This window comes from Somniosus microcephalus, unplaced genomic scaffold (genome assembly GCF_052327205.1).
Source record: "Somniosus microcephalus isolate GS21.2 unplaced genomic scaffold, FLI_Smic_1.0 unresolved_chr1, whole genome shotgun sequence".
In the NCBI taxonomy this organism is placed as follows: domain Eukaryota; kingdom Metazoa; phylum Chordata; class Chondrichthyes; order Squaliformes; family Somniosidae; genus Somniosus; species Somniosus microcephalus.
The window spans coordinates 92,005,365-92,070,232 of record NW_028225179.1 but is presented as its reverse complement, the minus strand read 5'-3'; the positions used below and the strand labels follow the sequence as shown (position 1 = coordinate 92,070,232).

General features: G+C 48.4%; 1 pseudogene; it reads left to right on the top strand.

Moving 5' to 3' along the window:
* Window positions 1–6,984: 6,984 nt before the first annotated feature.
* On the top strand, window positions 6,985–32,468 carry LOC147095595 (zinc-binding protein A33-like; annotated as a pseudogene).
* Window positions 32,469–64,868: the final 32,400 nt, after the last annotated feature.

The following is a 64,868-nucleotide window of genomic DNA, read 5'->3' as shown; positions in this document are numbered from 1 at the left end:
TCTCGTCTCTCCCCCGTCTCTCTCTCTCTCCCTGTCTCTCCCCTCTCCAGTCTCTCTATCTTCTCCCCTCCAGTCTCTCTCTCCTCCTCTTCTCTCTCTCCTCCCTTCCCCCATCTCTCTCTCTCTCCCCGTCTATCTCCCCGTCTCTCTCTCTCTCCCCCCAGTCTCTCTCTCTCTCCCCCCCAGTCTCTCTCTCTCTCCCCCCCAGTCTCTCTCTCTCTCCCCCCAGTCTCTCTCTCTCTCCCCCCAGTCTCTCTCTCTCCCTCTCTCCCGTCTCTCTCTCTCTCTCCCCCAGTCTCTCTCTCTCCCCCTGAGTCTCTCTGTCTCCCCCCTCAGGTCTCTCTCTCTCTATCTCCCCAGTCTCTCTCTCCCCGTCTCTCTCTCTCTCTCCCCGTCTCTCTTTCTCTCTCTCTACCCGTCTCTCTCCCCCAGTCTCTCTCTCCCCCCAGTATCTCTTTCCTCCCAGTCTCTCTCTCTCTCCATCTCTCTCTCTCCCCCAGTCTCTCTCTCTCTCTCCCCCACGCTCTCCCTCTCTCCCCAGTCTCTCTCTCCCTTCCCCATCTCTCTCTCTCTCCCCCAGTCTCGCTCTCTCTCCCTGTCTCTCTCCCCCAGTCTCTCTCTCTCTCCCCCTCAGTCTCTCTCTCTCCCTCTATCTCCTCATTCTTTCTCTCTCCCCCCAGTCTCTCTCTCTCTCTCTCCCCCAGTCTCTCTACTCTCTCTCTCTCTCCCCGTCTCTCTCTCTCTCCCCCCTCAGTCGCTCTCTCTCTCCCCCCTCAGTCTCTCTCTCTATCTCCCCATTCTCTCTCTCTCTCCCCAGTCTCTCTCCCCTCTCTCCCCCCAGTCTCTCTACTCTCTCTCTCCCCATCTCTCTCTCTCCCCCGCAGTCTCTCTCTCCCTCTCAGTCGCTCTCTCTCTCTCTATCTCCCCAGTCTCTCTCTATCTCCCCCGTCTCTCTCTCTCTCTCTCTCTCTCCCCCCAGTCTCTCTCTCTCCTTCCCTCTCTATCTGTCTGTCTCTCTCTCCTTCCCTCTCTCTCCTTCCCTCTCTCTCCCTCTCTCTCTCTCTCTCTCTCCTTCCCTCGCTCTCTGTCTCTCTCTCCTTCCCTCTCCAAACGGGGCGATACCGAATTTCTAGCCCTCTCCCCCCAATCTCTCTCTCTCCCCGTCTCTTTATCTCTCTCTCTGTCTCCCAGTCTCTCTCTCTCTGTTCCCAGTCTCTCTATCTCTTCCCCCAGTCTCTCTCTCTCTCTCCCCCAGTTTCTCTCTCTCTCTCCCCGTCTCTCTCTCTCTCTCACTCTCTACCCTCAGTCTCTCTCTCTCTCTCTCTATCTCCCAGTCTCTCTCTCTCCCCCAGTCTCTCTCCCTCCTCCAGAATCTCCCTCCTCCAGTCTCTCTCCCAATCTCTCTCTCTCTCCGTCTCTCTCTCTCCTCCAGTCTCTCTCTCTCTCCCCCATCTCTCTCCCCAGTCTCGCTTAGTCTCTCCCCCAGTCTCTCTCCTCTCTCTCCCCAGTCACTCTCCTCACTCTCCCCCATCTCTCTCTCTCTCCCATCTCTCTCTCTCTCTATCTCCCCAGTCTCTCTCCTCTCTCTCCCCCCAGTCGCTCTACTCTCTGGCACCCCCTCAGTCTCTCTCTCTATCTCCCCAGTCTCTCTCTCTCTATCTCCCTGTCTATCTCTCTCTCCCTCGCCCCCCATTCTCTCTACTCTTTCTCTCTCCCCGTCTCTCTCTCTCCACCCCAGTCTCTCTCTCTCCCCCAGTCTCTCTCTCTCATCCCATCTCTGTCTCTGTCTGTCTCTCTCTCCTTCCCTCTCTCTCTCTCTCCTTCCCTCTCTCTCTCTGTCTCTCTCTCCTTCCCTCTCTCTCTCTGTCTCTCTCTCTCCTTCCCCTCTCTCTGTCTCACAGCGACAGCACCAGCACAACAAACCTCCACAGTGCGGCTGCTGCAAAGTATCCCGCTCCTGGCCCGCCGGAGCGGGTGGTGAGTTGGGGTCACTCGGGCTGGGCCTCACAACTGCTCGGCCCGAGACACAGAGCTGGGGAGTGGCAGCGGCCGGCCATAAACCGCGTGGCCCTGTAAACTGCCGTTTTACAAAAAAGCCTTGGCAACGCCGGGCTTCCCCCTTCCCTCCCCCCCTCCTGCCCCCTTCCTCCCCCTTCCCCTTCCTCCCCCTTCCCTCTCCCCCTCCCCCCTCCTGCCCCCTTCCTCCCCCCTTCCCCTTCCTCCCCCTTCCCCCCGTCGCTCTCTCTCTTAACCCCAGTCTCTCACTCTCTCTCTTCCGCCCAGTCTCTCGCTCTCTCTCTTCCCCGCAGTCTCTCGCTCTCTCTCTTACCCCCAGTCTCTCGCTCTCTCTCTTACCCCCAGTCTCTCGCTCTCTCTCTTCCCCCCAGTCTCTCGCTCTCTCTCTCTCTTCCAACAACAACATGCTCTCAAAAAAGCCTCGGCACCGCCAGGCACCCCCAGCTAGTACCTAGTAAAGTTAAAGTGAATTATGTATAATATAAGTAAGGGACACTCTGTAGTACCGCCACACTATCATATTATGATCGCTCCACCCCAAGGGGCCTCGCACAACAAGATTGCTTATTAATTCTTTCTCATTACATAATACCCAGTCTAAGATGGCCTGATTTCCAGTTGGTTCCTCGACATATTGGTTCAGGAAACCATCCCGTATACACTCCAGGAATTCCTCCTCCACAGTATTGTTACTAATTTGGTTAGCCCAATCTATATGTAGATTAAAGTCACCCATGATAACTACGGTGTCCTTATTGCACGCTTCTCTAATTTCCCGTTTAATGCCATCCCCAACCTCTGCATTACTGTTTAGGGGTCTGTATACAACTCCTACTAACGTTTTCTGCCCCTTTATATTCTCAGCTCTACCCATACAGATTCCACATCATCAGAGCTAATATCCTTCTGCACAATTGTGTTAATCTCCTCTTTAACCAGCAATGTTACCCCACCTCCTTTTTCTTTTTGCCTGTCTTTCCTGAATCTTGAAGACCCCTGGATTTTGAGTTCCCAGCCTTGGTCATCCTGCAGCCATGCTTCCGTAATCCCAATCATATCATACCTGCTTACCTCTATTTGTGCAGTTAATTCATCCACCTTATTACGAATGCTCCTCGCTTTAAGACACAAAACTTTCAAGCTTGTTTTTTTAACACACTTAGACCTTTTAGAATTATTATTTACTGTGGCCATGTTTGATTTAAATCCTTGATTTCTCTGACTGCCAGTTTTGCTTTTCTCCTTCCTGTCTTTTGCTTCTATCCTTGTTTCCCTTTCCCCTGTCTCCCTGCACAGGTTTCCAATCCACTGCCATTTTAGTTTTAACCGTCCCCCACAGCACTAGTCATCTGCGAACGTGCTGATCATACCTCCTAAATTCATATCTAAATCATTAATGTACACTACAAACAGCAAGGGACCGAGCATCAATCCCTGCGATACACCACTGGACACAGGCTTCCAGCCACAAAAACAACCTTCGACCGTCACCCTCTCCCTCCTGCACTAAGCCAATTTTGGATCCAATGTGCCAAATTGTCCTGGATCCCATGGGCTCTTACTTTCTTGACCAGTCTCCCATGCGAGACATTGTCAAAAGCTTTACTGAAGTCCATGTAGGCTACATCAACTACACTACCCTCATCCACACACCTGGTCAACCCCTCGAAAAATTCAATCAAATTGGTTAGACATGATCTCCCCCTGACAAAGCCATGCTGACTATCCTTGATTAATCCTTGCCTCTCCAAGTGGAGACTAATTCTGTCCCTCAAAATTATTTGCAATAATTTCCCAACACTGATGTTAGGCTCACTGGCCTGTAATTCCCTGGTTTATCCCTACTACCTTTCTTGAATAATGGTACTACGTTAGCTGTCCTCCAGTCCTCTGGCACCTCCCCTGTGGCCAGAGAGGTTCTGAAAATTTGTGTCAGAGCCCCTGCAATCTCCTCCCTTGCCTCACACAGCAGCTTGGGACACATCTCGTCTGGGCTTGGGAATTTATCCACTTTTAAGCCCGCTAAAAGCACTAGTACCTTCTCCCTCTCAATGCTAATTTGTTTAAATATATCACAATCCCCCCTGTCTGATTTCTAAGCCTACATCGTCCTGTAGGCATAGAAATCTTGGAAATCTAACCTGCTGGCCCCACAAAAACAGGCAACAGAAATCACAGCTGCAACTAGAAGTACAAATACACCCAACCAGTAGCTGAACTTCAGATTCAATACTGTTTTATACACACACATGCACGCGCACACGCTCACACACACATGTCCCTTTTCAGCAGGATTTGGAGGCTAAAGAAACACAAAGGTTCATTGTACTCTTATGAAAGAAGTTATTTTTTAGCAGATACAAGATCATTTACTACAGGGTGAAGTGAGGGCAGGGGACAGAGTGAGGGTTGGAGAGAGGGCCAGGCACTGCTGTCCCCAGACCAAGTCCACTAGTATAAGATGTTGGGAGACAACTGCACATCATCACACCACAAGAACCATTTTACAAAGAATCAGCTCCCGGGCAATTTCCGACCAGCACAGTCCATCCCTCTCCCTCCCCCACTTCTCTCCATTCTTCTCCTGAAAGCACCACTCTCCTGTGGTCATCAGGGACACTGGGACCGGCCACCATCAGGGCAGTGGGATAACTTTTAAAATTAGATTGCTTGGCCGAAATACCTGGGGAATCTGAGAGAACAATGCTGGGTGAGGGGAGAGTTATCCTTATATTCCACAGGTCTCCGTCAGCTCCTCATGGAATTCAAATGTCAGCGACAGCACCTTTCATCCTCAGAGACCCACTCCAACATCCTTTTCCTCTCCAAAGTCCTTGAACGTATTGTCATCTCCCGAATCCGTGCCCATCTTTCCCACAACTCCTTGTTTGAACCTCTCCAATCTGGTTTCCACCCCTGCCACAGATCCGAGACATCCCTAAACAGTCACAATGACATCCTCGGTCACTGTGACCACAGTACATTATCCCTCCTTGACCTCTCTGTAGACTTTGACATGGTCAAGCACACCATCCTTCTTCAACACTTCTCCTCACTGTCCATCTCAGTGGGACGGCCCTCATTTGGTTCCATTCTTACCTGTACAGTCCTGGTCAGAGAACCTCCTGCAATCGCTTCACTACTGGCCCTCACTGTTACCTCAGGAGTTCCCCACTTGGCCTGTCATCTTCTTCATCTACATGATGCCCCGCGACGACATCATCCACAGACATGGAGTCAGATTCCACACGTACGCTGATGACAACAAGCTCTACCTCACCACCACCTTCCTCCACCCCGCCACCATCTCTGTACTTTCAGATTGCTTGTCCCACACCCAGTCCCGGATGACACGCAATTTCTTCCAGTTAAACACGGGGAACATTCCCCCAATTTGGGGCCAATATACCTCAGGCTCCACCACCTTTGCCTGAAGTATTTCAGGGTGGGACTTGCTCGATCCCAAATCCCAGGAACTTGGCCATCATTATAAGAGGAGTGGGCGCCCATGCCGTTGATGTCGCTCTCTGTTGTCCACCAGTCGTGGGCCAGAAATGTCAGAGCTGCATCTTTCTTCTCCTTCGTGGGTCGGGGTTGGGGTGGGGGCAGAGAGGAGGGCGGGAGAGGGGTGCGGAAGCTACCCATTTCGGCTGAATGATTTAACTTAAAACATTTCTGTGATGTCATCTGTGGCCCTTTCCTAACGGCTCTGCCACTGATTGCCGTTCAGAAACCATAATTAGTCCCCCAAATCCATCTGAGTCCATCTTGATCATTGACCATTCATCACCTCAAACATCCACTCCCTCCACCACCGTGGCTGCAGTGTGTACTATCCACAGGATACACCACAGTAAATCGCAAAGGCTTCTTTCACAGCACCTCTCAAACCTGCGACCTCCACCACCAAGAAGGACAGGACCAGCAGGTGAATGGGAACACCATCACCTCCAAGTTCCCCTCCCAATCACGCACCATCCTGACTTGGACATACATCGCCGTTCTTGCATCATCGCTGGGTCAAAATCCTGGAACTCCCTGCCTAACCGCATTGTGGGAGCACCTTTACCACACGGACTGCAGCGGTTCAAGAAGGCAGCTCACCACCACCTTCTCAATGGCAACTAGCAATGGGCAATAAATGCCGCCTTGCCAGCGTCGCTCACATTCCGTGAATTATTTTTTAAATATACACCCGCTTCTGATAATGATCAACTGTGAGTCAACCACCTTCCTTCTATGGTTCCCAATGAAATGCTTCGAATAAGCACGAGACATTTGGTGATGGAGTATACGGAGCAAATTTTTTCATATATAGCACAGGGGAGGGGATCTTTCTATACTATGGTTAATGGACCCTCCCCCTATGTTTATTACACTAGATGCTAAAGTTATACTTTAATCACGCATGGTTAATGTCGTTCCCATCACTTATTTCCTTGCACAAGCATTTCTCGTAGATAATACTCAGACACTAAAAGCACAAGATAAGCCAGGCTTGCATCTGTCTATCTTGGAATGCCAGCTGTTCCAAGATACAAGGAAGTTTGATTATTAACCCTTAACTCTTCAGGATGTCCAACATACAATTCTCCAGGATGTCCGCCTGCTTCCTGCAGGTGTACTTTCTCCGGGCCGCAGTAATGGTGGAACTGGTGGGATTTCTGGCAGGGGAGGGGTGGAGATGTCATTCCGTTAGTCTTTGAGGGACATCAACATGGAAGGGATCACAGCCCAAATTCCAGCCCTCACCCAGATTTGTAACCTCAATCCACACCCCCAGGCCCACGAATGTTGGTGCCTTTGTGTGTTATATGTTTGACATTCAAAGAAATAAAGATTTGCCAGACAGGTTTGCCTGATGACAGTGTCCCTTTAAGAGGACAGATTGTGAAATGAGTTCACAATAAACTGAGGGAAATGAAACTGAAAGTAAAGTGAGCGACAGAATAAGGAGCAGCAACTGAGATGGCAGTCAGTAAACAGGTCTTCACCCTGACCGAGGATTTAACCTGCTCCGTCTGCCTGTCTCTGTTTGTGGAGCCGGTGCGACTGGACTGTGATCACAACTTCTGTAAATCCTGTATCCAGAAGTGTTGGGAAAACGAGGAGCAGTCCGTGTCCTGCCCAGAATGTCAGGTGGTTCTTCCCGGGGGAAGCTACACCAGTAATAGGGTGCTGGCCAATCTCTCCGAGAAAGCGCGGCAGCTGGAGCTGAACCTGAAGCTGGAGAAGGGTCGGTCTCACTGTGAGGAACACGGTGATTGGCTGAACCAGGACACGGAGATGGGCCGGTCTCACACTGAGGAACATGGTGAGAAGCTGAACTGGGACACGGAGAAGGGCTGGTCTCACTGTGAGGAACACGAGGAGAAGCTGAACCGGTACATGGAGAAGGGCCGGTCTCACTGTGAGGGACACGGTGAGAAGCTGAACCAGGACACGGAGAAGGAGCGGTCTCACTGTGACGAACGTGGTGAGAAGCTGAACCGGGACACGGAGAAGGAGCGGTCTCACTGTGAGGAACACGGTGAGAAGCTGAAACAGGACACGGAGAAGGAGCGATCTCACTGTGAGGAACACGGTGAGAAGCTGAACCGGGACACGGAGAAGGAGCAGTCTCACTGTGAGGAAAACGAGGAGAAGCTGAACCGGGACATGGAGAAGGAGCGGTCTCACTGTGAGGAACACGGTGAGAAGCTGAACCGGGACACGGAGAAGGAACGGTCTCACTGTGAGGAACACGGTGAGAAGCTGAACCGGGACACGGAGAAGGAGCGATCTCACTGTGAGGAACACGGTGAGAAGCTGAACCGGGACACGGAGAAGGAACGGTCTCACTGTGAGGAACACGGTGAGAAGCTGAACCGGGACATGGAGAAGGAGCGATCTCACTGTGAGGAGCATGGTGAGAAGCTGAACCGGGACACGGAAAAGGAACGGTCTCACTGTGAGGAACACGGCAAGAAGCTGAACCGGGACACGGAGAAGGAACGGTCTCACTGTGAGGAACACGGTGAGAAGCTGAACCGGGACATGGAGAAGGAGCGATCTCACTGTGAGGAACATGGTGAGAAGCTGAACCGGGATACGGAGAAGGAACGGTCTCACTGTGAGGAACACGACGAGAAGCTGAACCGGGACATGGAGAAGGAGCGGTCTCACTGTGAGGAACACGGTGAGAAGCTGAACCGAGACACGGAGAAGGGCCGGTCTCACTGTGAGTAACACGGTGAGAAGCTGAACCAGGACACGGAGAAGGAGCGATCTCACTGTGAGGAACACGGTGAGAAGCTGAACCAGGACACGGAGAAGGAGCGGTCTCACAGTGAGGAACACGAGGAGAAGCTGGTGCTGTTGTGTGAGGAGGATGAGACTCTGATCTGTGCCAGTTGTGTAGATTCTCCCGCACATTCAAACCACAGGATCCTGCCGGTCCGGGATGCAGTGAGACGGTATAAGGTTAGGGGACACGGGAGGGGATGTTCCTCAACTCTCACCCTGGAGGCTGTGGTGTGGAGCGTGGGATAGAGGGAGTGGAGAGATGGGAATCAGTTTCATTACAATATTTAAATAAAATAACGACAGGGCAAGAGATTCATTACAATATTTACATTAAATAACAATAGGGAATCGATTTCATTACAGTAATTAGATTAAATAACTGAAGGGAACCAGTTTCATTACAATATTTGTTATATATAACTATGTGGGAATCATATTCCTGGCAGGTGCTCACACCATTCCCGGTATTCCCAGTGTCCTCTCACCCTATGTGAGCCAGACATTTTCCTCCCAGCCTCAGGAATCTCAGGGATTCGATCTGTGGCTCACTCTCTCGCCTTTACACACGCACATTCGCTGTTTACAAAATTACTCAATATAAACTTCATAAGAACATAATAAATAGGAGCAGGAGGCCATTTGGCCCTTCGAGCCTGCTCCGCCATTCAATAAGATCAGGGCTGATCTTCTAGCTCATCTCCACTTTCCTGCACTATCCCCATATCCCTTGATTCCCTTAATATCCAAAAATCTATCTATCTCTGTTTTGAATATACTCAACGACTGAGCCTCCACAGCCCTCTGGGGTAGAGAATTCAAAAGATTCACCACCCTCTGAGTGAAGAAATTTCTCCACATCTCAGTTCTAAATGGATGATGCCTTATTCTGAGACTGCGACCCCTGGTTCTAGACTCCCCAGCCGGAGGAAACATCCACCCAGCATCTACTATGTCAAGCTGTGTAAAAATTTTGTATATTTCAATGAGATCATTTTTCATTCTTCTAAGCTCTAGAGAACATAGACCTAGACTACTCAATCTCTCCTCATAGGACAATCACCCCATCCCAGTGTAATGTATGTACCTTTAAGGGAAGAACTACTTTTTACAGCTCCTGTATACTGTAGTACCGGCAGTGACCACACCTGTATATAATCCTGAGTAGGGATCTGTACAGTTAGTTTTTAGAGTAACCCTCATCCAGTAAACACCTGTTAATTGTTCCCTGCAGTCCCTTGTCTAATTATTGAAGAACACACAACATCAAGATACACGGATCTAACATTGGCGATGAGAAGATTCGAACCTACCTGCAACTCTGCAGAAGAAGGCCGAGTCCAGAAGCATGGGCGTCGACCATCCAGCGGAGACTCCAGTGAAATGGGCTGGCAACAGGTACGGCGCAGACCCTTCCCGGACAGAGGCGGCTAGAGCCGACCAGCGGCACAGAAAAAGGCTGAGCAGCGTTGATGGGAGAAGAGAGAGGGTAGAGCGCACAGGGCGCAGCCGGTATTCAGGACCGAGCGGCGTCGACGGGAAAAGAGAGAGGGTAGAGCGCACAGGGCACAGCCGCTGTTCAGGACTGAGCGGCGTCAACGAGAGAGAGAGACGCACAGGAAAATGCGCAGAGCGCAGCCGGTGTTCAGGGGGCGAGCAGCGTAGGCGGGGAAGAAAGGAAAGCGCAGGCGACGCCATTTTGAGCCGCAGCGGAGAAGAAGGGAGAGTGCGGGAGACGCCATTTTGAGCTACAGCGGAAAAGAAGGGAGAGCGCGGGAGATGCCATTTTGAGCCAGTCTAACCACACCCAGGGATGCCGAAGAGTGGCAGTGTCACAGCATTCGACAATGAAGTCGAAGATTGGACGACATATGTCGAACGCATAGAAGTGTACTGCAAGGTGAATGAAGTGCCAGATGACAGGAAAGCGCTGGTATTGTTGAATTCAATGGGTGCAGAAACGTATGGCTTACTGCAAAACCTAGTAACCCCAGAGAAGCCAGTGGAAAAGGATTTTGAAAACATAATGTCAATCCTACAGGACCACTTAGACCCCACACCGCTGCTGATAGCGGAAAGATTTAAGTTTCACAAAAGGAACCAGCATAAAGATAAAAGTAATGCTGAGTTTTTAACGGAACTGCGCAAGCTATCGAAACACTACCAATTTGGAAAGGGATTAGCAGATACTTTAAGGGACAAGTTTGTGTGTGGGCTTCAAAGTGAAGGAACCCAGAAACGGCTTCTATCAGAAAAGGATCTTACGCTGGACAAGGCTTTCAGCATGGCAGTATCACACAAAGCAGCAGCACGGGGCGTGGCAGAGATACAATGGAGGCCGCAAGAATATGGCACAAATGAAATGTCATACGGAACAGTGAAGTGCTATCGCTGCGGCAGAACAACACATGACCATAAGGATTGCTGGTTCAAGGACCAAGTGTGCAGACAGTCCGGAAAAGTAGGACACATAGCAAGAGTCTGCAGGTCAGAAAAGAAAACCAGCAACAAGAAATCCGCAAAGGAGAAGTACAAGAAGGTACATAAGGTGACGGAGAGTAGTTCAGACGAACAGAAGAGTGATAAAAACTCCAGAAGCAAGGAGTTGGGTTATCTGAAACTTCATAATGTGATCAAAATGGAGGATCACCAAACTATCTGGGTCACGCTCAAGATAGCCGGAGTCCAAGTGAAAATGGAATTGGACACAGGATCAGCCCTAACAGTTATAAACCGAAGGGACGACAAGTGGCTATTCTCACATATACCCTTGAGAGATACAGAGATTGTCTTGAAGGTGTACACGTGGCATAAAGTCTACCCCAAAGGAAAGATAAGGGTGAATGTTATATATAACGCAAGGAAACACCAAAAATGGACCTATATGTATTGCCAGATGGAGGACCACCACTACTAGGATGTGAATGGATCCGGAAGGTACAGCTAGATTGGCATTCCATACAAGCACTGACTGAAGATGCCAAAAAGGATGACGACGTCACACCTGGACGACTGTCAAAAATGCTAACTGATGCACAAGAAGTGTTCCAGGAGGGACTCAGAAGACTAAAAGGGATAACAGCGATGATCAAAATAGAGGAAAATGCAAGCCCAAAGTTTTTTTAAGGCCAGACCGGTACCTTATGCGATCCGCCCAGCCGTCGAAGCAGAGCTGGAAAGTTTGGAACGTTCAGGAGTACTGTCCAAAGTGGACTGGAGCGAGTGGGCAACACCCGTCGTTCCTGTAATGAAGAGGTCGTTGAGTAATGCGCCTGAGGAACCAAAGAAGGTTCGCATCTGTGGGGACTTTAAGGTGACAGTGAACCCAGTCCTTCACAATTTACAATATCCGCTTCCGCGGATTGAAGATATTTTCGCCTCGCTATCTGGAGGGAAACACTTCACTAAGATTGATCTGGCCCAGGCGTACCTGCAAATGGAGGTAGAAGAAGCCTCGAAACAGTACCTCACGATCAACACTCATAAAGGTCTCTACCAATACAACCAGCTGGTGTTCGGGGTAGCATCAGCTCCGGTTATTTGGCAAAGGGCAATGGATCAAGTCCTGCAAGGGATTCCAGGGACCCAGTGTTATTTGGACGACATCCTGGTCACGGGCGAAAATGACAGTGATCACCTCGCCAACCTGGAGCAGGTGCTCACTAGATTGAAGGAATATGGGCTCTGAGCTAATCGCCACAAATGCGAGTTTTTCCAGAAGCAGATCTCGTATTGTGGCCACGTTATTGATGAAGAGGGGTTACATAAGTCACCTGAAAAGATTGAGGCAGTAGTCAAGGCTCCAGCACCGGAAAATGTGTCACAACTGAGGTCGTTCCTCGGGCTGGTGAACTACTACCATAAGTTATTGCTGAATATGTCTACAGTACTACACCCACAGAACACCCTACTGCAAGCGGGGGTACCATGGATGTGGATTGACGAATGTAAACGAGCTTTCCAGAAGTGCAAATAATTGATCACATCAAAAGAGGTGTTGGCTCATTTCAACCCAGCACTAACAAATCGGTTGGCGTGTGATGCATCACCCTATGGCATTGGAGCGGTGCTGTCGCACAAATTCCCAGATGGCTCGGAGAGGCCAGTAGCCTTTGCGTCTCGGTCACTAACATCAGCCGAGCGCAACTACGCCCAGATTGACAGGGAGGCCCTCAGGCTAGTGTGGGGAGTGAAAAAGTTCAACCACTATCTGCACGGGCAGAAGTTCACCTTGCTGACTGACCACCAACCACTTGTCTCCATCTTTAATCCAAAGAAGGGTGTTCCGGTGATGACTGCGCAACGGCTACAAAGATGGTCCCTTTTTCTAGGGGTGAACCAATATGAAATCGAGTATAAGAGCACGAAACAGCATGGAAACGCTGATGGTCTATCACGCCTGCCACTGCCTACTGCGGAGGAAGCACCAGCAGTGGACCCTGTCGAAATATTTTATTCGACCATAATTGAACGCTTGCCAGCAACTAACGCTGATATAGAGAAGGAGACCCAAAATGACCCAACACTGTCTCGGGTATATGACTTGACGGTGAATGGATGGCCAACACATGGTGACTCACTGTTGCCAGCATTCTCATCCAGAAGAGAACAGCTGTCAGTATGCCAGGGGACCTTGATATGTGGATCCCAAGTGGTAATTCCACTCAAGTTAAGGGAGAGAGTGCTCAATGAGCTTCACGAAGGCCATCTGGGAGGGGTGAAAATGAAAAGCCTTGCTAGGGCTTATGTGTGGTGGCTGGGGATCGATCAGCAAATCGAGGACCTGGCAAAGAGCTGCTCAGGATGACAGAAGGTCCAAAATGCACTACCACATGCCCCTCTACACCCATGGGAGTGGCCCTCATCTCCATGGCAATGGGTGCATATTGATTTTGCTGGTCCATTCATGGACTCAATGTTTTTATTAGCTGTGGATGCGCACTCGAAATGGCCTGAGATGATCAAAATGTCCTCCACGACCACGGAGAAAACTACTGCAGTCCTATGGACCATTTTTGCCAGGAACGGCTTGCTAGAGCAGATTTGCTCTGATAACGGACCACAGTTTGTGTCCGAAGAGTTTCGAAGATTTATTAAAAGGAATGGCATAAGGCATTACACATCCGCCCTGTATCATCCAGCCACAAATGGATTAGCTGAGAGGTTCGTACAAACCTTTAAAAAGGCAGTAAAGGCCATGTGCGATGACAACATTCCATTGCAGCATAAGGAGGACAATTTCCCGTTAGCCGACAGAAATGCAACACATGCAGTCACCAACCAGGCCCCGGCCATGATGTTCTTTAACCGAAGGTTGAGATCTTGTCTGGATTTGCTTAGAACAAATGTACGAAGAGATGTTGAGAGTAAGCAATTCCAGCACATCAATGAGAAGCCGACAAGGAGCTTCAATGTAGGGCAACCAGTCTTGGCCCGCGACTACCGAACAAAGAAATGGCAACCAGGAACGATATGCACACGTCAGGGGCCACAAATGTACACAGTGGATGTTGGGTAGAACATTGTGAGATGCCATGCTGACCAGATCCAAGAGTCACAGGAACGAGTCAACCCCATGTCTCGGCCATACGTACCTGGTGAGGAACCCGACGTACAGGTCACATCTACCTCAGAAACAGTAGCATCGGAAGCTGATGAACCAACCGACAACAGGGGGCCAGAATTGGCTCCGCACCAAGAGCAAGACACTCGGGAAAGGCGCTATCCAGAAAGGATCAGGAAGCCTCCCCAAAGACTGAATTTATAAATAGACATTTTCAGCTAATTTTGCATGTTAAAAGTGTTAATTTTAATTAGTTTGATATTTAAATGTTAAATGAGTGTTATGGTACTGTTAATCTAAAAGGGGAGGAATTGTAATGTATGTACTTTTAAGGGAGAACTACTTATTACAGCTCCTGTATACTGTAGTACCGGCAGTGACCACACCTGTATATAACCCTGAGTAGGGATCTGTACAGTTAGTTTTTAGAGTAACCCTCATCAAGTAAACACCTGTTGATTGTTCCCTGCAGTCTCTTGTCTAATTATTGAAGGACACACAACATCAAGATACACGGATCTAACACCCAGGAACCAGCCTGGAGAACATTCGTTGCACTCCCTCTATGGCAAGTATATCCTTCCTTAGGTAAGGAGACCAAAACTGTACACCATACTCCAGGTGTGGTCTCACCAGGGCCCTATATAATTGCAGTAAGACTCATACTCAAATCCTCTTGCAATAAAGGCCAACATACCACATGCTTTACTAATTGCTTGCTGTACCTGCATGTTAACTTTCAGTGATTTGTGTACAAGGACACCCAAGTCCCTCTGAACACCAACATTTCCGAATCTCTCACCATTTAAAAAATACTCTGCTTTTCTATTTTTCCTACCAAAGTGGATAACTTTAGAGTGCTCCACATTATATTCCATTTACCATGTTCTTGCCCACTCACTTAGCCTGTCTATCTCCCCTTGAAGCCTCCTTGCTTTCTCCTCACAACTTACATTCCCACCCAGTTATGTATCATCGGCAGACTTGGATATATTACATTTGGTCCCCTGATCCAAATCATTGATGTAGGTTGTGAATAGCTGATGCCCAAGCACTGATCCTTATGGTACTGCACTAGTTACAGCCTGTCAATCTGAAAATGACCCATTTATTCCTACTCTCGGTTTTCTGTCTGTTAACCAATTCTCAATCAATGCTAGTATATTACCCCCAATCCCATGAGCCCTAATTTTGTTTAATAACCTCCTGTGTGGCACCTTATCGAATGCCTTCTGAAAATCTAAATACTCCACATCCACTGGTTCCCCCTTATCTATTTTGCTAGTTACAACCTCAAAAAACACCAACAGATTTGTCAAACATGATTTCCCTTTCATAAATCCGTGTTGACTCTGCTTAATCATATTCTTTTCAAAGTGCCCTGTACCCATTTCCTTAATAATAGATTCTAGCGTTTTCCCTACTACTGATGTCAGGCTAACTAGTCTGTAGTTTCCTGTTTTCTCTCTCCCGCCTTTCTTAAATAGTGGGGTTACATTTCCTACATGCCAATCCATGGAAACCGTTCCAGAATCTATGGAATTTTGGAAAATGACAACCAATGCATCCACTATCTCTATAGGCACCTCTTTCAAAACCCTAGGATGTAGGCCATCAGGTCCAGGGGATTTATTGGCTTTCACTCCCAATAATTTCTCCAGGACTATTTTTTTACTAATACTAATTTCTTTCAATTACTCATTCTCGCCAGAGCCTTGATTTTCCACTATTTCTGGGAAGTTTTTTGTGTCTTCTTCTGTGAAAACAGACACAAAGTTTTTGTTTAATTTCCCAGCCATTTCCTTATTCCCCATTATAATTTATCCTGTTTCAGCCTGTAAGGGACACACATTTATTTTTGTTAACCTTTACCTTTTTACATACCTATAGAACCTTTTACAGTCTGTTGTTATGTCTCTCGCTAGTTTATTGTTATACTAGCAGGAGTGCCCGGCGGTGCCGAGCGTTTTTTGAGGGCATGTTGTTAGGAAAAATGTAGAAATAATTTTTATATATATAAATGAGTTTGTCTGTCTGTGTAGGAAGGAAAGAGAGCGAGAGAGGGAAAGAGAGAGAGACTGGGGGGGGGGGAGAGGCCCGGGGATCGAGAGAGAGACTGGGGGTAGAAGAGAGAGGCTGGGGGGGAGAGAGTGACTGGGGGGGAGAGAGAGACTCGGGGGAGAGAGCAACTGGGGGGAAGAGAGAGCGAGAGAGACTGGGGGGGAGAGAGAGACTGGGGGGAAGAGAGAGACTGGGGGAGAAGAGAGACTGGGGGGAGCAGAGAGGGGTGGGAGAGAGAGAGAGAGACTGGGGGGAGAGAGAGAGACTGGGGGGGAGAGAGAGAGAGAGAGACTGGGGGAGAGAGAGAGAGAGAGACTGGGGGGGAGAGAGAGAGAGAGAGAGAGACTGGGGGAGAGAGAGAGAGAGGGAGCGAGAGAGAGAGAGACTGGGGGGAGAGGGAAACTGGGGGGAGAGAGAGAGAGAGAGAGACTGGGGGGAAGAGAGATCGAGAGACTGGGGGGGAAGAGAGAGCGAGAGACTGGGGGGAAGAGAGAGAGAGAGAGACTTGGTGGGGAGAGAAAGATAGACTGGGGGGAGGGAGAGAGAGAGAGACTGGGGGGAGAGAGTCGGGAAGTGAGAGAGAGAGAGATACTGGGGGGAAGAGAGAGAGAGATGGGGAGAGAGAGAGAGACTGGGGGGAGAGCGAGAGAGAGAGAGAGACTGGGGGAGAGAGCGAGAGAGAGAGACTGGGGGGAGAGAGAGAGAGACTGGGGGAGAGAGAGAGACTGGGGGGGAGAGAGAGAGAGACGGGGGAGTGAGAGAGAGAGAGAATGGGGGAAGAGAGAGAGAGAGTGACTGGGGGGAGAGAGAGAGACAGGGGGGAAGAGAGAGAGAGTGAGAGACTGGGGGAGAAGAGAGAGACGGGGGGAAGAGAGAGAGAGAGAGAGACTGCTGGATTTAGTTCGGGATTAGCCTGGAGAGAGAGAGGGGGAAGGAACACCTCAGGCCTTGCCCGATAGACCCCTGCGAAGGAAGGAAGGAAGGATGAAAGTGAGCTCTCCCTGCCTCTCTCACCCCCTCACTCTTTCCCTCCCTCACCCTCTCTCTCTCCCTGCCCCTCTCTGTATCGCCTCTCTCTCTCCACCCTCTCTCTCTCCATGCCCCTGTCTCCCCCCCCTCTCTCTCCCCCTCCCTCCCCGCTCTCTCTCCCTCCCCGCTCTCTCTCCCTCCCCGCTCTCTCTCCCTCCCTCTCTCTCCCTCCCTTCTCCCTCTCTCTCCCTCTCCCCTGTCTCTCCCTGCTTTCCTCTCTGTCCCTCCCTCCCCTCTCCAACCGACCGAGTCACCGGACAACAAACACCGTCCTCACCTGTCACGATTAGCCGCAGCTTGCTTCTCGCTGGTCGGGGAGGAAGGAGGGAATGGCACCTGATGGCCGCGAGGGTGTACTCCTGCTTCGGGAGAGAGAAAGAGAGAGAGAGAGGGGGTGAAGGAGAGAGAGAGAGAGGGGGGGAAGGAGAGAGAGAGAGTGAGAGAGGGGACGAAGGGGAGAGAGCGAGAGAGAGAGAGAGGGGGCAAGGAGAGAGAGAGAAAGAGAAATATTTTGAGCTTCAGGCCCGGCCGGTCTGTAATGGCCACCACTCACCTCACGAACGGCAGTTAGAAGGATTAGGCCCCGCCCACAAACGCCATGAAACGCCCCCCATGATGCAGCACGTGGATTCCTCAACCATCACATCACTCAACGCTAATGAGAGGAAGGATTGGTCAACCGCTAATGAGCGGATTTTTTCCCGTTTTTTGAAAGTTTTTTGTCTACTGTCCGAACAATTGTTGTTTGACCAAAAAGTAAATACACCTATGACACTTCTCTACTTATAAGCTTTCTTTTGATATAACATATGTGTAGGTAAGTTCTATAACTTTTGAGTGATGCACAGACAGACAGACAGACCGACAGAACGATCCTTTTATATATATAAAAAGATTCTATTTTCCCTTTCTTTATCAATTTCTTGGTCCTCCTTTGCTGAATTCTAAAATCCTCCGAATCGTCAGGCGTATTACTCTTTTTGGCAACATTATAAGCCTCTTCCTTTGATCTAATACTATCTTTAACTTCTCTTGTTAGCCATGGTTGGACCACTTTTCCTGTGGGGTTTTTGTGCCTTAAAGGAATGTATATTTGTTGTAATTTACGTATTCATTCTTTAAATGCTAGCCATTGTTTGTCTATCATCATACCTTTTAATGTAGTTTCCCAATCTACCGTAGCCACCTCACCCCTCATACCTATGTAGTTTGCTTTGCTTAAATTTAAGACGCTAGTTTGAAATTTAGCAAAATCACTTTCAAACTCAATATCAAGTTCTATCATATTATGGTCCACTCTTCCCTGAAGACCCCTTTAGTACAAGGTTATTAATTAACCCTTTCTCATTGCACAATACTAGATCTAAAATAGCTTGTTCCCTAGTTGGTACCCTCAACATACTGATCTAGAAAACTATTTTGCATACATACCATGAATTAATCCTCCACACTATTATTGCAAATTTGGTTTGCCCAGTCTATATATGGAGATTAAAGACCCCCATGATAACTGTATTACACTTGTTATATGAGCCTCTAATTTCCATTTTTTAAATTCATTCATGGGATCTGGGCATCGCTGGCAAGGCCAGCATTTATTGCCCATCCCTAATTGCCCTTGAAGAGGTGGTGGTGAGCCGCCATCTTGAACTGCTGATTTATACTCTGCCCTACATTACAACTAATGTTTGGGGGACATTAAACAACTCCCATCAATGTTTTCTGCCCCTTGCATTTGCTTAGCTCCAGCCAAACTGATTCTACTTCTTGATTGTCAGAGCTAAAATCCTTTCTCTCTACTTCTTTACCCCATCCTTCATTATCAGGGCTGTCCCTCCTCCTTTTCCATTTTGCCTATCTCTTCTAAAAGTGAAGTGTCCTGGACTATATAATTCCCAATCTTGGCCACTTTGCAACCATGTCTCCATTATGGCGATTAGATCAAACCTGTTAATTTCTATCTGCGCTATTAATTCATCTATTTTGTTGCAAATGCTTCGCATATTCAGATATAGTGCCTTTAGCTTTGACTTATTTCTATTTTTCCCTGATGCCTCCTTAGTCACTGATGCCTTATTACCTTTGTTACTCTCTCTGTCCCTTCCTGACCAACTCTGCTTATTTTTACTCAAAACTCTACTCTGCTCTAGAGCCTTGACATTTCTCTCACTGATTTTACATTTACTCTTTCCTGAATCCTCCCAGCACACCTCCCCCACTTCATTAGTTTAAAGCCCTAGTCTACTGCCCTTGTTATTCAGTTCGCCAGGACACAGGTCCCGGCTCGGTTTAACTGTAGCCTGTCCCAATGGAACAGCTCCTTCTTTCCCCAGTACTGGTGCCAGTGCCCTATCAACTGAAACCCCTTCCTCCCACACCACTCTTTGAGCCACGCATTTAAACCTCTGATCTGTTTGTCCCTGTGCCAATTTGTGCTTGGCTCAGGTAACAATCCAGAGATTATTACCTTTGAGGTTCTGCTTTTTAATTTGGATCCTAGCCCCTCAAACTCCCTCAGCAGAACTTCATTCCTAGTTCTACTTATGTCGTTGGTTCCTACGTGGACCACGACAACTGGATCCTCCCCCTCCCACTCCAAGTTCTTCTCCAGCCACGAGGAAATGTCTTTAATCCTGGCACTGGCAGGCAACACAACCTCTGGAACTCTCAGTCACGGCTGCAGAGAACAGTATCTATCCTCCTGACTATATTGTCCCCTACCACAGCTACATTCCCTTTCACTCCCCCCACTTGTCCCCCCACTTGAATGGCCTCCTGCAACGTGGTGCCATGGTGAGCTTGCTCATCTATCGTGCAGGCTATTCCCTCATCCACACAGGCAGCAAGAACCTCATATTTGTTGGACAAAGTCAAAGGCTGAGGCTCCTCCAGCATTGCACCTGGGGTCACCTTACCTGCCTGAGTTGCAGTCACACCCTTCTGTCCCTGACCACTAACCCGACCTGTACCAGTACCTAACATATGGTATGTGACTGGATCAAAGTGTCCAGGTAACTCTCCCCATCCCTGATGCCCTGCAATGTCTGCACCTCAGACTCCAGCTCAAAAACTCTGAGCTGAAGTGCCTCAAGATGCAAGCACTTGCTGCAAACATGGTTGTCCAGGAGCACAATGCTCTCCACAACCTCCCACATGCTGCAGTTGTGGCACTCCACCTGCACTGCCATCCCGATATGACCTTGTTTTATTTAATTAAATTTGTAGTTAGATAAATTAGTTTTCAGTGTAGTTTCTTGACTACTTACTTGATCCAGATTAAGTTAACTGTACTGAAATTAACTATCTACCTGCATCACATAGCAATACAAGTACTGTAGGCAAAAAGCAGCAACTCCTTCCCACTCTTCTGCGAATTGCCACTCTTTCCAAATTCCCAAATAAAACACTCTGTTCAAGTCCACTTAGTTTAATCCCGCTCTGTGCAGATCTTAATAAAGCTTCTGAAATTTCTCCTCTTGCTGTTCTTCAATTCATTTGGAAATACAGCTAAGCAGAAACTGCTCGAAGCTGCAGAAAAATATTCCATCCATTGACCTGGCTGAGCGGTATTGATGCTCGCTGTGAAACTGGGTTCACTGCGCTTGCACAGACTGCACGATCTGCATTCAGCGAACAAATCAAAGCTCCAGGCAAAAATATCAACTCTAAGCCCAGGCTTTTGGGAGAGGCTGAGGCCTTCAAATAAAAACGTTAATGAATGCATTTAAAGATTAAAAAAAGAGAAGTAAATGTATACATGTAACTATGTTATTGTGAACTATGTTTTTTTTAAATTTGTTTTCCACCTAATTTTGGAAATGAGAAATTTCAGTTACTGAGGGGAATATTGCAGCTAAACATTTTTTCAGAAAGCATTTTGAGTGAATTGCGGGGAATAAGATAACCAGCACCATGTGGGGCTTTAACATGAAGCTGTGCCAGGCCACTGTTGAGATTAACATTGGAAGTCCTACTAAAGTGTCACTAAGTGGCTGTTCAGAGTCCCGGCAGTAAGTGTGGTCCTTTTAAATATTGGAATTCCCACAGGAATTGTTTCTCTAGGAGTTTTCAATGAACTGTGTGACTCACATAAGTAATTTAAAACACTACATAAACACTAGTGTCTGGTTAAAAGCCTGAATAGCTGTCCTCACAGTTTGGGAATAAACAGCAGACATTGCAATGGGTTATGGTGAGATCTGATTCCATTTTTAGGACCAGCTGAAATCGGCCTTGGATTCCATGGAGGAGGAAAAGAAAAGTAAAAGTGAATTAAAACGGCAGCAGGAGGGGAAGATTTCAGAACTGGGTGTGAGTATTACTGCTGTTACCTTTAAACACTGCCACCCTTTAACAACCCGCTGCTTAAATGATCTCTCTCACCATCTTAGCAACTCACAGGATCCCTGGAGCAAGACATCTCCACACAATTTGCCAAATTCCATCAATATCTTGAAGACAAAGAGAAACATTTAATCGAAGAACTGAAGAGAGAAAAGGAGGAAGATCTGCGACCAATGGAGAAAAACTTGGAAAGAATTGAAGAGGAACTGATGTCACTTGAGGAGAACAGACTGAACCTTTGTGTAGACATCGAGCAGTGAGACAGTATCTCTTTTCTCAAGGTGACCCTTTATAACCCAATCCCCAGGCTGTTGGTGTAAGTGTAAACAGCACTTTATAATCGGGCTCAAACCCCATCACAACAATGCACAATGTGCAGTTTAACTGAGGACAAACGGGTATCAGTCAGGATTGAGCTCTCAGTGTCGAGCAGACTGTCCCAGACTGTCAGGACCTCACACTGGCCGCAGTGTAACTGGAACCAGAGTGAAGGCAACTTATTAAACCTCTTGCTGGTCCCCTTCATGTTTCCAATGTTAGTAAAGAGCTGAGAGGACAGTCCACTCTCTGCAGATATTAAGCACTTCACTGACACTGAGAAGTCGACCAATATCTTTAAATACAGGAACATAGTCCTCGGTTCCCCCAGCTTGACTGTGGTTTGCAGTCGGCAGTATAACTCAGAGCTGTGTTTACAGCTGTTACAGGGTTACAGACCATTACTACTGAAAGTGACTCTGTGTTTCCCGGCACCAGGTTCTGAGAACCTGAGTGAGGGAGAGAAATTGATCTTGTCCTTGTCCTATCACTCTAACCTTTCACTGTTATTACAAGCCAAACAGTGCGTACCAACATCGAGCAATATATCATCAATCGACTCACCATCCGAATATCTCCAATAGGTTATAGAATTTTCTTGCTCAGGAAAAAGGTTATCTCCACTTAGATTTCTTCCTTTCTCACTTGTGCTTATATGAGTGATATGTTGGGGTTCAGTCCCATGGGTGCTGGCCCTGAGAGCAGTGACATGTTGTGGTTCAGTCCCATGGGTGCTGGCCCTGAGAGCAGTGACATGTTGGGGTTCAGTCCCATTGGTACTGGCCCTGAGAGCAGGGACATGTTGGGGTTCAGTCCCATGGGTACTGGCCCTGAGAGCAGGGACATGTTGGGGTTCAGTCCCATGGGTGCCGGCCCTGAGAGCAGGGACATGTTGGGGTTCAGTCCCATGGGTGCTGGCCTTGAGAGCAGTGACATGTTGGGGTTCAGTCCCATGGGTGCTGGCCCTGAGAGCAGTGACATGTTGGGGTTCAGTCCCATGGCTGCTGGCCCTGAGAGCAGTGACACGTTGGGGTACAGTCCCATGGGTGCTGGCCCTGAGAGCAGTGACACGTTGGGGTAGAGTCCCATGGGTGCTGGCCCTGAGAGCTGTGACATGTTGGGGTTCAGTCCCATGGTGCCAGCCTTGAGAGCAGTGACATGTTGGGGTTCAGTCCCATGGGTGCTGGTCCTGAGAGCAGGGACATGTTGGTGTTCGGTCCCATGGGCGCTGGCCCTGAGAGCAGTGACATGCTGAGCTTCAGTCCCATGGGTGCTCCCTCTGAGAGCAGTGACATGCTGGGGTTAAGTCGCATGGGTACTGGCCCTGAGAGCAGTGACATGTTGGGGTTCAGTCCCATGGGTGCTCTCTCTGAGAGCAGTGATATGTTGGGGTGCAGTCCCATGGGTGCTAGCCCTGAGAGCAGTGAAATGTTGGGGTGCAGTCCCATGGGTACTGGCCCTGAGAGCAGTGAGAGGTTGGGTTTCAGTTCCGTGTCTGCTAGCGCTGAGAGTAGTGAAATGTTGGGGTTCAGTTCCATGGGTACTGGCCCTGAGAGCAGTGATATGTTGGGGTTCAGTCCCATGGGTGCTGGCTCTGAGAGCAGTGACATGATCGGGTTCAGTCTCAAGAGTACTGGCCCTGAGAGCGGTGACATGTTGGAAAGGATCAGTGAACCTTCAAAGTCTTCAGCAGCAGAGGAAACCCTGTCCAGTGTATTCCGGGGGTAACTGACGTGGTTTCACATCACTGGAGCCCGTCAGTGAAACTCCACCCAGATCCCTTCACATTTTACTAAAACCACTGATTATACATTATTAAAATGTAAAATCTAAACAGTTCCGTATATTTATTAAAATATTTCTGATTCTCTGTCCTGCAGGAACTGAAATGATTGAGAGAAAGGTGAGTATCCAATCCAAACCCACACACGGTCTGACACTGTGATCACAGTTTGTATCCTGCAGTGAGTGACTGAATCAATTTCATTCAAACAGGTATCTGGAAAAAGGTGAGGAAGGTGAAGATGCAGAGAAAGGCGAAGGTAAAGAGATCCTGGTGTCTGCAAGCCTGAAATACACAGTGTTTCCAGGCCCGTTACTCTACACAATGTGGAAGGAAATGAAACAGATCATCGCTCCAGGTAAGAAACTCCACAGCTTTGTGTCCACTTTCTGTAGTGTCCTGCTCTCTTCCTCCTCTCCTGGAGGTGCTGCCTGCTGCTGGGTACAGATCACTGGGGCAGCAGTCTCTGGGGCCTCACTCAAGGGGCCATTATATATGTGGGATCTTATATTGAGCGATTCAAGCATGAGGACATCAGAACACCATCTTATTTGACATCCAGACACTCACACTTTCCAATAGAGCTCACGGGACAGTGTTCAGACTGGGACTCCTGGCTAATTGTGTTCCTCTCTGACCCAGGACTCACTGGAGAGTGATCAGACTGGGACCCCTTGCCTAAATGTGTTCCTCTCTGACCCAGGACTCACTGGACAGTGATCAGACTGGGACCCCTCGCTGATTGTGTTCCTCTGAAACAGGACTCACTGGACAATCAGCGAGGGGTCCCAGTCTGATCACTGTCCAGTGAGTCCTGGGTCAGAGAGGAACACAATCAGCCAGGGGCCCTAGTCTGACCACTGTCCAGTGAGTCCTGGGTCAGAGAGGAACACAGTGATCAGACTGGGAGATCGAGCTGATGGTGTTAGAATCATAGAATGGTTAAAGCACAGTAGGAGGCCATTCAGCCCGTCGCGTCCATGCCAGCTCTCTGCAAGAGCACTTCAGCTAGTCCCACTCCCCCGCCATTTCTCCATAGACCTGCAATATATTTCCTTCAGGTATATATCTAATTCCCTTTTGAAAGCCACGATTGAATCTGCCTCCACCACCCTTTCAGGCAGTGCATTCCAGATCCTAACCACTCGTTGCATAAAAAAGTTTTCCCTCATGTTGCCTTTGGACCTTCAGCCAGACACCTTAATTCTGTGTCCCCTGGTTCTCGAACCTCCGCCAATGGGAACAGTTATTTTCTATGAGGATTGGGAGAGTTTCAGAAACCAGCAAAGGATGACCAAAAATTTGATTTAAAGGAAAAAAATAGAATGAGAGAAAACTAGCAAGAAATATAAAAGTAGAATGTAAGAGCTTCTACAAGTATGTAGAAAGGAAGAGAGCAGCAAAAGGAACCGTTGGTCCCTTAGAGGCTGAGATATTATGGAAATAGCAGAAACGTTAAACAAATATTTTGTACCTGTCTTCAGAGTAGAAGACACAAAAACCATACCAAAAATGGTGGGGAACCAAGGGTCTAATGAGGATGAGGAACTTAACGTAATTAATATAAGTAAAGAAGTATTAGAGATACTAATGGGACTAAAAGCCAACAAATCCCCTGGACCTGACGGCCTACATCCTAGGTTTCTAAAAGAGGTGTCTGAAGAGATAGTGGATGCCTTTTGATCTTCCAAAGTTCCCTAGATTCTAGAACAGTCCCAGTGGATTGGAAGGTTGCAAATGTAACACCGCTATTCAAGATCGGAGGGGGAGAGAAAACAAGGAACTACAGGCCTGTTAGCCTGACATCAGTCATCAGGAAAATGCTGGAATCCATTGCTAAGGAAGTGGTATCAGGGCACTTAGAAAATCATAACATAATTAGGCAGAGTCAACATAGTTTTATGAAAGGGAAATCGTGTTTGACAAATTTATTAGAGTTTTTTGAGAATGTAACTAGCAGGGTAGATAAAGGGGAACCAGTGGATATAGTATATTTGGATTTCCAAAAGGCATTCGATAAGGTGCCACATGAAAGGTTATTACACAAGATTAGTGCTCATGGGGTTGGAGGTAATATAGTAGCATGGATAGAGGATTGGTTAACAGACAGAAAACAGAGAGGGGATAAACCGATCTTTTTCAGGTTGGCAGACTGTAACTAGTGGAGTACTTCAAGGATCACAGAAAGCTAGCATGCAGGTACAGCAAGCAATAAGGAAGGCAAATGGCATCTTGGCCTTTATTGTAAGGGGGTTGGAGTATAAGAGTAAGGAGGTCTTGCTACAATTGTACAGGGCCTTGGTGAGACCACACCTGGAGTACTGTGCACAGTTTTGGTCTCCTTATCTAAGGAAGGATATACTTGCCTTGGAGGTGGTGCAATGAAGGTTCACTAGACTGATCCCTGGGATGAGAGGGCTGTCCTATGAGGAGATATTGTGTAGAATGGGCCTATAGTCTCTGAGTTTAGAAGAATGAGAGGTGATATCATTGAAACTTACAAGATTCTGAAGGGGATTGACAGGGTAGATGCTGAGAGGTTGTGTCCCCTGGCTGGAGTGTCTAGAACTCGGGGGCATAGGCTGAGGATAAGGGGTAGGCCATTTAAGACCGAGATGAGGAGGAATTTCCTCACTCAGAGGTTTGTGAATCTTTGGAATTCTCTGCCCCAGAGGACTGTGAATGTTGAGTCTTTGAGTATATTCAAGGCTGAGATAGATAGATTTTTGGATTCTATGGAAATCAAGGGATATGGAAATTGGACGGGAAAGTGGAGTTGAGGTCAATGATCAGCCTTGATCTTATTGCCATGTTACAACAGTGACTATACTCCAAAAAAGTACTTCATTGGCTGTAAAGCACTTTGAGACGTCCGGTGGTCGTGAAAGGCGCAATATAAATGTAAGTCTTTTTTTCTATTGAATGGCAGAGCAGGCTCGAGGGGCCGTATGGCTCACTCCTGCTCCTATTTCTTATGATAGCAAAATGCTGCAGATGCTGGAAATCCGAAATAACAACAGAAAATGCTGGAAAAACTCAGCAGATCAGGCAACATCTGTGGAGGGAAAATAGAGTCAACGTTTCGGGTCAAACCATTTGTCAAGACTGGGTTGACAAAGTGTTTGACCCGAAACGTTGACTCTATTTTCTCTCCACGGATGTTGCCTGGACTGCTGAGTTTTTCCAGCATTTTCTGTTGTTATTTCCTATTTCTTATGTTCTGCTGTTCTATCTTCTCTGTCTAGACCACTCATGATTTTGAATACCTCCTCTCAATCTTCTCTGCTCTAAGGAGAACAACCCCAGTTTCTACAGTCTATCCACATAATTGAAATCTCTCATCCCTGGAACCATTCTTGTAAATCTTTGCTGCACCCTCTCTAAAGCCTTCACATCCTTCTTAAAGTATGGTGTCCAGAATTGGAAACAACACTCCAGTTGTGGCCGAACCAGTGCTTTATAAAGGTTCAGCATAACTTCCTCGCTTTTGTACTCTATGCCTCTATTTATAAAGCCCAGGATCCCGTATGCTTTTTTAAACGCTTTCTGAACCTGCCCTGCCACCTTCAGCGATTTGTGCACATATACCCCCAGGGCTCTCTGTTCCTGCACCCCCTTTAGAATTGTATCCTTTAGTTTAGATTGCCTCTCCTCGTTCTTACTACCAAAATGCATCACTTCACTCTTTCGTGCATTACACTTCAGCTGCCACGGGTCCCCCCATTCCACCAGCCTGTTTATGTCTTCTTGAAGTCTTATCACTGTCCTCCTCATTGTTCACTATACTTCCAAGTTTTGTGTCATCTGCAGATTTTGAAATAGTGCCGTGTACACCTGTAATCGTTAATATATATCAAGAAAAGCAGTGGTCTTAGTACCGACCCCTGGGGAACACCACTGTACCTTCCTCCAGTCTGAAAAGCAACCATTCAGCACTACACTCTGTTTCCTGTCGCTTAACCAATTTCGTATCCATGTTGCCACTGTCCCTTTTATTCCATGGGCTTCATTTTGCTGGCAAGCCTATTATGTTGCACTTTATCAAATGCCTTTTCGATGTCCATGTACACCACATCAACCCTCTCTGTTAGCTCATCAGAAAATTCAATCAAGTTGGTTAAACACGATTTGCCTTCAACAAATCCATGCTGGCTTCCCTTAATTAATCCACACCTGTCCAACTGACTGTTAATTTTGTCCCGGATTATCATTTTTAAAAGCTTCCCCACCACCGAGGTTAAGCTGACTGGCCTGTAGTTGCTGGGTTTATCCTTACACCATTTTTTGAACAAGGGTGTAACATTTGCAATTCTCCAGTCCACTGGCACCATCCTCATATCCAAGGTGGATTGAAAGATTATGACCAGTACCTCTGCAATTTCCAACTTTACTTCCCTCAGCATCTTAGGATGCAGCCCATCTGGTCCTGGTGACTTATCTACTTTAAGTACAGCCAGCCTTTCTAGTAGCTCCTCTTTATTAATTTTTTCCCATCCAGTATCTCAACTACCTCCTCTTTCACTATGACTTTGGCAGCATCTTCTTCCTTGGAAAAGACAGGTGCAAATACTCATTTAGTACCTCAGCCATGCCCTCTGCCTCCATGTGTAGGTCTCCATTTAGGTCTCTAAGCGGCCCCACCCCTCCTCTTCCAACCCGTTTCCTATTGACTTGCCTATAGAAGACTTTTAGATTCCCTTTTATGTTAGCTGCCAATCTACTCTCATACTCTTTGTCCCTCTTATTTCCTTTTTCATATCCCCTCTGAACTTTCTGTATTCAGCCTGGCTCTCGCTTGTATTCTCAACCTGACATCTGTCATACGTCCCTTTTTTCTGCTTTATCTTACTCTCTATCTGGCTTTGGTTGCCCTACCTTTCCCCCTTGTGCGAATGTACCTCGACTCTACACGAACCACCTCTTCTTTAAAGGCAGCCCATTGTTCGATTACAATTTTTCCTGCCAATCTTTGATTCCAATTTACCCAGGCCAGATCCATTATCAACCCACTGAAATTGGCCCTCCTCCAGTTAAGTATTTTCTAGAATGCTCATTGTCCTTTTCCATAGCTAACCCAAGCCTTATGATACTATGATCACTGTTCCCTAAATGTTCCTCCATTGAAACTTGATCCACTTGACCCACCTCATTCCCCAGAACCAGATCCAGAATTGCCTCCTTCCTCATTGGGCCGGAAACGTACTGATCAAGAAAGTCCTCCTGACCACCCTTCAAAAATTCATCCCCTTCTCTGCCCTTTACACTATTACTATCCCAGTCTATATTAGGATAATTGAAGTCCCCGATTATCACTACTCAATACTTCTTGCACCTCTCTGTAATTTCCCAGCAAATTTGCTCCTCTGTATCCTTCCCACTAGTAGGTGGCCTATAGAATACACCTAGTACAGGTAGACTGTCCTTTATCCGAAAGCCTCGGGACCAGCTGTGTTTCGGTTTTCGGAAAATTTCAGATTTCGGAAGGTGGGTCGGCGGGTGTCCGCGGGGGGGTCGGCGGGGGTCCGCGGGGTTCGGGGTCGGCGGGGGTCCACGTCGGCGGGGGTCCGCGGGGGGGTCCGCGGGGGGGGGTCGTTGGGGGTCGGGGTCGGCAGGGGTCCACGGGCGGGTAGGCGGGGGACGGGGTCCGCGGGGAGGTCCGCAGTCATGGCTTGTCCGTTGCTGCTAGCCTGGAATGCAATGAAGTTCCGCATTTCCACCAACAGGTCGTCGTGCTCGGTCGGAACAGGGGCCGGCACCGCCGTGGGCTCAGAGCTCTCGTTGCTTTCGAGCCTTTGGAAGAGAGTCAGGTGGTTCCGCGGGGGGGTCGGCGGGGGTTCGTGCGCACGACTTACGCTGACCCTCTGCTCAGCGTAAGTCGGCGGGGGTCGGGGTCGGCGGGGGTCCGCGGGGGGGTCGGCGGGGGTCGGGGTCGGCGGTGGGGTCGGCGGGGGTCCGCGGGTGGGTCCGCGGGGGGTGGTGCGCCACTCTGGTCATGTCGTGCGCACGACTTACGCTGAACGAAAAAACCTTCGGTTTTTAGAGGGTTTCGGTTTTCGGAAGTTCAGATAAAAGGTAGTCTACCTGTAGTGTAATGACACATCTGTTGTTTCTCAACTCTAACCACATAGATTCTGTCCTTGACCCCTCCAGGATATCCTCCCTCTCCAGGACTTTAATATTCCCCTTAACCGATACTGCCACCCTACCTCCTTTCTTTCCTACCCTATCTTTCCTGAACGCATTATATCCAGGAGTATTTAATACCCAATCCTGCCCTTTTCTGAGCCAGGCCTCCGTTATCGCCATGACATCATATTTTCATGTGGCCATTTGCACCTGCAGCTCACCAATCTTATTTACCACACTTCATGCAGTTACATCATGCACTGTAATCCTTTCTTAGACTTTCTTGTATTCTCTCTTAGTCTGAACACACCGAATACCATACTATCTCTTACTCTAGTGCTATCTGTATCTCCCACACTTTTGTGCACCTGGTTTCTCCTTTCTAATGCTACAATCTGGTGCCCACCACCCTGCCAAATTAGTTTAAACTCTCCCCAACAGCACGAGCAAATCCTCCAAGAGGATATTGGTCACGGCTCTGTTGAGGTGCAACCCATCCGGCCTGTACGATCCCAACTCCCCCAGAACCAGTTCCAATGTCCCAGGAATCTAAAGTCCTCCCTCCTGCACCATCTCTCCAGCCACGCATTCATCTGCTCAATCTTCCTATTTCTATACACACTCGTGCATGGCACTGGGAGTAATCTGGAGATTACTACCTTTTGAGGTCCTGCTTTTTAATCTCTTTCCCAGCTCCCTAAAAGCAGCCTGCAGGACCTCAACCCTCTTTCTACCTATGTCGTTGGTACCAATATGAACCATGACCTGTGGCTGGTCACTGTCCCTCTCAATGTTCTGCAGCCGCTCAGTGACATTCTTGACCCTGGCACCAGGGAGGCAACATACCATCCTAGAATCACGTCTGCAGCCGCCGAAACACCTGTCGGTTCCCTGAACGATTGAATCCCCTCCACCACACCAACCCCACACACAGCTGAGCCAGCCGTGGTGTCGTGGACTTGGCTCTGGCTGTACTCTCCAGAGGAACTATCGCCCTCGCCAGTATATACCGGTCGGAGAGCGAGATGCACTCAAGGGTCTCCTGCACTACCTGCTCCTCCTCTTCTGTCTGGTGGTCACCCATTTCCTCGCTGCCTGCACACGTTTAAGCTGTGGGGTGACCAAATCCTGAAACGTGCTATCCACGTAGCTCTCAGACTCACAGATGTACTGCAGTGACGCCAGCTGCTGCTCAAGCTCTGAAACCCGTAGCTGGACCTCCTCCAGCCAACGACACTTCCTGCACATGTGGTTGTCCAGGACACTGGATGCATACGGGATTTCCCACATGGCACAAGATGTGCATTCCACGGGACTGAGGTGCCATGCCAGGCCTCTAATTAATAGATTATTAATGAACATAGCAGAAATAAACTTAGAACTTAAAAAAAACACTCACCAATCAGCTCCTTGCCTTGTGCTGATGTCACTTTAGGTTTTTTACTCTGACGTCACACTTTCAAATTCTGCCTGTGTTGAGTTGCTCCCAGCTCAGGTCCCGCTCAGGTCTGCTGCCTCCTTGTTCCTCTCTGACGCAGGATTCACTGGACAGTGATCAGACTGGGACCCTGGGCTGATTGTGTTCCTCTCTGACCCAGGACTCACTGGATAGTGATCAGACTGGGACCCTGTAATATCTGTTCATTGTAGATACTGGAGTCTAGGAATATATCTAACTGTACACTGTACCCAGTCTGTAATATCCGTTCACTGTACACACTGGAGTCTAGGAATTTATCTAACTGTACACTGTACCCAGTCTGTAATATCTGCTCACTGTACATACTGGAGTCTGGGAATATATCTAACTGTACACTGTACCCAGTCTGTAATATCTGTTCACTGTACACACTGGAGTCTGGGAAAATATCTAACTGTACACTGTACCCAGTCTGTAATATCTGTTCATTGTACATACTGGACTCTGGGAATATATCTAACTGTACACTGTACCCGGTCTGTAATATCTGTTCACTGTACATACTGGAGTCTGGGTATATATCTAACTGTACACTGTACCCAGTCTGTAATATCTGTTCATTGTACACACTGGAGTCTGGGAATATGTAACTGTACACTGTACCCGGTCTGTATATCTGTTCACTGTACACACTGGAGTCTGGGAATATATAACTGTACACTGTACCCAGGCTGTAATATCTGTTCACTGTACACACGAGTCTGGGAATATATCTAACTGTACACTGTACCCAGTCTGTAATATCTGTTCACTGTACATACTGGAGTCTGGGAATATATCTAACTACACTGTACCCAGTCTGTAGTATTTATTGATACAGAAATTATAGACTGGGTGCCGAGTCCAGTTCTACAGGCACGAGATATTAACCTGTGTCCTTCCACCTTCCTATGTCTAAAATATTTAACATTGTGTCATATTTATTTCCCCAGTCCCAGCCTCACTGACCCTGGACCCAAACACAGCGCATTGTAGACTCATCCAGTCTGAGGACCGGACGAGTGTGAGACCCAGTAACAGAAGATTACTGCTTCCTGATAACCCGGAGAGATTCAATATGTGTCTTTGTGTCCTGGGGTCACAGGGATTCACATCAGGGAAACACTACTGGGAGGTGGAGGTCGGCGACAAGGCTACGTGGGACGTGGGTGTGGCCAGAGAGTCAGTTAATTGGAAGGGACAGATAACACTGGGGCCAGAACATGGATATTGGGCTGTGCGTCTGAGAAATGGGAATGAATATAGAGCTGATGTTCTGCTGACCCCGAGTGTGAAGCCCAGGACCATCGGAGTTTTCTTGAACTATGAAGGAGGACAGGTGAGCTTTTACAATGCTGATGATATGTCTGATCTCGACACTTTCACTGACACATTCACTGAGGAAACTCTTTCCTTATTTATTTCCTGGATCCTACAATGAGGGTAAAAATGCTGCTCCTCTTAAACTGCGTCAGTTCAAACCGTAGGTTCCTAAACAGATGTGTCTGAGTACGGAGAGAATGCATCCACAGCTGAGCGAATATTGCACATCTCACACAGTAACTTCAAGACAGAGCATGAAACAGCATCACATTCATTCTCACTCTACCACAGAAGGCTGTGGAGGCCAATTCACTGAATATAATTAAGAAGGAGATAGATAGATTTCTAGACACAAAAGGTGTCAAGGGGTATGGGGAGAGAGTGGGAATATGGTATTGAAATAGAGGATCAGCCATGATCCTATTGAATGGCGGAGCAGGCTCGAAGGGCCGAATGGCCTACTCCTGCTCCTATTTTTCTATGTTTCTAACAGCACTGGGAAAGGGGCTTGGCAATAAATGGTGGGGTTGAGAATGTTGGGCTGGTGAATTGTAAGTGATCCTTGCGCTGAGCTCATGGACTGTGATCGCGGACTGGGACATGTGTTACTGTGCAGGGTGAAGAGGTCCCAGCATGAGCTCCTGGCCGCTCGCACCAGCTCTCCAATCTGGAACTCTTCACTCCTGGTCATTCCACCGTGAGAGGCCCTGCTGCTCTTTGTGAATCCGGGATCCAAGTTACAAATTCCAGCAATGACGTTCACTGCCAGGAAACCGGAGTAACGGGATCCCGGAGTCGCATTGCACTGTTCACATGCACGCAGGGGCTAGTAGAATAAAAATACATAAAATATACAACAGTTTTATATAAATGGGTAAAATTGGCTCTGGACAGGCTGAAGCAACAAGGGGTTCGCTGAGTTACACCTCGTGGTTGTAGTAAGAGAAGAACAGATCATCATAGGAACGTGCATAACCTGGCTCCAGACCAGCTGAAGATCTCCATAACCTGGCTCCAGACCAGCTGAAGATCTCCATAACCTGGCTCCAGACCAGCTGAATATCTCCATAACCTGGCTCCAGACCAGCTGAATATCTCCATAACCTGGCTCCAGACCAGCTGAAGATCTCCATAACCTGGCTCCAGACCAGCTGAAGATCTCCATAATCTGGCTCCAGACCAGTTGAATATCTCCATAACCTGGCTCCAGTCCAACTGAAGATCTCCATAACCTGGCTCCAGACCAGCTGAAGATCTCCATAACCTGGCTACAGACTACCTGTTGCACCACAACCCGGGGGCACTGAGATATTTAGAGGCCTTGGCAAGACTGCGCCAACCAAGAGTAGATGAAACACATTCGTTGAGGAGCTAATCTAGGATGGGGCTTTGTTTGCAGATAGGGGAACGCATTTCGGGAGTCAGACGGTTTTCTTCGTGTTGTTAAAGCAATTCTAAATCATGCAGCAATTGTAGATATTGGTTAAGTATGAAGCGGTATTTTTCTGCTTGATAATAAATGATCTTTTTCTTTTTGAAGCCATGATTTATGCCTGCAGTTTCTTATTAGAAAAAAGAACCACTGAATTAATCATAAAGGTGTAGAATTTCTGCAAGTTAATCAGTGCAATCTGGGTGAAATTAGCTGAACCAGCGCAAAAGCTCGTGGAAACTCAAGCATGAGTTACGTCAGTGTAAACAGACTTTCCGCGATCTTTAACATTGGTTAAAAGTCATTTTGCCCAAAGCCGGCCATGCCCCCAGATGGAAATAATGAGCCTGGCGAGTTTCCGCCCATGGCGTCCCTTGAAGGAAGGTCTTCGAATTGAGCTTTTCTCAGGCGCACAAGCATGTTTTAGAAGTTTATACACAAAATAATATTTAAATTACCAATAAACTGGAAAGTGTACACCAATGAAATGAGTAAATGGTTCAGTATAATAACTGGAAATACTCAGCAGGTCAGGCAGCATCTGTGGAGAGAGAATCAGAGTTAACGTTTCAGGTCGATGACCCTTTGTCAGAACCGGAAATAAGTTAGAGATGTAACAGTCTTTAAGCAAGTACAGAGGCAGGGAAAAGCAAGAGGGGAGGATAGAACAAAAGGGAAGGTCTGTGATAGGGTGGAGGGCAGGAGTGATTTATGACAAACGGGATGATGGTGCGAGGCAAAAGGAGATGGTAATGGAACAAGTACAGAAACAAAGGAAGGGTCGACAGGAGGTGCAAATGACAGAAGCAGAATAATTACCAGCAACGGCTGTCCAAAAAAATGCCAGCAGTAGTTATGGTCTGAAATTGTTGAAGTCGATGCTGAGTCCAGAAGGCTGTAAAAGGCCTAATTGAAAGATGAGGTGCTGTTCCTCGAGCTTATGTTGAGCTTCATTAGATCAGGGTAGGAGGCCGAGGTCAGAGTGGGAGTAGGACGGAGAGCATGGGTCAGCATCGTGCGTTTAAGTCATTTTCAGTGCTTTAAAATTCAGAGGTGGAAGTGATTCACCAACAACTCAAACTCAAAGGTAAGAGCCCATGGGATCCAGGGTGCCTTGGCGTGTTGGATCCTAAACTGGCTGAGTGGCAGGAGGCAGAGGGTGATGGTCGAAGGTTGCTTTTGTGACTGGAAGCCTGTGTCCAGTGGGGTACCTCAGGGATCGGTGCTGGTTCCCTTGTTGTTTGTGATCTACATAAATGATTTGGATGAGAATGTAAAAGGTATGATCAGTAAGTTCGCAGATGACACGAAAATTGGTGGGGTGGTAAGTTGCGAGGAGGAAAGCCTCAGGCTACAGGACGAAATAAACGGGTTGGTCAGATGGGTGGAAAAGTGGCAAATGGAATTTAACCCTGAAAAGTGCGAGGTGATGCATTTTGGACGGACAAATAAGGCAAGGGAATACACAATGAGTGGTAGGACCCTAGGAAGTACAGAGGGTCAGAGGGACCTTGGTGTACATGTACATAGATCCCTGAAGGCAGCGGAACAGGTAGATAAGGTGGTTAAAATGGCATATGGGATATTTGCCTTCATTAGCCGAGGCATAGAATATAAGAGCAGGGAGGTTATGATGGAGCTGTACAAAACGCTGGTGAGGCCACAGCTGGAGTACTGTGTGCAGTTCTGGTCGCCTCACTATAGGAAGGATGTGATTGCTTTGGAGAGGGTGCAGAGAAGATTCACCAGGATGTTACCTGGGATGGAGCGCCTCAGCTATGAAGAGAGGCTGGACAGGCTGGGGTTGTTTTCCTTGGAGCAAAGAAGGCTGAGGGGGGACCTGATTGAGGTGTACAAAATGATGAGGGGCGTAGATAGGGTAGATAAAGAGGAACTTTTCCCCTTAGTAGGGGGGTCAATAACAAGGGGGCATAGATTCAGGGTAAGGGGCAGGAGATTTAGAGGGGATTTGAGGAGGAACCTCTTCACCCAGAGCGTGGTTGGAATGTGGAACTCAATGCCTGAAAGGGTGGTAGAGGCAGGAACCCTCACAACATTCAAGAAGCATTTGGATGAGCACTTGAAATGCCATTGCATACAAGGCTATGGACCAAATGCTGGAAAATGGGATTAGACTGGACAGGGATGGATGGGCGGCGCAGACATGATGGGCCGAAGGGCCTCTTTCTGTGCTGTAAAACTCTATGACTCTATGACTCTATGACTCAGTTCCCAGCTCCAACATTCATTAGTATTTGCCCTGATTCCTTTGGTTCAGGGGAGAGAGGCTCTTCCTGGTTTTGACCTCAGCAACCAAGTGGCCCAAATTGGCACCAATCTCACTCTAGAGGGCCACCTTGGCCCAGTCGGTGGCACTCTTGCCTTTGAAGTAGACTTTGGATGCCCCAAATTCCTGTGATGGTGTGTATCTCAAGCAGATTACCAGTCGGGGGGGGGGCGGGAAAGCTGGAATTCAGAGTGGACCTTGGATCTGTCCTACATTTTGTCACAGGATCCTGGAAGAAGTGCTGTAAAATCACATTCTTTCTTTCGTGCATCCATCTGCTTTATTGGACACCACCTGAAACCTTTAGCCAATGTTATATCCTGGGCAATTTCAGAAGCTGTTAATGTAAAACATTGACCAGTGTCACCTCTTGCTCTACACTTTCCAACCGTGCTCCATTCACATCCCCACTTTCTTGGATTCCCTCAACAATCACCTCAGTTTCACAGCCTCTCTGTCCTTGGTTGTCCCATCCTCCAGCGTCGGCGGGAACTCAGCGGCAGCACCGGGGCTATAAAAGGCCCCAGAGACCAGGTAAGGCCTCACAGCGTCGGCGGGAATCTCGAGCGGCAGAGCGGGGCTATACAAGTCCTCAGAGACCAGGTAAGGCCTCACAGCGTCGGCGGGAATCCTGAGCGGCAGAGCGGGGCTATACAAGTCCCCAGAGACCAGGTAAGGCCCCACAACGTCGGCGGGAATCCTGAGTGGCAGAGCGGGGCTATAAAAGTCCCCAGAGACCAGGTAAGGCCTCACAGCATCGGCGGGAATCCTGAGCGGCAGAGCGGGGCTATAAAAGTCTCAGAGACCAAGTAAGGCCTCACAGTGTCGGCGGGAATCCTGAGCGGCAGAGCGGGGCTATAAAAGTCCCAGAGAACAGGTAAGGCCTCACAGCGTCGGCGTGAATCCTGAGCGGCAGAGCAGGGCTATAAAAGCCCCAGAGACCAGGTAAGGCCTCACAGCGTCGGCAGGAATCTCGAGCGGCAGAGCGGGGCTATAAAAGTCCCAGAGACCCAGGTAAGGCCTCACAGCGTCGGCGGGAATCCTGAGCAGCAGAGCGGAGCTATAAAGCCCCCAGAGACCAGGTAAGGCCTCAGTGCATCGGTGGGAATCCTGAGCGGCAGAGCGGGGCTATAAAACGCCCCAGAGACCAGGTAAGGCCTCACAGTGTCGGCGGGAACTCAGCGGCAGCAGCGGGGCTATAAAAGTCCCAGACACCATGTAAGGGGTACCAATCTCCAGTCTGGGAACTCGGAGGGAAGGAGAGAGGTAAAAAGTAATCCAAGTGTGACGTCACCAGAAAGCGGGTAAGTGATTGGTTGGTAAGTATTTCTCCCTTTTTAAGCTTAAATCTCTTTGGCTTATAGTTTCTAAGGTGTGATATTCACCATCTAGAATCGGGGCAGAGGGTATTTAAGAATAATAATACATTTAATTAATTACATAGAATGGGAGATCAGGTGATGTGTTGCTGCTGCAATATGTGGGAGCTGGTGAACACCATTGATGCTCACGGTGATCACATTTGCAGTAAGTGTTGGCTGCTCGAGGAACTCCAGCTCCGTGTTGAAGAGTTGGAGTCCGAGCTTCAAACACTGAGACACATCAGGGAGGGGGAGAGTTATCTCGACTCTGTGTATCACGAGGTATTCACACCAATTATATTAATTAATTCAGATGTAGTCCGTGGCCAGGATGGTGAGACAAGAAGTGAGGCAGGTACGGGGATCCAGGAGGTAGTGTTGGAGGAGCCGCCGCTCTTGCACTTCAGAATCACAGAATCCTCACAGTGCAGATAGAGACCATTTCGGCCCATCGAGCCTGCACCGACACATATCCCACCCTATCCCCATAACCCCACGTATTTAATCCCCTAACACTAAGGCTCAATTTATCATAGCCAAATCAATCCAAATCAACCTAACCTGCACATCTTTGGACTGTGAGAGGAAATCGGAGCACCCGGAGGAAACCCACGCAAACACGGGGAGAATGTGCAAACTCCACACAGACAGTCGCCCGAGGCCAGATTTGAACCGGGGTCCCTGGTGCTGTGAGGCAACAGTGCTAACCACTATGCCACCATGCCCCCCTCCCACAGGTTCGAGGCTCTTACTCCCTGTGAGGATGGGAACAGGGACTGCGGGGAGGATGAGCAACCTGGCCACAGCACCGTGGAGCGGTGGGCCATTCAAATGGGGGGAGTTAAAAGAAATGCTGTGGTGGTAGGGGATAGTATCATTAGGGGGATAGATAGAGTTCTTTGCAGCCGAGAGCAAGAGTCCCGAATGCTGTGTTGCCTGCCCGGTGCCAGGGTTAAGGACATCTCCTCAGGACTGGAGAGAAACTTGGAGTGGGAGGGGGAGGATCCAGTTATCGTGGTCCATGTTGGTACCAACGACATAGATAGGACAAGGAAGGAGGTTCTGCTGAGGGAGTTTGAGCAGCTGGGGCCAAATTAAAAAGCAGAACCACAAGGGTAATAATCTCTGGATTATTACCTGAGCCACGAGCGAATTTGGCTAGGACAAATAAAATTAGAGAGTTAAATGCGTGGCTCAAAGACTGGTGTGGGAGAAATGGGTTTTGCTTCCTGGGACACTGGCACCAGTACTGGGGCAGGAGGGAGCAGTTCCGTTGGGACGGGCTTCACTTGGCCAGTGCTGGGACTAGAGTCCTGGCGGATCATATAACTAGGGCTGTAGAGAGGGCTTTAAACTAAATAGTGGGGGGGAGGTTCCTAGAGAGCAAATAATAAAAATAACAACAGAGAAGGTCATAGACTTAGGTAGCAGTGGGGAAATTAAAAACCAGAGCGTGTCAGGAAGGGGCAGAAGGTATGGAGTAAAAGGTAAAGCAATAAAAAGGGCAAAAGCAGGAACTAAGTGTCACAAAACATATTTGAAAGTTATCTGAATGCACATAACATTCGTAACAAAATAGACAAGTTAATGGCACAAAAAACTACATATGGGTATGATCTTGTGGCCATTACAGAAACATGGCTGCAGGGTGACAATGCCTGGGAATTAAACATACCAGGTTATTTAACGATCAGGAAGGACAGGCAGGGAGGAAGGGGAGGTGAGGTGGCTATGTTAATAAAGGAAGGAATCACTGTAATAGAGAGAAATGATATTGGGTCAAAGATCAGGATAAGGAAACAGTTTGGGTGGAGGTAAGGAATAATAAGCGGAAAAAAACACGAGTGGGCGTAGTCTATAGGCCTACGAACAGTGGCAACTCTGTTGGACGGAGTATCAATCAGGAAATAGTTGAGGCTTGTAATAAGGGAACATCTATAATTATGGGGGATTTTAACTATCATATTATTGGACAAATCAAATTGGGCAGGGCTGCCTTGAGGATGAGTTCATTGAGTGTATTAGGAATGGGTTTCTTGAGCAGTATGTAACTGAACCGACCAGGGGGCAAGCAACTTTAGATCTGGTCCTCTGCAACGAGATGGGATTAATTAAAAATGTCCTAGTAAAGGATCCCCTTGGAATGAGTGACCATAACATGGTTGAATTCCATATTCAATTAGAGGGTGAGAAGGTTGGATCTCAAACAAGCGTGCTAAGCTTGAATAATGGAGACTATGAAGGTATGAGAGCGGAATTGAGTAGAGTGGATCGGGAAAATAGATTAAAGGGTAAGACGATACATGATCAGTGGTGTACAGTTAAGGATTTATTTTACAACTTCCAAAAAATATATATTCCACTGAGAAGAAAAGGGTGTAAAAGAAAAGACAGCCATCCATGGCTAAGTAAAGAAATTAACGATAGTATTTGACAAAAACAAGGGCATATAAGGTAGCCAAATCTAGTGGGAGGATAGAGGATTGGGAAAATTTTAAAAGACAGCAAAAAATAACAAAAGGATTGATTAAGAAAGGGAAGATAGATTATGAAAGTAAATTAGCAAAAAATATAAAAATATATAATGAGTTTTTATAGTTATATAAAAAGGGTGGCTAAAGTAAATGTTGGTCCCTTAGAGGATGAGACTGGGAAATTAATGGTGGGAAATATGGAGATGGCAAAAACACTGAATGAATATTTTATATCAGTCTTTACAGTAGAAGACACTAAGAATATCCCAACACTGGACAAACAGGGGGCTAAAGGGGGGGAGGAGCTAAACATGATCAAAATCACTAAGGAAGTGGTACTCGGTAAAATAATGGGACTCAAGGCGGATAAATCACCTGGACCTGATGGCTTACATCCTAGGGCCTTGAGGGAAGTGGCGGTAGGGATTGTGGATGCATTGGTAATAATTTTCCAAAACTCCCTGGACTCGGCAAAGGTCCCGGCAGACTGGAAAACTGCTAATGTAACACCGTTATTTAAAAAGGTCAGTAGACAGAAGGCTGGAAACTATAGATCGGTTAGCCTAACATCTGTGGTAGGTAAAATTTTGGAGTCCATTATTAAGGAGACAGTAACAGGACATTTGGATAATCATAATTTAAAAGGACAAAGTCAGCATGGTTTTATGAAGGGGAAATCATGTTTGACAAATTTGCTGGAATTCTTTGAAGAAGTAACATATAAGGTGGATAAAGGGGAACCAGTGGACGCATTGTATTTAGACTTCCAAAAGGCATTTGACAAGGTGCCACACAAAGCATTATTGCTTAAGATAAAAAATCACGGGATTGGGGGTAATATTCTGGCATGGATAGAGGATTGGCTATCTAACAGAAGGCAGAGAGTTGGGATAAATGGTTCATTCTCAGACTGACAATCAGTAACTAGTGGTGTTCCACAGGGGTCAGTGCTGGGTCCCCATACCCTTTACAATCTATATTAACGATTTGGAGGAGGGGACCGAGTGTAACATATCAAAGTTTGCAGATGATACTAAAATGGGAGGGAAAGTAGTGAGTGAGGAGGCCATAAAAAACCTGCAAGGGGACATAGACAGGCTAAGTAAGTGGGCAGAGATTTGGCAGATGGAATACAATATTGGAAAGTGAGGTTATGCACTTTGGCAGGAAAATCGTAGAGCAAGTTATTATCTTAATGGCAAGAAACTGGAAAGTACTGAAGTACAAAGGGATCTGGGGGTCCTGGTGCATGAAACTCAAAAGGTTAGTATGCAGGTGCAGCAAGTGATTAAGAAGGCCAATGGAATGTTGGCATTCATTGCTAGGGAGATAGAATATAAAAATAGGGAGGTATTGCTTCAGTTGTACAAGGTATTGGTGCGACCGCACCTGGAATACTGCGTACAGTTTTGGTGTCCATTCTTAAGAAAGGACATACTTGCTCTCGAGTCAGTACAAAGAAGGTTCACTCGGTTAATCCTGGGGATGAGGGGATGGACATATGAGGAGAGGTTGAGTAGATTGGGACTCTACTCATTGGAGTTCAGAAGAATGAGAGGTGATCTTATTGAAACATATAAGATTGTGAAGGGGTTGGATCGGGTGGATGTGGGGAAGATGTTCCCGATGATGGGTGAAACTAGAACTAGGTGGCATAGTCTTAGAATAAGGGGCTGCTCTTTCAAAACTGAGATGAGGAGGAACTACTTCACTCAGAGGGTAGTAGATCCATGGAATATGCTGCCCCAAAAAGCTGTAGAAGCTACATCATTACATAAATTTAAAACAGAAATAGACAGTTTCCTAGAAGTAAAGGGAATTAAGGGTTACAGGGAGCAGGCAGGAATTTGGACATGAGTCTAGGTTCGGATTGGTCATGGCCCTGTGGGTAGCGGAGCGGGTCCAGGGGCCATGTAGCCTGATCCTGCTCCTATTTCATGGGTCTAATCCTGTTAGATTCAGGAGATGGTTCTGTGATAGTGGATTGGCGGTTAGGATCAGATCAGCCATGATCTTATTGAATGGCGGAGCAGGCTCGAGGGGCCGATTGGCCTACTCCTGCTCATAGTTCTTATGTTCTTATGTTCTTATGTTAACTCTGACCATTGGCTCTCGGGAACCAGCCCGGCCACTTCACTGACCCCTGATGTCTCACTGACCCCGAGCCCCACCCTCGCTGACCATGCACTGACCCCAAGCCCCGCCCACACTGACCCCGAGCCCCGCCCACACTGACCATGCACTGACCCCAAGCCCCGCCTTCACTGACCCGGCACTGACCCCGAGCCCCGCCCTCACTGACCTGGCACTGACCCCGAGCCCTGCCCTCACTGACCCTGCACTGACCCCGCCCACACTGACCCTGAGCCCTGCCCTCGCTGACCCTGCACAGTCCCCGAGACCCGCCCTTAATGACCCCGCACTGACCCCGAGCCCCGCCCTCACTGACCCCGCACTGACCCCGAGCCCTGCACTCACTGACCCGGCACTGACACCGAGCCCAACCCTCACTGACACCGAGCCCCGCCCTCACTGACCCAGCACTGACCCCGAGCCCCACCCTCACTGACCCGGCACTGACCCCGAGCCCCGCCCACACTGACCCCGCACTGACGCCGAGCCCCGCCCTCACTGAACTGCACGGACCCTGAGCCCTGCCCACACTGACCCCGAGCCCCGCCCTCAAAGGCCCCGAGCCCCGCCAGCACTGACCCCGAGCCCCACCCTCAATGACCCAGAGTCCCGCCCTCAATGACCCCGCACTGTCCGCAGGCCCCGCCCTCACTGACCCCGCACTGACCCTGAGCCCCGCCCTCACTGACCCTGCGCCCCGCACTCACTGACCCCACACTGACTCTGAGACCCGCCCTCACTGACACTGCACTGACCCCGAGCCCCACCCTTACTGACCCCGCACTGACGCTGAGCCCCGCCTTCACTAACCCTGCACTGACACTGAGCCCCGCCCTCACTGACCCCGCACTGTCCCTGAGCCCCGCCCGTACTGACCACGCACTGATTCCGAGCCCCTCCCTCACTGACTCCGTGCCCTGCCCTCATTGACCCCACACTGACACTGAGCTCCACCCTCACTGACACTGCACTGACCTCGAGCCCCGCCCTCACTGAACCCGAGCCCCACCCTCACTGACCCCGAGCCCCAACCTCACTGACCCCGCGCCCTGCCCTCCCTGACCCCACACTGACCCTGAGCCCTGCCCTCACTGACCCCGCGCCCCGCCCACATTGACCCCACACTGACCCTGAGCTACCCCCTCACTGACACTGCACTGACCTCGAGCCCCGCCCTCACTGAACCCGAACCCTCCCTCACTGACCCTGAGCCCCACGCTCACTGACCCCGAGCCCCGCCCTCAGTGACCCCGCACTGACCCTGAGCCACACCCTCAGGGACCCTGCGCCTCGCCCTCACTGACACCGCACTGACCCCGAGCCCCACCCTCACTCCGAGCCCCGTCCTCACTGACCTCAAGCCCCGCCCTCAATGACCCTAAGCACCGCCCTCAATGACCCCGCACTGATCCCGAGGGCCGCACTCACTGACCCGGCACTGAGCCCGAACCCTGCCCTCACTGAGCCCGCACTGACACCCAGCCCTGCCCTCACTGACACCATACTGACCCCGAGCCCCGCCCTCACTAACCTCGCACTGACACCGAGCCCCGCTCTCACTGACCCCACAATGACCCTGTGCCCCAATCTCACTGACCCCACACTGATCCCGAGCCCCTCCCTCACTGACACCGCCCTGACCCGGAGCCCCGCCCTCACTAACCTCGCACTGACCCCGAGTCCCGCTCTCACTGACCCCACAATGACCCCGAGCCCCGCCCTCACTGACAGCGCACTGACCCCGAGCCGCGCCCTCACTAACCTCACACTGACCGCGAGCCCCGCCCTCACTGACCCCGAGCCCCGCCCTCACTGACACCGAGCCCCGCTTTCACTGACACCGCATTGACCCCGAGCCTCGCCTTCACTGACCCCGAGCCCCACCCGCAATGACACCGAAATCCGCTCTCACTGACCCCACACTGTCCCCGAGCCCCGCCCTTACTGACCTGAGCCCCGTCCTTACTGACCTTGAGCCCCGCCCTCACTTCCCCCGAGCCCCGCCCTCAATGACCGCGAGCCCCGCCCGCAATGACCCCGAAATCCGCTCTCACTGATCCCTCACTTTCCCCGTGCCCCGCCCTCACTGACCCTGAGCCCCGCCCTCACTGACCCCGCAATGACCATGAAATCCGCTCTCACTGACCCCACACTGACCTCGAGCCCCGCCCTCACTTACCCCGAGCCCCACCCTCAATGACCCTTAGCCCCGCCCTCAATGAACCCGAGCCCCGCTCTCACTGACCCCACACTGTCCCCGAGCCCCGCCCTCACTGAACCCGAGACCCGCCCGCACTGACCCCGAGCCCCCCCTTCACTGACCCCGAGCCGCGCCCTCACTGACCCGGCACTGACCCCGAGCCGCACCCTCACTGACCCCGCACTCCGCCCTCACTGACCCCGCACTGACCCCGAGCCCCGCCCTCACTGACTCCGCATTGAGCTCGAGCCCCGCCCTCACTGACCCCACACTGACTCCGAGCCCCGCCTTCACTGACCCCACACTGACCCCGAGCCCCGCCTTCACTGACCCCTCGCCCCACCCTCACTGACCCGAGCCCCGGCCTTACTGATCCTGAGCCCCGCCCTCACTGACCCTGAGCCCCGCCCTCACTGACCCCGAGCCCCATTCTCACTAACCCTTCACTTCAGTCGACGCTCCTCAGTGCTGCACCTTCCTCTCCAAAACCACCACCCTTTCCTTTTAACCAACAAGCATTTCCCATCTCTATAACACCTAGTCCTTGCTGATAAATCCTCGCCTCCTCCCCCAGTCTGCGCCTCAACAGCGCGTGCCCCTTCCGACTCCTAACCTACCGCCCCTATTAAACGCCGCTGGCTGTGGGTCCCACTTGATACCTGCGTTACCCTTTTAAGTGAAGTGGGACACCGCCCCGGGGAAGAGAGAGGCCCCACCCCAGGGAAGAGAGAGGCCCCACCCCGAGCCGCTCCCCTTCCCCCGGCCCCTAAACCCGCCCGGATCTGCTCCCCTTCACCCAGCCTGTAAACCCGCCCTGGAGCCACTTCCCTTCCCCCGGCCCCTAAACCCACTCCCGTTCCCCCCTGCCCCGCTCCCCTTCCCCCCGGCCACTAAACCTGCTCCCGTTCCCCCCCCGGCCCCTAAACCCGCCCTGGAGCCGCTCCCCTTCCCGCGGCCCCTAAACCTGCCCTGGAGCTGCTCCCCTTCCCCCGGCTTCTTCACCAAGACATCAAGCAGCAAGGCGGCATCCATTTTCTCAAGGTGAACATCACAATAATGTACAATTTGAGGGATATTAAGATTAACACGAAGGTTTTTTTCAATTATATTAGGAGGAAGGGGTCGTCAAGGTTAATGTGGGCGCTTTAAATACGGATGGGGGCAATATTGCAAATGAAAGTAAGGTAATGGCAGTCTAGTTAAATAGTTACTTTGGCTGCAATTTTACTGGCCTTGGTGGTGGGTCCCGACCCCGCCTCTGGCGCCATCCCGCTGTTTGAACTGACGTTCTGCTGATTGGGTGTGTTAAGTCCCGCCCAGCCCATTTCCCGGCCAATTAGAGGAAGCGGGTATGTCGACGTCATTTGATGACGCACCATCAGCCGGTTTCATTAAAGGGACCATGGCCAACTTTATATTGACAGTTGTGCTGTCAATGTTCTGCAACATTGAGGTGCTGCAAACATTGACAAACACCGCACAGAGGGTGGAAGGCTGCACTCAGGTTCTCCCATGACACCCTCCATAAGCGTAACATGCAGGGAGGTCCTCTTCCCTTCCGAATGGCGGAAGACACCTTCCCAGGAGACCAAGTCAGCCTGGTTGCACATTGCACAGGAGGGCACAAGCAGGGGTGTGGTCAGGAGGACCTGGGTTCAGTGGCGCAAACCTTTCAATGACCTCATTAGATCAGGAAACGTTAGTTCAAATCCGCATTCACCTTCATCCTGCTGTGTTTCTTATCACATCCCCATCACTCTGCCTTCCCTACTCTACTCCTGCACATCCTTACTCATACCAAACATACTTTGCACCTCCAACCATCCCTCTCTCTCTCTATCTACATTATCACATCACCATCTCACTAGCCACCCCTCACACTCACCCTCATCCTAGTGCAATCATACTAACTAACAACACACATGGGCAGCCACTTGGGTGTTTTTTCCAATGTTCATGTAAAGTTTATGTTAATGTGCTGTCCGGCATTGAAACATTTATTTTCAGCACTTTGCTTTCTTGGACAGATTTGTGTGAACCTTTGGAAGTGGCTTAGTGAGTCGCAGTGAATGGTGAGGCATAACGGTGCCCCCCACAATGGTGATGAGTGTGAAAGGAATGGCTTGGAAATTGTAGGGATGCTTTATGGTGTTGCTGTGGGGTGGTGCCGACTTGGCACATCATGTGGCAGCCAGGGCGTACAGCATCAATTGAAGCAAATCTGGCCATGATGAGGCCATCCCTGGCCTAACGGGCAGCATTGTGCTCGGGTGATGATGCCCTCTGTCCTGTGCAACATCAAGTGATTACAGAGAAAGAAGGAAGAACGAGGAGAGGCAATATAAACTAAAAGGTAAAATTCTAAAGGGGGTGCATGAACAATGAGACCTGGGGGTAAATGTGCACAATTCCTTGAATGTGGCAGGGCAGGATGAGAAAGCAGTTAAAAAACATATGGGATCCTGGGATTCGAAAATAGAGGCACAGAGCACAAAAGCAAGGAAGTTATGATGAACATTTATAAAACACTGGTTCGGCCTCAACTGGAGAATTGTGTCCAATTCTGGGAACTGCACTTTAGGAAGGATGTGAAGGCTTTAGAGAGGGTGCAGAAAAGATTTACAAGAATGGTTCCAGGGATGAGGGACATCAGTTAAGTGGATAGACTGGAGAAGCTGGGGTTGTTCTCCTTACAACAGAGAAGGTTGAGAGGAGATTTGATAGAGGTGTTCAAAATCATGAGGGGTCTAGACAGAGTAGATAGAGAGAAACTGTTCCCATTGGCAGAAGGGTCGAGAACCAGAGGACAAACATTTAAGGTGATTGGCAGAAGAATCATGAGGAAACATGAGGAAATACTTTTTTTATAAAGCGAGTGGTCAGGATCTGGAATTCACTGCCTGAAAGGCTATTGGAGACAGATCCAATCACGGCTTTCAAAGGGGAGTTGGATAAGTACCTGAAGGAAAAAAATGCATGGTTAACGGGAAAGGGCGGGGAGTGGTAGTAGCTGAAGTGCTCTTGCAGAGAGCTGGCATTGGCTCGACGGGCCGAATGGATTCCTTCTGTGCTGTAACCAATCTTTCATTCTATGATTCTTTAAGGTTGGTGGTGTTGTTGTTAGTGCTGTTGGTGTGCCTGGTACTGCTGGTCTTGAGGCTCATCGTGGTCAGATTCTGAGGACCAAGGTGAGACAGTATAAATGGCATCCATGCTGATGGAATAGATGCAAGTGAAGTAGAGATGATAGAGCAATCTGTCAGTGATGAGAGAGGTTCTTCCAATGAGGTGACCCTGGATGGAGACTTTGCTGGAAAGACTGCAGCCTGCAGAATGTGTGCTTGGAATGCAGTGAGAAACAACTTCAGCTGAGGAAAGTGATCATCTGTCAGGTGGGTGCTTTTATAGTACATTTCATGCTGCCAACTGATCAGCTGGAGCAATGGCCACTGAACTTCTGCCTCAGGTTGACAGACGTGGTTCCTGAGCAGCGTGTTTCTGTGGCCATCCAGTTCAATTTAAAAGGTAAGGTTAAAACCACTCTTCAGGGTCTGAGAACAATTACTGACACTTTAAACTGGGTCGCCCGCCTCTGCCGGGTCGGTCGGCTCCACGCTGACAGACGCGCCTCGGGGAAAGGCACTTAGATGCGGGATGACAGCGGGTTCCCGACCCACTCACAAAAATAACAACTGTCCCAGCCAACTCGCTTCTGTTCGCAGCTGCTACAACCTCAGAAAATTCCGGCCTGCTTTCCTGCTCCCACACTACATTACTCTCCATTGACTTCAATGGAAAGTAAAATTGGGCACGGTGTAAAACCAGCATTGCCCCCGATCCCATAAGTTGTTCGGGCGGGTTGGGTTAAAATTGCCCCACGGGGTCAGAAAAGGGTGTAATTGCCGTGATATGAACTTCAGTCGTTCATGAATTGAGGTTCAAGAAGCTGAATAGTTTATGACTCGACTCTGTGGCAACGAGGGCGTTTCCCGCTAGATTCAGACAATATATTCATTGTTATCAATTATACAACATAACCACAGAGCGCTGTTTTAAACATATTTCTAACTGCCCGCCCTGTGTTGTCCATGGCCACATGGTGCAGGCCTTGGACTGTGAGGCAGTTTCGGTGCTTGAGAACAGAGCTTGGAAAATGCAAAAGGAGTGGATCGTAAGTGGAGTAGAACAATTTGGTGAGTGCAGGAATTCAGTGGAGAGGAGGGAGGCAGTGGAGACATCTGACCGAAAAGGAGGAGTGGAGCCACAGAACCCAAGGTCACTAAGCTAATTGACATAAGAGCGGAACTGTGGGTGAGCGAGAGGAGCGGGCGCAGGTAAAAGTAGGCCCGCGAGCCTGGAACCCAGAGCCCGGAGGGAGCACGAGCATGAGGGAGCGAGGTAAGTGATATCAGCACAAGGGAAAGAGCTGATTGGTGAGTAGTTGTTTTTTTTTGGTAAGTTAATTAATAGCCTATTAACTAGATGCATGACAGGGTATCTCAGTCCTGTGGAATGCACATCTTGTGCCATGTGGTCACTCCAGGATGCTTCCCGTGTCCTGGACAACCACATGTGCACGAAGTGACGTCAGCTGGAGGTGTTCAAGCTCCATGTTACGGAGCTTGAGCAGCAGCTGGCGTCACAGCGCAAGGCTGAGAGCTTCGTGGACAGCACCTTTCACTAGGGGGTCACCCAGCAGCGTTAGAGTGTGCAGGCAGAGAGGAAGTGGGTGACCATAGGTTAACGGGAAAGGGCCGGGGGTGGGACTAGTTGAGCACTCTTGCAGAGAGCCGGCACGGGCTCGACAGGCCGAATGGCCTCCTTCTGTGCTGTAACCATTCTATTGTCTGCCATTCTGTGACTCTATGCTAACGGTTCAGGTACAGCCCTGGACAATCAGTGCTGGATCTTTACTGCGATTGGATGGTGAGCTCCCGCACTGCCCACTTGTGAGTGAAGCTTGGCTCAGTTCCATTCAAGGCGCTCAGCCTTGGCCTATCACTGGGAGAGATGGCGGGCGGGCGGGCGGAAGGGACGGCATGTTTCTGTCACTTGTACTGAGTTTCTCCCGCCTACAAGTGGCCCTGTCTGATGAGTAGCCGGTTCCCGCTGCATCATTGAATGTCTCCAGGCTCACCCTCTGAACTTAGACTGTAACTGGCGGGCCTGTCGGTCACATCAAGTGTTTCACACAGGGAAACTGGACAGTGAGTGCAGAAGTGAAGTGATGAAGCGGGATTGGATTCTCCATCATGCTTCTCAGAATCGCTTCTCCCTTTGCTTGGATTAGATGATGTCTGTAGTGATCAATAACATGTCATTCTATAGTGGACACTAGGTGGAGCCATAGAGCTGTGTAGAGCTGTATATAGCTGTATGTATATAAGACTACACTACCCAGCTGTATAGATATTAAGACTACATTACCCATGAAGCAGTAGGCTACCCACAAGGCAACAGTCAAGATGGCAGCCTGCACACAGGTGCACACATGATGCATCTCTACAGATACTGTACCTAGAGAATGTGTACTGAATAAATGACTAGCTAGAAGCTAGCTGTGTTCATAATAAGAATGTCTGTTTATTAATGAACATAACATGGTACCAGGGTGGTGAATAGCTGCTGATAATTGTGAAAAGCGACATGGAGAATTTGAAGCCACCAGAGCGTTTGAATCTCGAGGGAAATGTCGACTACAATTGGCGGATTTTAAAACAACAATTCGAACTCTACATTGCAGCCATCAGATTCGGTACGAAGCCAGATGCAAGGAAGATAGCGTTGCTGCTTACAGTTGCAGGCCCACAGGCAATAGAGGTATTTAATACATTTGTATGTAATCCAGAGGAGAACAGAGGAAAATTAGAAGATGTGCTAAAAAAATTTGATGCACATTGATCTCCCAAAAAGAATGAGACGTATGAAAGATACATCATCCGTTCTCGGACACAGCAACAAAATGAGGCTTTTGATAGCTTTATAACTGATCTGAAACTGAAAGCACAGACATGTAATTTCTCTGAGCTCAAAGCATCCATGATTCGTGACCAGATTGTGTTTAGTATTCATGATAAAAAAGTCAGGGAATGTCTGTTGAGAGAAACCGAACTAAATTTGGAAAATGCAGTGAAAATATGCCAAGCCAGCGAGCTAGCTCGAAAGCATGCGAAGACTTTCAGTGAAATCAACAATGATGCGATTGTAATGAGTGATAATGCTGCTGTCGGTGCTGTGTCCTACAAGGGGAAGAAACGTGGGCAGGACAGAAATGAAAAGCAATCGGAGGATGACATTTTTAATTGTAAACGCTGTGGTTACAAACACCAGTTAAGACAATGCCCAGCATTTGGAAAAATGTGCACAAAGTGTAATGGAAAGAATCACTTTGCCAAACAATGCTTTTCAAAAGTAAAAACTAAGAATGGGCAACGAGTTAATGTAATTGAGGACACTGATTTAAGTGAGACATATTTTGTACGAATGGTGTCATGTGACAATATCAAATAGGATACAGAAAATGTGCAGCCCTCAGAAATGGACAATGCTGAACATAAAGTTAATGCAGTAAAAGAGGACAAATGGATGATTCCACTGCAGGTAAATGGAGCATTAGTTACCTTGAAACTAGACACTGGGGCAAAAGCAAAGTTAATCAGTATGATTGACATTAGCAATATGAAAGAAAAGCCCAAAATACAGAAAAAGTCAGTACTACTGAAGGACTATAATGGACAGAAAATAGATAACTTAGGTGTATGCAGACTTAAAGTGACAGTCAAAGACAAAGTGCATCATCTCATGTTTTCTGTTGTGGCTGAAAGTCCTGATTCGATACTAGGTGACAAAGCTTGTGAAGACTTAGAACTGGTCAAGAGAGGCTACCGTATAAACTGTGCCATAAGCAGACCAGATGACTCAGGTGATGAAGCAGAGAGCCCATCAAGGATGAAAAGGCCAAAGAGTGTCCATGTCTTCAAAAAGCCTAGTTTCTCCAAGAAGAAAGAAAAAGACTTTAAGGTCAAAGAGAAGCCAAAGGGAGAAAAGAACAAAGAGGAAAAACACAAGGAGAAAAAAAAATCCAAAGATATAACCGCAGCAGATGTTGTTAAGCAGTGGAAAGAGAAAAAGAAAAGGAAGCCTGCACCAGAGCAGGAAGCAGTTCCGGTGGATACTCCTTCTTCCCTCAGGCCAATCTTTGGTGTTCCATTAGCCGAGGCTGCTGAGAGGACTATGCTGTATGATGGGATCCAGCTGCCAGCAGTTATTCGAGAGTGCATTGACTACATTGAGAGTTATGGCATGAAGAGTGAAGGAAACACTGAAACGCTCACCAAGCAAAGATCGCAAGGAGACCTCGATCTATACAAGAGCAGATTGATGACAATGCCGCAACTGCATCTTGTCATTCACCGCCAGAACAATCTCATGAAGACACATCAGACTTACCCGTGTTGAGAAGATCCACACATGAAGTAAAAAAGCCTGATAGACTTAATCTTTGAGTACAATGTAAAGCTTTGAAAATGTGTTGACTGTTTTGAAAATGTTTACGTTTATAGAGCACTAACAAACGTGTTACTGATATTATCTTTATTGCTTTCTTCAACGTTGATTGATATTGATTTTGTTAAACCTCAAAGAAAGGGGGGTGTAATGGTCAATAACATGTCATTCTATAGTGGACACTAGGTGGAGCCGTAGAGCTGTATATAGCTATATGTATAAGACTACACTACCCAGCTGTATATATATTAAGACTACATTATCCATGAGGCACTAGGCTACCAACAAGGCAACAGTCAAGATGGCAGCCTGCACACATGCTGCATCTCTACAGATACTGTACCTAGAGAACGTGTGCTGAATAAATGACTAGCTAGAAGCTAGCTGTGTTCATAATAAGAATGTCTATTTATTAATGAACATAACAATGTCCATTACTGTCCGGACAGCCTGACATTACCGCCCAGTTACTGTGACAGCTTCTATGCTCACTCTGATAAGCAGGAGGGGGACGGACAGTGTGTTCCCGCTAAGCGGCTTGCGGGTACGGAAGTGTCAGTATAACTGCGAGCCAAGTCCCAACCTAACACCCGAGTGACCCAGAGCCCAGCGGCGAGACTCCTGCAGGAAAGCGGCTCAGTCGGTTCGGGTTCACACCTGTTTCAGTGTAACTCCAGCCGGCGGGAAGCTGCATTTTAAAAGCTTCATTCTACCTCCTGGGAACTTGGAAAACCTTTTAAACCTCCCAATAAATAGGACAAATTATTAAAAATACAGAGGGAGGGATTCACTTTTATCACAGGGGATACGGGTTCCAGCGACCGGGGATCCTCTTTTACACTTCCCGATTCGCTTTAGAATGAAGCTTTGAGGCGATCCGTGCAGGTTTGGGTGAAGATTGACCTCCCAGAGTTAACCACTCCGTCTCTTTCACACTGACCTGCTGCATATTTGCAACATTTGCTGTTTGTAGCAGATTCCCACCATGTGCGATTCCATTCGGGCTCATGTTCACTCTGTGCGATGGCGTAAAGAGGGCGAGAGCGAGTCGGCCGCCCGTTTTCCATCTTTCTCCCCGTTTCCCCCTTCTATTGAGTTCAATGGCAGTAAAAATCTGGAGAGCTGTAAAAGGGGCGGCCGACTGGCTATCACCCGTTTTACAATATCGCAGGAAGTCAGGATCGAGCCCACTGACTGTTGGAATTGATCGGCGCCTGCTGCTCACAGCCTGGAGCTGTTCGGGTGAACACCAGAGGCAGCTTTCGGCACCTGTTACAGCTGCTGTGGAAGAAAGTGAGAAAGAAAGACTCGCATTTCTACAGCGCCGTTCACCACCTCAGGACGTCTCAAAGCTCCCGGCCCTGCCCGGACTGGCTGACATGTGAGTCCAGTCCCACACCAACCTGATTGGCTCTTAGCCGCCCTCTGAAGTGACCCAGCAAGCCGCCATTGGACAATAAATGCCGGCCTGGCCACCGGCACCCACATCAGGAAATAGCCCGCCAAGATGTCATTGCCTTGAAACGTGGGAAAGGTCAGGCTGGAGCTGAAGAGTTTATAACAACGGGGGAATTCCCTTCATGACATTTCTCTGACACACAATCCCTTCAGTGAGTAAAAATATTATCGTTTCTGCTGAAAGTCCGGGAGAAATCCCAGTAATTTTCACCACAAATCGGGGGGAGTCCACTGGCCCTGTTATCACAAAAGACAAATCCTCTGATGATGGTTTAAATTCCGCTTTGCACAACGTTTCACGCTTTCATTCGCCTTTTCAGAAATTGGATTTGATTTACAGACAGTACGGAATTATCCACAATCCCTTGTGCTGCTCTGGTCAACTACCCAGGATTGATCAATGGGCAATTCGACCCTGGGGGCATCACAGGCCAGACTGACGCTTTACTCAGCCGATCCTCACACTGTCACCCGCTAAATCAGGGGCTGGTGACTGTTGTTGGAAGGTGGGTTTATTTGCCCGATTGCTCACTACTTCAGGGAAATATGACAAGAATTTCCCAATCCTGAATCACGCCCAAACTGCAGACGAGGAAATTCTGCATCCTCAGTCCGGGATATTTTCCTTTCATTGAAATACATGGTCAAAGAAGCACGGTCTGACGGTGTAGAACTTCATGATGCGGCCTGCTGGCCTGCGCCAGAGGCGCTGAAGTCGGCAATGGGCCTCGTTTTAGCCGTTTGCTTTAAAACAGGGGCCTGGAAATTGGGCCACGGTCACTTTTAGGCCGTTGGGTTGTGGTTGGGCCGTGGGACGGGTCGTGTAGTTCCCACTCCCCACGCCTGAATGGTGAGGCCCGAGGCTACACTGAATAATCCCACCTCCTGTCACTGCAAAGATAACCGCCAGTTCCAAAATGCTGCATTGTCTGAGTGGAAACACCATTTGATCTCAGGGCCCAGCACAACGTTAAAAGCTAAAATCTTTCAGGTTCATAAACTAGATTTACCCGAGAGATTTCCAGCCCTTAATTGAATGTTTACCACATAACAATGCTACAGAACTGTGATTCGATATCTGTCACTTTCATATATTTCAGAGGACTTTTAATTCAGGAATACATCGAAGAGAAGAAAAGAGAGAGAGAAAAATAGACAGGGACAGAGAGAAAAAGACAGGGACAGAGAGAGTGTGAGAAAGAGTGAGAGACACAAAGATACAGATAAAGAAAGAGATAGAAAGGAGCGACTCCGAGAGGGAAATAAATAAACAGAGACACAATGAAAGTCAGAGAGACAGAGATAGGGAAAAAGAAAATCATAGAGAGTCACAGAAAAAGAGAGAGACATGGACAGAGAGAGAAAAAGAGACAGGGGCAGTAATGTGTGAGAGAGAGGTAGGGACAGAGAGGGAGAGCGAGAGTGAGTATGAGAAAGTGAAATAGGGACATAGATCAAGACAGGGACAGAGAGGGAAAGTGAGAAAGAGAGAGAGAGAGGAAAAGAGAGACAGAGAAAGAGAGGGAAAGAGAGAGAGAGAGGGGTAAAGGGAGATAGACAGAGAGAGAGAGACTAACAGAGAAATAGAGAGAGACAAGAACAGAGATAGAGAGAGACAGGGAGAGTGGGAGAGACAAAGAGAAAGAGAGACAGGCACAGAGAGCGAGAGAGATGAAGGAACCGAGTGAAAGAGACAGATAGAAGGAGAGGGAGAGAAAGAAGAGAATGAGAGATGGGGACAGACAGAGAAAAGTGAGTCAAAGGCCGTCTAACAGTTACAGGCACAGGACTCAGTAAACCAGGCATACATTCCAGTTCAAATGAAGCTCAACGTAAGCTCGAGAAACAGCACCTCATAGTTCGATAAGGCACTTTACATCCTTCTGGACTCAACATAGAGTTCAACAATTTCAGACCATTTATTTGTTTTTCTCTCTCCCACATGGCAGCTGTCTTTCATTCTGCCAGTGCCATTTATACTTGATCCAGAGCCATCTTTTGTTTCTTAACTTGTCCCATTACCATCTCCTTTTGCCTTGCACCATCTCTTATTCTCTCCTAATGTATCTTAATCTCTCCTGCCATCTATCCTATCACTCACCTTCCCTTTTGTTCTTTCCACCCCTACCCACTTTACTTTCTCCAACACTTGCTAAAAATCTGTTACATCTTCAGCTTTTCCGGTTGTGACGAAGGGTCATCGATCTCAAACGACTCTGTGTCTCTCTCCACAGAGGCTGCCTCACCTGCTGAGTATTTCCAGCATTTTCTGTTTTTTTTTCTGATTTCCAAAATCCGCAGCATTTTGCTTTTCATATATTCCAGTTCTTGGTCTGAGGGAGTCTGTAACAGTTACAGGACTCAGTAAACCAGGGATAAATTCCAGGCCCTGGTCTGAGGGAGTCTGTAACAGTTACAGGACTCAGTAAACCAGGGATACATTCCAGGCTCTGGTATGAATGAGTTTAACAATTACAAGACTCAGTAAACCAGGGATACATACCAGGCTCTGGTCTGAGGGAGGGTGTAACAGTTACAGGACTCAGTAAACCCGGGATACATTCCAGGCCTTGGTCTGAGGGAGTGTGTAACAGATACAGGACTCAGTAAACCAGGGGTACATTCCAGGCCCTTGACTGAGGGAGTCTGTAACAGTTACAGGGCTCAGTAAACCAGGCATACATTCCAGACACTGGTCTGAGGGAGTCTGTAACTGTTACAGGACTCAGTAAACCAGGGATACATTCCAGGCCCTGGTCGGGGGAGTCTGTAACAGATACAGGAATCAGTAAACCAGGGGTACATTCCAGGCCCTGGACTGAGGGAGTCTGTAACTGTTACAGGACTCAGTAAACCAGGGATACATTCCACGCCCTGGTCTGAGGGAGTCTGTAACAGTTACAGGACTCAGTAAACAAGGGATACATTCCACGCCCTGGTCTGAGGGAGTCTGTAACAGTTACAGGACTCAGTAAACCAGGGATACATTCCAGGCCTGGTGTGAGGGAGTCTGTAACAGTTTCAGGAATCAGTAAACCAGGGATAAATTCCAGGCTCTCATCTGAGGGAGTCTGTAACAGTTCCAGGAATCAGTAAACCAGGGATACATTCCAAGCCCTGGTCTGATGGAGTCTGTAACAGTTACAGGACTCAGTAAACCAGGGATACATTCCAGGCCCTGGTCTGAGGGAGTGTGTAACAGTTACAGGACTCAGTAAAACAGGGATACCTTCCAGGCCCAGGTCTGAGGGAGTCTGTAAAAGTTACAGGATTCAGTAAACCAGGGATACATTCCAGGCCCAGTTCTGAGGGAGTCTGTAACAGTTACAGGACTCAGTACACCAGGGATACATTCCAGGCCCTGGTCTGAGGGAGTCTGTAACAGTTACAGGACTCAGTAAACCAGGGATACATTCTTGGCCCTGGTCTGAGGGAGACTGTAAGAGTTACTGGACTCAGTAAACCAGGGATACATCCCAGGCCCTTGTCTGATGGAGTCTGTAACAGTTACAGGACACAGTAAACCAGGGATACATTCCAGGCCCTGGTCTGAGGGAGTCTGTAACAGTTACAGGACTCAGTTAACAAGGGATATATTGCAGGCCCTGGTCTGAGGAAGTCTGTAACAGTTACAGGACTCAGTAAACCAGGGATACATGCCAGGCCCTGGTCTGAGAGAGTGTGTAACAGTTAGAGGACTCAGTAAACCAGGGATACAATCCAGGCCCTGGTCTGAGGGAGTCTGTAACAGTTACAGGACTCAGTTAACAAGGGATATATTGCAGGTCCTGGTCTGAGGGAGTCTGTAACAGTTACAGGAAGCAGTGACCCAGGGATACATTCCAGGCCCTGGTCTGAGGGAGTCTGTAACATTTACAGGACTCAGTAAACCAGGGATTCATTCCAGGCCCTGGTCTGAGGGAGTCTGTAACAGTTACAGGACCCAGTAAACCAGGGATACATTCCAGGCCCTGGTATGAAGGAGTCTGTAACAGTTACAGGACTCAATAAACCAGGGATACATTCCAAGCTCTGGTCTGAGGGAGTGTGTAACAGTTACAGGACTCAGTAACCCCGGGATACATTCCAGGCCCTGGTCTGAGGGAGTCTGTAACAGTTACAGGACTCAGTAAACCAGGGATACATTCCAGGCCCAGGTCTGAGGGAGTCTGTAACAGTTACAGGACTCAGTAAAACAGCGATACATTCCAGGCCCTGGTCTGAGGGAGCCTGTAACAGATACAGGACTCAGTTAACCAGGGATACATTCCAGGCCCTGGTCTGAGGGACTCGGTAACAGTTAGAGGAATCAGAAAACCAGGGATACATTCCAGGCCCTGGTCTGAGGGAGTCTGTAACAGTTACAGGACTCAGTAAACCAGGGATACAATCCAGGTCCTGGTCGGAGGGAGTCTGTAACAGTTACAGGACAGAGTAAACAACGGATACATTCCAGGCCCTGGCCTGCGGGAGTCTGTAACAGTTACAGGACAGAGTAAACAACGGATACATTCCAGGCCCTCGTCCCAGGGAGTCTGTAACATTTACAGGTCTTGTAGTGTCTGCGTATAAATAATACACGGACAGCAGGAGAACGGTAATAACAGGAGTTTACTGAACAGAGCGTATGCTGAAACTAACTGTACAAATTACTACACGGTGTTATATACAGGTGTGATCACTACTGGTACTGCAGTATACAGGGGCTGTAAAAGATAGTTCCTCCCTTAAAGGTACATACATTACAATTCCTCCCCTTTTAGATAAACAGTACATAACATTTATTTAACAATTAAATAATAACTAATTACAATTACAATTTTCTTTGTACTATATACATCAGCTGAATGTAATCATTTATAAATTCATTCTTTGAGGAGGCTTCCTGATCCTGTCTGGATAGCGCCTTTCTCGAGTATCCTAATCTTGCGGCGGAGTCGATTCTGGCTCATTGTCATTGGTTGGTTCGTCAGCTTCCAATACCACTGATTCTGAGGTAGATGTAATCTGTACTTCGGGTTCATCACCAGGTGCGTATGATCGTGGCATGGGTTTGACTTGTTCCTGTGACTCTAGAATCTGGTCAGCATGGCGTCTCACGATGCTCTCCCCAACGTCCACTGTGTACATTAGTGCTCCCTGCCATGTGCATATCTTTCCTGGCTGCCATTTTTCTGTTCTGTAGTCACGGGCCAAGACTGGTTGCCCTATCTTGAAACTGTTGGTTGGCTTCTCATTGATGTGCTGGAATTGCTCATTCTCAACATCTCATCTTATGTTTGGTTTGAGCAAATCCAGGCGACATCTTAACCTTCGGTTAAAGAACATCATGGCTGGAGCTTGGTTGGTGACTGCATGTGTTGCATTCCGGTAAGCAAACAAGAAATTATCCACCTTGTGTTGCAGTGGTATGTCGTCGTTATAAATCACCTTTATTGCTTTTTTAAAGGTTTAAATAAACCTCTCAGCCAATCCATTTGTATTTTTCGGTCCATTCACGTCCCCATAATGGTGGTCCTCCATCTTGTAGTATATATAGATACAGTTTCTGTGTTTCCTTGCCTTTGTATTTAATGCGCACCCTTATTTTTCCTCTGGGGTAGACTTTTTGCCCCGTATATGTCTTCAGGACAATGGACGTGTCCTTCAAGGGTATGTGTGAGAATAGCCGCTCGTAGTCTCGTTGATTCATGACTGTTAGGGCTGATCCTGTGTCCAATTCCATCTTTACTTGGGACCCTGCTATCATGAGGGTGACCCAAATGGTGCGGTGATCCTCCTTTGCAATCACTTTGTGTAACTTTAGACAACTTAGTCTCCTGCTCCCGGAGTCATTATCACTCTTCTGATCTTCTGAACTACTGTCCGTCATCTTTTTACTTTCTTGTACTTTTCCTTAGTAGTTCTTTTAGTGTTGGTTTTCTTTCCCGACCTGCAGACTCGTGCTATGTGTCCAACTTTTCCACATTGCCTGCATACTTTGTCCTTAAACCAGCAATCCTTCTGGTCATGGGTTGTCCTGCCGCAGCGATAGCACTTTTCAGCTCCATATGCCATTTCATTGGTGCCATATTTTTGCGGTTTCTGTTGTATTTCTGCAGCTCCCCGTGCTACTGCTTCATAGGATACTGCAACGCTGAAAGCCTTTTCTAGCGTAAGGTCCTTTTCTGAAAGTAGTCGTTTCTGGGTTCCTTCACTCTGGAGCCCGCAGACAAACTTATCCCTTAAGGTATCTGCCAGCCCTGCTCTGAACTGGCAGTGTTTTGATAACTTGCGTAGTCCCGTAAGATAGTCAGCATTAATTTCGTCTTTGTGCTGGTTTCTTTTATGGAACTTGAATCTTTCTGCTATCAGCAGCGGTGTAGGGTTTAGATGTTCCTGCAAGATATTGACAATCTCTTCAAAGCTTTTCTCCATTGGTTTACCTGGGGTATTTAAATTCCGCAATAGGCCATACGTTCTCGCGCCCATCAAATTTAATAATACCAACGCATTCTTTTCATCGGCCACCTCATTTGCCTTGAAGTACACTTCAATCCTTTCCACGTATGTGGTCCAGTCTTCTATTTTGTCAAAAGCAGTGATGCTGCCACTCTTCGGCATCTTGGGTGGTTTAAAATGGCGCCTCCCGCACTTTTCCTTCTTCCCCAATGGATTAAAATGCCGCCTCCCGCGCTTTTCCTACATCCCCCACTGCTGCCAACGCTGCTCCTAGTGTTCTAAATAGTAATGGCGGTGCCCTGTGGATTTCACGCACTTCCCTTGCGCTGCTGCCAACGCCGCTCTCAGCGGTCCTCATAGCAAATGGCGGCGCCTCGCGGCTTTCTGCGTGTCTCTCTTTCGTTAATTAATTTTCTTCGTTTTATTCTTCTTCGACGCTGTCCACTGCACATCTCTTTTCCTTCCCCCTTTTTTATTTTCATTAATGCTGGCCGGCTCTTGAGCACCGGCCGCGCCCTTTGCGCTCCACCCTCTCTCTCTTTTTCTTCCCGACGATGCTGCTCGGCCCCCTTGCAGAGCCGCTCGATCGAGCTCTAGCCTGCCGCAGTCCAGGAAGAGTCAGCGCACTACCTGCTACCAGCCCGATTTGCTGGAACACCTCGACTGGAGAACCAAGCCCAGCTCTCAGCGGCCTCCCCTGTGATTCTCTGAACTCTTATGAATCACTGGGCGGTTGCCCACGGTCGACGCCCATTGCGCTAGCTTCGACCTCCATAAAGCTTCTTTTCAGGGATGGATCCCCGTGAGGTGATGCAGAACTGCAGGTGAGTTCGAACCTGCTCATCGCCACAGTATTGTCCGCGAATAAATAATACACGGACTACAGGAGAATGCTAATAACAGGTGTTTCCTGAACAGAGGGTATGCTGGAACTAATTGTACAAATTACTGCACGGTGTTACATACAGGTGTGGTCACTACTGGTACTGCAGTATACAGGGGCTGTAAAAGATAGTTCCTCTCTTAAAGGTACATACATTACAGGTCTCAGTAAACCAGGGATACAATCCAGGCCCTGGTCTGATGGAGTCTGTAACAGTTACAGGACTCAGTAAACCAGGGATACATTCCAGGCCCTGGTCTGAGGGTGTCTGTAACAGTTACAGGACTCAGTAAACCAGGTATACATTCCAGGCCCTGGTCTGAGGGAGTCTGTAACAGTTACAGGTCTCAGTAAACCAGGGATACAATCCAGGCCCTGGTCTGATGGAGCCTGTAACAGTTACAGGACTCAGTAAACCAGGGATACATTCCAGGCCCTGGTCTGAGGGAGTCTGTAACAGTTACAGGTCTCAGTAAACCCGGGATACAATCCAGGCCCTGCTCTGATTGGGTCTGTAACAGTTACAGGACTCAGTAAACCAGGGATACATTCCAGGCCCTGGTCTGAGGGAGTCTGTAATTGTTACAGGACTCAGTAAACCAGGGATACATTCCAGGCCCTGGTCTGAGGGAGTCTGTAATAGTTACAGGACTCAGTAAACCAGGGATATATTCCAGGCCCTGGTCTGAGGGAGTCTGTAACAGTTACAGGACTCAGTAAACCAGGGATACATTCCAGGCCTGGTCTGAGGCAGTCTGTAACAGTTCCAGGAATCAGTAAACCAGGGATACATTGCAGGCCCTGGTCTGAGGGAGTCTGTAACAGTTACAGGACTCAGTAAACCAGGAATACATTCCAGGCCCTGGTCAGAGGGAGTCTGTAACAGTTACAGGAAGCAGTGACCCAGGGATGCATTCCAGGTCCTGGTCTGAGGGAGTCTGTAACAGTTACAGGACTCAGTAAACCAGGGATTCATTCCAGGCCCTGGCCTGAGCGAGTCTGTAACAGTTACAGGACTCAATAAACCAGGGATGCATTCCAGGCCCTGGTATGAAGGAGTCTGTAACAGTAACAGGACTCAGTAAACCAGGGATACATTCCAGGCTCTGGTCTGAGGGAGTGTGTAACAGTTACAGGACTCAGTAAACCCAGGATACATTCCAGGCCCTGGTCTGAGGGAGTCTGTAACAGTTACAGGACTCAGTAAACCAGGGATACATTCCAGGCCCTGGTCTGAGTGAGTCTGTAATAGTTACAGGAATCAGTAAACCAGGGATACATTGCAGGCCCTGGTCTGAGGGAGTCTTTAACAGTGACAGGACTCAGTAAACCAGGGATACATTCCAGGCCCTGGTCTGAGGGAGTCTGTAACAGTTACAGGAAGCAGTGACCCAGGGATGCATTCCAGGTCCTGGTCTGAGGGAGTCTGTAACAGTTACAGGACTCAGTAAACCAGGGATTCATTCCAGGCCCTGGTCTGAGCGAGTCTGTAAGAGTTACAGGACTCAGTAAACCAGGGATACATTCCAGGCTCTGGTATGAAGGAGTCTGTAACAGTTACAGGACTCAGTAAACCAGGGATACATTCCAGGCTCTGGTCTGAGGGAGTGTGTAACAGTTACAGGACTCAGTAAACCCGGGATACATTCCAGGCCCTGGTCTGAGGGAGTCTGTAACAGTTACAGGACTCAGTAAACCAGGGATACATTCCAGGCCCAGGTCTGAGGGAGTCTGTAACAGTTACAGGACTCAGTAAACCAGGGATACATTCCAGGCCCTGGTCTGAGGGAGTCTGTAACAGGTACAAGACTCAGTAAACCAGGGATACATTCCAGGCCCTGGTCTGAGGGAGTCTGTAACAGTTAGAGGACTCAGAAAACCAGGGATACATTCCAGGCCCTGGTCTGAGGGAGTCTGTAAAAGTTACAGGACAGAGTAAACAACGGATACATTCCAGGCCCTCGTCTGAGGGAGTCTGTAACAGTTACAGATCTTGTAGTGTCCGCGTATAAATAATACACGGACTGCAGGAGAATGGTAATAACAGGTGTTTACTGAACAGAGGATATGCTGGAACTAACTGTACAAAATACAACACTGTTTTACATACAGGTGTGGTCACTACTGCTACTGCAGTATACAGGGGCTGTAAAAGATAGTTCCTCCCTTAAAGGTACATACTTTACAATTCCTCCCCTTTTAGATAAACAGTACATAACATTCATTTAACAATTAAATAATAACTAATTATAATTATAATTTTCTTTTACTATATACATCAGCTGAAAGTAATCATTTATAAATTCAGTCTTTGAGGAGGCTTCCTGATCCTGTCTGGATAGCGCCTTTCTCGAGTATCCTAATCTTGCGGCGGAGTCGATTCTGGCTCATTGTCATTGGTTGGTTCGTCAACTTCCAATACCACTGATTCTGAGGTAGATGCAATCTTTACTTTGGGTTCATCACCAGGTGCATATGATCGTGGCATGGGTTTGACTTGTTCCTGTGACTCTAGAATCTGGTCAGCATGGCATCTCACGATGCTCTCCCCAACGTCCACTGAGTACGTTAGTGCTCCCTGCCATGTGCATATCGTTACTGGCTGCCAGTTTTCTGTTCTGTAGTCACGGGCCAAGGCTGGTTGCCCTATCTTGAAACTCCTGGTTGGCTTCTCAATGATGTGCTGGAATTGCTTATTCTCAACATCTCATCTTATGTTTGGTTTGAGCAAATCCAGGTGACATCTTAACCTTCGGTTAACGAACATCATGGCTGGAGCTTGGTTGGTGACTGCATGTGTCGCATTCCGGTAAGCAAACAAGAAATTATCCACCTTGTGTTGCAGTGGTATGTCGTCGTTATACATCACGTTTATTGCTTTTTTAAAGGTTTGAATAAACCTCTCAGCCAATCCATTTGTATTTTTCGGATCCATTCACGTCCCAATAATGGTGGTCCTCCATCTTGTAGTATATATAGATACAGTTTCAGTGTTTCCTTGCCTTTGTATTTAACGGGCACCCTTATTTTTCCTCAGGTGTAGACTTTTTGCCCCATATATGTCTTCAAGACAATGGACGTGTCCTTCAAGGGTATGTGTGAGAATAGCGGCTCGTAGTCTCGTCGATTCATGACTGTTAGGGCTGATCCTGTGTTCAATTCCAACTTTACTTAGGACCCTGCTATCATGAGGGTGACCCAAATGGTTCGGTGATCCTCCTTTGCGATCACGTTGTGTAACTTTAGACAACTTAGCCTCCTGCTCCCGGAGTCATTATCACTCTTCTGATCTTCTGAACTACTGTCCGTCATCTTTTGTACTTTCTTGTACTTTTCCTTAGTAGTTCTTTTAGTGTTGGTTTTCTTTCCCGACCTGCAGACTCGTGCTATGTGTCCCACTTTTCCACATTGCCTGCATACTTTGTCCTTAAACCAGCAATCCTTCTGGTCATGGGTTGTTCTGCCGCAGCGATAGCACTTTTCTGCTCCATATGCCATTTCATTGGTGCTATATTCTTGCGGTTTCTGTTGTATTTCTGCAGCTCCCCGTGCTGCTGCTTCGTAGGATACTGCAACGCTGAAAGCCATTTCTAGCGTAAGGTCCTTTTCTGAAAGTAGTCGTTTCTGTTTTCCTTCACTCTGGAGCCCGCAGACAAACTTATCCCTTAAGGTATCTACCAGTCCTGCTCCGAATTGGCAGTGTTTCGATAACTTGCGTAGTTCCGTAAGATAGACAGCATTAATTTCGTCTTCGTGCTGGTTTCTTTTATGGAACTTGAATCTTTCTGCTATCAGCAGCTGTGTAGGACTTAAATGTTCCTGTAATATATTGACAATCTCTTCAAAGCTTTTCTCCATTGGTTTACCTGGGGTAATTAAATTCCGCAATAGGCTGTACGTTCTCGCGCCCATCATATTTAATAATACCGACGCCTTCTTTTCATCGGCCACCTCATTTGCCTTGCAGTACACTTCAATCCTTTCCACATATGTTGTCCAGTCTTCTATTTCGCTGTGAAAAGCAGTGATGCTGCCACTCTTCGGCATCTTGAGTGGTTTAAATTGGCGCCTCCCGCGCTTTTCCTTCTTCCCCAATGGATTAAAATACTGCCTCCCGCGCTTTTCCCTCTGCCCCCACTGCTGCCAACGCTGCTCCTAGTGTTCTAAATATTAATGGCGGCGCCCTGTGGATTTCACGCACTTCCCTTGCGCTGCTGCCAATGCCGCTCTCGGCGTTCCTCGTGGCAAATGGTGGCGCCTCGCGGCTTTCTGCGCGTCTCTCTTTTGTTAATTAATTTTCTTCATTTTATTCTTCTTCAATGCTGTCCACTGCACGTCTCTTTTCCTTCCCCCTTTTTTATTTTCATTAAAGCTGCCCGGCTCTTGAGC